Raw genomic sequence first — 72,089 nt, forward strand, 5'->3', positions numbered from 1 at the left:
TTTGTACAAACCGCATGATACATTCAGTGTATTTAGGATTTTACATTCTTTGCGTAAGGCTTTTTTTTTTTTTTTTCATGTTCAGACCATCTGGATAAACTCCTGCAGCCCATCTGTTTGCAAACATTTGATTTGGTTCATTTCAAAACATCAGTAAACTACTGAATATGTTCAAAAAACAGTTCTTTGGCCCGCCTTTAGCTTTGATTACATCACACATTCGCTGTGGCTTTGTTTCAATAAGCGCCTGGATTATCAAAAGAACCTTCTCCGGCACATCAAAGATTCTCAATGGGGATACGATCTGGACTCTGTGGCGGCCAACCCATGTGTGAAAATACTGCCTGTTGCTCCCTGAACCACTCTTTCACAATATGAGCCCAATGACTCCTGGCGTTGTCATCTTGGAATATGCCCAATGCCCGTGCCATCAGGGGAGAAATCCTTTGATGGAATAACCTGGTCATGGTCAGGGAGTTAGCTGATCTCAATCTTTGCCTGAACCTGATCATAACCGTTAGCTAAATCCAGGTAGCAACTTTTTAATTTTTGGTCTGGCAACAAGTTGGTACTTTAGTTAGAGGCCCACTGGTTTACACTGATGCTAACGATACCCAGTATAATGCCTCATTGTGAGAATTGTCTTATCTGAAGAAACGGCTGGTGTCTGAGCAGTAATCTGGAAGGATTTGATATTTCAACATACACCTTAAGCAACAAGTGCGTGATGCAATGTTTGTGTGTGATGGTTAGTTGTTTACTCCGGGAGGTTATTGGACTGACTTCACAAGATTGGCTTAGTTGTATTTTGTCATGTTTTCAACACTGTGGCTTTGTTCAAATCTAGTCACACAACTTTTAAAAGTGATCATGAAGATTCTACAAGCTCCTGAGCAAGTGCCAATATAGCACTCAAGATCCAGTTATAAGTAGAACAACACCCACAGCTGTCATACATATATCATCACATACTGTGTGCTTTGTGTGAGCTTGTGTTGATAAATCACATGCATTAAAATCTGTGACTGTGTAACTGTGCACATGCAACAACCACAGAACGAATAGGATTAGCTGCAATATGAAATACAGTAAAATAATGTTCAATAGTAACAGAAAATGAAAGTCACTAAAAGAGAAACGCTTTTAAGAACCTTTTGTGGCGATATCTGAAGGAGCCTGACTCATTAGACATTGATTTTATAACCTCATTTCAATCTCAATCTTAAATGTCAGCAATCACTGCTGTAGTTCTAATCTTTATAGTCTATCTATGTATATGAAATATTTGTTGGATGAGATACCTGAGAGAAAGATTCTCCCTCACTGACGTTCAGCGCTAAGTTATCCGCAGTCTAGTTCACAGGAGGTCTTTTATAGACTGCACAATGGCACTGACCATAAGGTTAGAGGATCTTTAGGAGGCTCCCAGACCAGACCATGATGCTTTCTCATTATTCAGGGCTCTAATGTACTCTGTGCTGGCTCAGCAAACGCCAAATGATAAAAGGGCAGCTGATGCACATTTGATTGGGAAATCTCTGTTATAACGGATAGAATAAAGTGATTCTAAATCAACCATAAAATTGCAGATGTTATTGCAGCGTGCGCTAGTAAATATGTTAAATGACTATGATCGTTGCAGCTTCAGCCGCCTGACCCCGGCATACATCATTACCTCAGCAATGGGACGGAACTTCCCTTTTCTTGGAGGAAAGTATTTGATTTTCACAACAAAGCCAGAAAAGCCTCTGTCTCAAATGTCGATGTGTACAATAACAGCATTTGTAGATGATCGAGCGTGAGATTAATAGGTGAGATTTGTTCACCTTTGATTTGTTCGGCAAACGTTTTTATCAGCCTAGTCACTTTTCCTGCCTAACCTGTTATCTGCCATCTTAGGGTTAGTACTAGGGTTAGAGTTATTTTCCCCAATTATGCTTATCCAAATCTCAAAGCGTATTGACAGGAGAGTGTACAGCTTCAATGCCAGTGTGAAACCTCATTTGAAAGCCAAGATATTCTAGTAAAAACATGTGTAAGGTATGAATGAAACAGAACTCAAGTCATATTTGCCATTCCCTAACCCTAAACCTGATTCTAACCTTTGGTAAAATGTAAAATTGTTTGAACTCAAAAATTTAATTCCTAGTTCTGCCAAGAAATGTTATGTTGAACGAATATGAAGTTTACAGTGTAGTCGATTTGAAATTTGAGATTCACTTCTTTCAGTTCAGTTCAGTTGTATTCTTAGGTTGACATAACTGTTTTCTAGTTGTCTGAAGTGAAAAACATCAGTTTCATCTGAAAACAGTTATGTCAACCAAAGAATAAAATTGAACTAAAGTGAATCTCAAATTTAAAATCGACTACATTGTGAACTTGTTATTGGTCAAATTTCTTGACAGTCCTCGGAATTCTTTTTTGAGTTGAAACAATTTGACATTTTACAGTGTGCCTGCTGATCAAGGGGGCGGCAAGTAACAGGTTGACAAAATTGATCACTTCAATGGTGGGTGAAGTTGTCCTGCCCAAGGACACACAATCTGAACTACCATTAGATTACTGGGAGAATACTTTGCCACAGAGCCACATTTCAGATCAGTTTGTTTGCACTCCTCACTAATCCATTTACCGAGGAGGCAAAAGAAAAGGACTGTACTAAATCATCAAGACTTCGTGGCCATGCCGCCTTTGCTATGCCCAATCCTGTCAGACCTTGGAAGCTAAGTAGGGAAGGGCCTGGCAGGACTTGGATGGGAGACCGTTTAGTAACACCAGGAAGCCAAGCGAATGTAGTGAGTGAGTGAGTGAGTGGTTGGTGGTGGTCTGAGGGGCCGATGGCGCAGACTGGTTGCCTCGCTTCCGTCAGTCTACCCCAGGGCATCTGTGGCTACAATACCACCAACGAGTATGGAGTGAACGAATAGTGCAATGTAAAGCGTCTTTGAGTGTCCAGAAAAGCATTATATATAACCAATGCATTATTATTATTATTATATAAGAGCTAAAATAAATTGACTTGTATTTCCCTTCTTTGATGTGACTAACATCAAGGTCAAGGTAACTTTATTTGTACCAAAAGGTCTATTTGTTTGGCAAAGAGTGAGACGGAGCCACACACACAGATACAGACCAACACACAGTAGAAAGAAACAGATAGAAATGACATTTGTGTGCAGCTAAAAGGGCTTGAAGCCAGTAGCCCATCCACAAGACATCATGAAAATGCAGTAGTTGAACAATCAATGCACTCAAACTATACATCATGGAAAATATTAATAAACTATAGATTTGCCATGCAGTAGTACTTGTATGTCTTGATAACGGCGCAATTGCACACAGCACTTTGTTTGTTGCTAAGATTAGAAGAACATACACAAACCCCCAGTCTCTTCCTTTGAGAAATGCACAAAAACGCCTTCACACGTATGTACTGTAACCTGCCAGTGCCGATGTTGCGTTTCATATCAATGGTGAACCGCAACATAACTTACTTTTTTTCTTTGAATCTAAGGTTTTTCATCTTAAAATGTGGCTCTTCTCTCTTATGGATTAACCTTTTACTCTAACATTCTCTAGACACAAAAATACCCACGAAAGTCTCCCATTGATTTATAGGCCCAGATCAAGTGAAGATATATGAGCTGCGCACAAACCAAACAGAAGCAGCAGGATTCCGGTCAGTTGGACAATGAAATCAGATCATCTGCCTCAACATCAGATAAGCGACACCTGTTTGCCTCATACGTCTCCTCCTCTGCAACAATCAATGTCATCCAGGTCATCATTGGTGAAAATAATCTCCGCTGCTGCCGCCGTGGGGCCCACATTGTGAAGATTCCTCAGACTCTCAACAACAGAAGAGCGATAAAGGAAAAATATGTCCTCATCCAATGTGTTTCATTTGTATTGTTGGGAAATGGTGATTTCGCGATGGTTTGGGGGACAAAGATATTAAATGCCATAATGGTGATGGATAATGTAATATATTTCAAAATGCAATCAAAGTCCCTGCAATTCTCCACTCGAAATATCCCTTCTGGTGTTAAAAATGCAATTGAATATTTAGCAGCTAATAACTACTGCCACTGCTTTGCCTATGCAGTCAAGGCTAGTCATGACTTTTAGAGACTTTCAATAGAGTTTACAATAAACAAACAACAATTATTATTAGTAGTAGTAATAGCATTGTAATTTTAGTTAGTGATTTATTTTTTTAGATGTTAGTATTTAATTTAATCAAGGTGGATTGACTGGCTCTTATGTATAAATGCTCTAGATGCATCTGGACAGAGAAATTGGATGTGCTTATGTGAGTCAAACCATGAAGCTCCTGCCACATCCTAATATTCAACATGGCACGGCATCTGTCATGCAAACCACAAATAGTGTGTTGTTTTCCTTCATCTTTATCTCGAGCTTCTTTCGATCACTTGGGTACGTTCTCCGTATAAATCCATACAGCCGGTGACTTAATCCAGTTTCTTTGTAGCTGAAGGTCAGAAACAACTGAGTCTAAATAGTTATTGCACTCCGGCTTATTCGCCAAAGTGTCACGTTAGTCCACAGCTCATCTGTGGTTAACTGCTGTGACAAATGTGAAGAGGATTTTACCACAGCCCCCAGATATTGGTGGACCACAACTAAAGGTATTGCCAGGATTCCTGAAAGATTGAATCAGAAATTAGGACAGTTAGGAAGCCAGTAGGATGCCCTGAGAAGAGCTTGCACACAAGTCAGAAGGTCTTAAGTCGTATTTTGACAGTCTCACCTTACACCAATGCTGGAAAAATAGTTGTTTTTTGATTGTTGGCAGGAGACTGTATGTGACTAAAATGTCTCATATGAAGATCCTAGTGTTCATATAGAAGTTCAGAAAGCCCGAATGATTTTAGTTTAGTTTAATTTATGTCCATATCTTGAATGAATACAGATTATTTCCCATAAACCAGGGACATTTGGCAATTTACACTGTTATGATGCCTCGTGAACACAACCTGACGCACACATTACATGATAATATAATGATTCAGTAGTGGAAATACTGTTGTTATAAAATGCTTGTGTGAAAACTGCACATTATTCTTTGGCAACACTACAAAGAGGCCTGATTTGAATGAGTGCTGCAAACACACACATCAATTGCCCATATTGTAATGGGCCTGTGCGCTTCCCGCTGTCCCAGATGGCCTGTAAATTGAACAACTGTTAAAGCTTGTGACAGCACATGCAGTTTATTAACATATGCATTACCACACACTTAGAGTGACCAGTTTATTTGTCCTTTGTGGAGGACAAATGTTTATTATTCTCTTGCCATGCATACTGTAAGCTTATTTTTGTTTCATGAGGAAAATAAAATCTAATATAATAGAGCATTATTATTATTTAACCCTCATAGCTTTATTTATTTGTTTATTTTCAAGACAGTATGCAGTAGCCAAAGCTAAAATCAACTATTCCAAAAACAGACACGGCAGATGCATCATCCTGTATGTTGTGTCCTCCTTTCTGATACGAAACAAAAACATAACATTTCTTTGTGCAAACGCATTCCTCTTGGTGCGTCATAGAGCACGTGCCTGGATCAGAGCACTAAAGTAAGGTCTCTCGGTCGCTCGGCGCCACCTGCATTTGCCGAGGCGGCTGGAGCTGAATTCCCGCCCTGACCGCAGTTGGCAGGGTATAGGGAAAAGCACTTGTTCTGTATGAGAGATGTCTAACACTGGACCATCTGTCTTGCTCCCCTGAGTCCTCCACTAGCTCTGCCCTGCCATGTGGTTCCCCCGTAGCCTACATACCCAAACTGGTGCAGCCAGCCCGGGCCCGCGCGCTGCAGCTGTCTGTGCTAGATACGTCACTCCACGCTCGCCCATTCCACAATACCCAGAACATCCCATACGAGTACAGCAATATTTTAGCTACACTGAAAGACAACGGGGCTTGGTGCATAATGAAGAACTGTTCCAATAGATGACAATCTGCTGCTGAAGTAGAGTCAAACACAAGTCAGAACGCAAGCTATATAAAAGTGAATAAAAGTTGATTTGAGTGAGAGGGAATTCTCATTGACTCTTAAGATCTTCAGTTTGTAAAAGATGGGAAACATACTTCTGAAGTTTTCTAAATATGTACCGGGTGTTAAACATGCTGAAAACAGAAATGCAGGTCTGAAAATCAAACCCTTTTACGTTGTGTTTCTGCCATTGCTTAGGGTTGACATGTAGACAGAGAGGGAGAAATAACGTTTACTTCACTACATTTTGGAGCCTGCACTGTATTTTACTCCAAAATAGATTAAAACTTACAATGTGTTTTGAACATTACTTTTTTCAGTAACACACACAAAATACAGGAAAAAATAAAATGCAGCATATATTCAAGTTGGACACTGATAGGATCTGCAGTGTAGTTAATGTCCTCAAAACAAAACACAAGAGAACGGAGAAATGCACTGCACTTTTGCTTGGTGGGTTTATTACGATTTTGAGTTTATATTTTGCTAAAAGTTACTCAAAAGTAACTCAAAGTAGTGTAACGTAGCTACATTTTTGACACTGTAATATGTAATACAAACACATTACATTTTTAGAGCTGTAATCACTAATATAGAATGTATTAGTTTTTGAGTGACTTGCCCAACACTGGTTTTGAATTATGAAAAAAAAAAAGTGGCGCTGTCTCTTCTAAGAGCACACGTCTTCATGAAAATGTAAATTTTAGTACTTCTTCCACCTCTGCTTTCACATACAAATAACCTGGGCAGATCCTTTGTATGCCACAGAAGCACATGTTTAAAAGGGGGTGGGAAAAGTTTTCCACATTTCCTTTCCTCTCTTTTTTTCTTTCTAAAGTTCGCTCTCAGGGAGAAAAGTGTTGACGAATGAAGCTCTCATACAAAGCGAATGGTTGTCAGCTCTGGAGACCGTGGGGACCCATTCATTTGCAGTGAGACTGTGATGTGTGGATATCAGTTCTTCCGGCGTCGCATGGGCACAACGCTGCAAACTGGAAACAAACCAGATCCAACTCTCCCACCTCATTTGGCTTTCAGGAAGAAGGTTAAGGTTGTACTGTATTGTCTCCGCATTGTCCCCGATGGACAAATAAAGAAGGTTAACAGTTGATTTAAGAAAGTAAAGCAATTTAATGACATCAAAAACACCAAGTAACATTATCAACATGCAATGAGGCAGAATCTTTAGAAAAACAGACTGGGCACTGTTAGACAGCATTAAAACAGATGGCAGTACAGTGGACAGAGTAAGGCTTGTTAGGACTGAGGTTACAGTGATACATGTGGTTCAACACTTGGTTCAGACGTTTTGAACCCTGGTTGTTGAAGGCAAACCCCTCAGCTCTGTGGGCATATTTTAACAGCAAGCAAATATTCTTTAAATGTGATATAAAAGTGGCAACATATGCACAGCTCTTGTCGCATTGCAACAATGTAAAATCACTCCCTTTTGGCTTTTCACACAAAGATCATGTGAACGTTGAACCACTTTTTTTTTCCTAAAAATGTGAAATTCCTTGCGAGACACAAAGAGCACAGAGTTGTGAGCTGCTGCTGAGATTCCTGATCCTCTTTTGAGCAATAAGCAATACTATCTTCATTGCTGACAAGATGCAAAAATGACATGTCACAAAGCTCACTGTAAAAAACTATTCATCAATGTTTGAAATATTCAACAAAGACGGATTGTGTACGTATATTTTACCAGTTCTGAGACCTTTGTGAGACCTTTTAATTCATCTTTTGAAGAAAAAATAGAAATAAAAACAAAACAAAAAAACAACTCTGTTGGATTGTATATAGCCCTGACACAATGGTTAAGCACTGACACAATGGAATGTGCCCTAGTTACAAATCTTTGCAAAATTTAATACAAGATAGGCATAGAAAGTCAATTGCAAGTAACTGTTTATATATATATATTTTTTGTAATTTATTCAAAATTTGAAAACCTTACGTACAAAAATTGTTAACGCTAAATGCGCTATTCATGGATGTCCATGTGACGACCTCTTTTGTTTGTTTTCTTATAGCTCCTTGTGTTCGAGCCATTGTGGACCTGCATTTGGTCGGGAGTATTCCATGACATGAGGACAACATCTGCAGCCATGTGATAGTTCCACATCTGGAAACATGGGAAAAGTTATTTTAGAAGAGTCAGCTATGACCTAAAGGGTGAAGTCAAGAGGTATTTTCTGTCTTACTGTATGCTGTATTTATTGTACTTAACTAAAATAAGTCTTAGAAGGTACTGGTGAATATGATGCTTAAGTATGTAGGTAAGTCATACGTGTACATAAAAAAAGTAAAATGTACAGTGTGCATGATATGAGGAAATGGACAATTTCTTGTTACTTGTCCAACATAAAAAATAAGTTAATATTAATTCTTTGTAAACATCATACATCATATTCAATGCATACATTTCAATATAAAAGGTCAGTACGTTTTGCTCCAATTGATAAAACTTGATTCCACTGCCTTGTCTGCATGTTAATAGGATGACATCAGAGAAAACCTGTGCCATTGGAATGATCATCAACTACCAAGTAACTAAGAGAAGCACTGAAGAATCGGTGATGAGAAGGAATGTCTCTAAATGCTTTTTTATAATTATAATCATTATAATAATGCAAAAAAAAAAAAACACTCATACATATACACATACATGTACACTATATATACACAGCATTAAAGGGATAGTCCAGAGTATTTAAAAAGGAGGTCGAGAATCTGTAACTTATTCTCAATAACTGGAAATGGTCGCTCATTCTCAATTCTTCCTTTAATTCACGGTAATGCTGTGGTTTCTGCAAAAACATGACTGAATGGACAAACCCGTAACAAAATCGGACACATCTGCTTCAAACACTAAATGTGCGTGGAAATATACAGAATAAGTTACACATTCCCCAAAGTTTCTGAACGACCTTCTTAAATCCAACCCTGGGCTAACTTGAGAAGCAATGTCCAACTTGTAACTTGACAAAAGTGGGTGGTATAAAATGAGGATAGCAGTTGGCGATGGTGCGTTACGTTTGACACCACACTTGTGCTCAGAATGGGTATAATGTCTGTCGTGGGTCCCGGCAGATTCGCTCACGCTGGGGTTTGAGCGGTGGACTTGACCTCAGCGGACACTCGCTTCTCCTTGCGCCCGGCATATTCCCCGATGAAGGAACCGTCCTCGTTGAACTGCACGTCCTCGTCCCCGTAGTCCACCAGGCTGTCCCCGCTGTCCCCCGCCTTCATGTCTCCACTCAGTGAGTGCTGGCTGCCCTTCAGTGGCTTCTCATCGTTGTCACTGTGCGGGGGGGAAAAAAAAAAGAGGGACAGTGGATTTAGAAGCACCTCATTTCACCCATGGCTTCACACTATGGCTTATTGGGGGTTGTAGGGGTGGATGGAGGGAGAGGTGACACCGGCTTGGTGATATTCTGGGATTGACATAAGCCTATATCTTGAGCTGCGATGGGAAGCAATGTCCAGCAGCCCACAGTAATTGTGCCTCTCTGCTGGACATCAGTGAGTTTGATAAAGTCATGCCCAGGGGATATGGAGGACATGTGGAATAGCACAGAAGTCACCCCCATGCCGAGCCAGAGATCATGACCAATTTCTAATACTGACTCTTTCAAATATTATCTGAAAATATGTGACAAATCGGTCTGGAAGATCTGGGGTGTTAAGAATGCGTTCTCCGATGTCCCACAGTTGTTCTCTGCTGTATGATGTCTTCAGACGTTTTGTTGATTAGATACGAGTCCCCATGTCCAGGTGATTAGTTGATTGGTCACTACAATTGTATTTGTATGCTTTGTCTATTCAACCTCTTTTTCCTTTGGGGGTGAGGGGTGGTATTAAACTGTTTCAATCAATGAGCTCAGCAGTCTGAAGTGACCAACACCAAACAGCTAAGTAAAAGCGACTAGTCTTAACAAATAAAACCTTCTGTTTAATAAGATGTAAGGTTACCTTGATCATACAAATCACAGGAGGCACAATTCTTGTCTCAATTACACCGACATGGTTCATCTCACGCAGAGCGTACTGATTAGAGGAGAGCACTGGGGCTCATAGACTGTGAGACTGTTATGAAGCACTACAGGATTAATGAAACATGGACAGATATCAGTGCCCTGGAGATGCTTTCAATTACACTGATTGGTTTTGGCCTCCTGCTGAGTGCTGGCCAGTCTGTGTATCAAGTCCAACAAGTGAAAAGTGCAAGGGGAGGGTGAAGGACACACATTAACAGCATACAGTCACATGGAGGGTGTGCTATCACTCTGTACATGTGTAAACAGCTGCCATTGCTGTTTAGCACATACAATTCTGGTACTCATCCAATCAAATGTGCTGAACCACAGTGGTGCTGTGAGGCTCCATTTCAACCTCGCGCTTGCCAGGTTGTCTTTGGCAAAAGGAGAAATGAAGAAAATGTTACAGAGGGAGAGAAAAAATGGTAGAAAAAGCTCCAGAGAAGTATAGACTTGGGAATGTAGAGTTGAAGTCTGTGTTGCTTACCTGTATTCACAGAAAGTGTCGTCATTCATGCCCTGAGACTCCACGTCTGGGTGAAGGTCTTCTTTTTCTTTCACTGCTCAAAATGAAGAGATGATATCAGTCATTTCCTCCAGAGACATCAGGCAATGACAACACTATGTGCTCAGACTGTTTGCTTTTTAAGTGTTCAAAAAGACCCATTCCCGCACTCCCACAACTCTTTTGAGTCACTCTTCTGAGTAAAATATGTTTCAAATATGGGCATAATGTTGTCAAAGAAATATGAATATATTAATATGAATATGCAACCATTGCATGGCCATTAACACAATTATTTTCAGTACTTCACTTTTAAAGATGTTATGCCCTTAGAGTGTAAGTATTGTGTAACTTCGAGCAAACAAAACAAAATCAAAACCAATTGCAGTTTCGGCTTAGATCTAAGAGAAGGCACGAGTCAAAGGATAATACAGCCAATAACATCCATACATATTTGTAATCTATCCATTCATGCATACATTTTCTTCCCCTTTATCTGGGGCTGGGGTCACGGAGGCAGCTGTCAATGAGCAAAGATGTAGTGTCTTGCTTGAACAAATTCAACTCAACAGAAGCACAATATGTCGTCATGCTCTAAAAACATCATTGTCTTTGGCCCTGTTGTGCGATGTCGATGGGGAACAACATGAGTCTGGGGAAATGAACGGATGTAAAGGTTCTCGGAGATACCTGGATGTGGTAATGAGGAGTTAATGAGAAAACAGAGGAGCGAGGGGGTCGCGTGGTTCTCTGGTGATGAGCGGAGTGATCGCTAGCTATGCTACCCTCTTGCTGCCTATTAAGAACGAATAATCAAACCCTGTAAGACTCTAAAGGAGGGATAACATTGGGATGGCACTGGGCTTATGTCATTATTCCCGCTGCGTCCTCTCCTGTGCCGCATTTGCATTTCATCTGGCTCGCGGGCTTGTTTGCATTGTCGCTTAGAAAAAGCCATCTAAATAATGCAATATCCAAATGCCGGACTTGCGAAAAGCTCATTTCCCTATCAACACAAATCCCATTTGTGTAAAAAAATTTGCATGAAAATAATTCGAACATATCGGTTTACACATTCCCGTAATGGATTCTTGGTTGTTTTGATAAATTCTGTCATACAGTGACAACTAAAATGAAATGATGCTCTAAGAAGCGATTAGCACTGGAGCAGGTGAAGTGTGTACAAGTGAGCACCCACCGGAGTATTTGCCTCCTCGATTTCTGTTTACGAAGCAGGCGACAAGCACAATGAGCGTGAGGAGGGCGATGGCGCACATGAGCCCGATGAACCAGCCCTGAGTAGAGATCCCTCCGTGGATGCTGGCCAGACCTGAGGAGAACAAACAGTGGGTGACTTTGACACTCATGCTTTTCGTCAGAATAGGTTTTACTTATTACTCAAATTACATCATGGATTTTTATGTAATCATTTACGACTTTTAAAGCAGTACAAGTAACTCATGCCCCTAGAGGCCATAAGCGCCACTTCAGGTGTCATAGCATGTTGTGGTTTTTTACACATTAATTGTCTGTAAGAGTAAATACTACACTGACAGAAAAGACAAAGGGAGAGAGGGGTATTGTTCATCCAACTACACAATGGAGATATTTTTTTTCACTCAAACTTGGCTGGAAATAGTGTTTAAGTGGCACTATCCCACAGTTAGCTTTGCCCGTTAGCCTGTTAGCTTCTTCTACGTGATTCCATTAGTGTGTATTTGGGCCTCCGGGTCAGAGCAGGGAAAGCTGCAAGTGTGGTTATCTGGTCAGAAACACCAGGGGGAGAATCATCCCATTAACACTTGTATTATCCCCAGAGGGACTGCGACAAGGATTTATTCAGGTAAACAAGTTACCTAGTACTGCTTTAACTTGAATTATGAAATGTCAAGCCCTCATAATTTGTGAGTGTCCTACTGCTTTCCAACACAATAGTATAAGATGGGTATTGTGAAGTAACAAATAACAACTATTATGAACAAATAGTATGCATAGATTGTAGGTAAATAAAGATAGATAGATAAATTAGATAGATCAAAAGATACAAAGATTGATAGATAGACAGACATTCAAGAAGAGTTGTTCCTTTGCAAAGGGCAGCCAGGGATAGGTAGATATTCCTCTGTGGATGCCAGCCAGTTCCGTGGTGAACAATAGTGGCTGACTTTGACACACCTTGGCCTTTTCATCAGGACACTTGATTGAATGTTTACATCGACACAGCCTATCTGATGCAGGGGCAGCGCGGCGATGGACGCGATCCGAAATTAATATTAAACAGCTAATCCGCTTGTCTAATTAATCAAGTGGGGGAACGCTGTACAAATTGTGATTCCTTGCTGGCTAAATTAAATCCGAGCCACAGCATCAAAGACCACACACAGAGGCTCAAGGACACGGCTCAACAAGTCAAACTCAGGACCAATAGCACTGAATCATGCGCACAAGCGTCACATACTAAGACCAGAGAGTGAGGGGGTTTATGCTGAGTGGCACAGAAACGGGTCAATATGGCAAGACTTGGTGTTATAAGGATTTGCACAAACTGTGAAATCTTAAACTTAACAGCAGTTTTTCATAAAAGGTTTTAAAAAATGTATTGTTCCTGGTGTGTAGCCTAAGAACGAACTATTTGTGAAGGGTTTATAAAAGCCCTTCCATGTGGTGTTATGCAACTGGCAATATGCACAGCAATCTGTCAACGTTATTCTTAACACACTGAATATAATACAAAATGTGCACTATCCCGTATTAGGGGTCAGAAGGTTATTCACTAACTTGATCAATGTCTATCTTGAGAATTGTACAAGAACATGGACATTTCACACTTTTCACTCTTCCAACACTACAGCCTCCCAGCTACTATAGAAATCAAATACATCAGCAGGACTGCTACACTAGTCCGTCAGCTCTGCTCATCACCCGTGTCTCCTGCAAGCATGTCGTTGCCTTTCTCACCTGTGGTTGTGATATTTTCCTCAAATAGACTAAAAGAATTCAGTGTGTTGTTAGGCATGAGGCGCACGGTATACTCCGTTCCAGGTTGCAGTCCGTCAATGATGTGGAAAAGCTCAGATGAGTTAACGGTGTCTGAGATCTTCCACTCCCCCTCACCTGTGCACATGGGTGGGTTAGTGGAACTGCTACTGGATTTTTGATTTAAGATTGCTTTTCAAAAGTTTTGTGTCTGCCGCTTGTGTGAATGTCAAACTACTGCAGTCTTTTGGTTCTAGTGCTATGCTAATGCTATCAGAAATTACTATAGTTATAAGAGGTATAGCAAATGTAATAACATTTTGTCTATGCAGAAAATATTGCAATTTTGTTTTTAAAGCAATGGTTTGCTGAACATTTTATTTAATTTTTACCATACCAAGTTTACTGAGTTAACTAGAGTTGGTAACTGTAACTTTATCACACCTTGGAGTGAATTACTACAAAGCCTATGTTTCAAAAGTTTTCCTAATAGTATAAAAATACCCAGCAGACATTGTTCTAATTAGAGGTGTTTGATGAATATGTGATTTCTATGCTACTGCATAACACTTCTACATCTAAGGTCTAATGCAATTCACAAACAAGCACAACATGAGGCTAACATGAGCTTACACTTCCGCCTGTATTCAACATGAAACTGCATGTCATCTCCATCTGCCACCCAGTTGATTTTTAGAAAAGTATCACTAGCATTTGTGCTGATATTCCACAAAGCTGGCGAGGTTGATGGGAGGGGTGAAAAAGAAAACATGGCCAGAGGTTAGTAAAAGACAAAGTGTGCTTTGAAGGAGTTGGAGGTGTGGTGTTCTTTATCAAAGAGGAAACTCTCCTCTGTTTTCTAACACTACTGTGAAGGCATCAATTATGGCTGACAGTGGGGGACAATGGATGCATGCCCCAGTAGCAATCGCGGCAAGAATGATGTGCTTATGGAAATGGAGTCACAGGTGGCTAAATGGAAATCTACATATGTTTCTGTGAACATGTACCTGGAAACCTGTTCAATGAGTGTTCAATGCAGCATGTAATTCTTCATTTGGCAAAGTGTCACTGCATTATCTGTGCATCTCTACTTCCTTGATTACCTGTCACACAGTTATTATCAATACATCCGTCTTTATTACATAGTCTATGGCAAATCCAGATGGATGAAGTGACAGCCCCTCTGAAGTAGGAAACTCAAACCAGAGTATGTGTACTTATTCATTTATTGTCCTTTATGGAATATATTGCTCACGACAGTGATGGACAATGAAGGTGCTTCACTTGGCCAACAGGGGACTCATTTTTGCATAAAAAAAAAGTCCTGATGGGACAATAGAAAAGATTACTGTTGTGTACAGCAAAACCTAAACTCTTAAAGGTAATGTTTTATTCCCCTTTAGCTTTATTTATTTTACTACAATGGAAAATATGGCACTATAATTAGTGTTTACAAGTGATCAGGGGTTCCTGAAACACTTGAAAGCTGAATAGCTATAAAAGCACTTCTGTCTTCTGTCCAATCTGTTTGTTGACACTTAACAGATTAGATACATGTGTAGTTAGTTGAGATCATGTCTCTATCTATTTATTAATAATATAATATAATATCTATATTAATAATTTAGTTGCAAAAAGGGTATTTGAAAAAAAAATGTTGCTTTTGACCGTCCAGACTTCATAAAAAAACAAAACAAGTATATATATGAAGTCTGGATGGCAATTTCTTTTTTCTAGGCCTAACCCCATGATGATGGAACGTATAATGCATTGTCTTGATTGAATGCTGATGATGTAGACTTTTGATAATCACCAGGAGCAAATACAAGAGAATTAATAATGGAGTGAATGATGAGGATCATTAGTATGAGGAAACTCTGCCTTGACAGCAGCTGTCTCAGGCTGGTCAACAAAGCACGTCTAGCTCATTTCCCCACGGCAAACATGCAAATCTCCCGGACGGCCTCCCGCTCAGGTGCGATATTATCTCAGGTAAAAATCACGCACACACACACACACACGCACACCTGCATCTTCGTCGCTCTTCCTAATCACTGCGGATGGCACTGGCTCTATAATGTTGATGGATTCACCTGCAGTCTGATTACCGAGACTCACTGTAATTTGGACTTGGACCATAAAGAATATTACGCAAAAAAGTATGACTTATAACAATGTTTTGTATGTCTGTAAAATATAGTGTGCCACACTTTTGTTTGTTTTATGCAGGTTCACCTCTGGGGCCAGAACTCCCCTGAAAAAGAGATTCTTAATCTCAGTGGGACTTTCCTGGTTAAATAAAGGTCAATAAATAAAGCCAAAAGTTTACATACATTTCATTAATATTGGGTAGCATTGCCTTTATACTGTACAACTTGGGTCAAAGGTTTTGGATTTCTTTCCACAAGCTTGTCACAACAGTTAGTAGGAGTTTTGGTCCATTCATCCAAACAGAACTGGTGTAACTCAGCCAAATTTGTCGGTCACCTTGCGTGCACATGCCTTTTCAGCTCATACATACCCATACATAATCAACTGGATTGAGATCAGGACTTTGTGATGATCACTTCAAAACATTGACTTTGCTATCCTTAAGCCACTTTGTAACCAGTATTGGCAGTTTGCTTTGGGTCATTGTCCATTTAGAAGCCCAAGCTTTAACTTCCTGGCTGATGTCTTGAGATGTTGCTCCAATATTTCCACATAGTGTGTCAGACCACAGGATATATCTCCAAAAATTTTAATTTTTATCCTTGTGTACTCCAAAACTGGCTTTTTCTTTCTTTTGGAGTAAGGGCTTCTTCCTGGCAGAGTTCCCTCTCAGCCCATGTCGGTGCAGTACTTGTTTTACTCTGGATAATGACACTAATAACTCTTCGCAGGTTCACTAGGTCTTTTGCATTTGTTCTTGGGTTGATATTCACATTTCAGACCACAGCACGTTCATCTCTGGGGCACAGAACCTGCCTTCCTTCTGATCTGTTTGATAACTGGATATTTCCATCATTGCTTTAACCAATGTACCGGGCACCTTCAAATGTCTTGAAATTGCACCAAAATCTCTCATTCTTCTGGCATTTATCAAATACAAATATTCTATTCTTCTAAAAATTCTAATTGACCTAAAAAAATATATTAAAAAAATAGGGATAACGCAAATGTGCACATAGGAAACAAAAAGCAATATTCTGGATGACTGAAAAACATAATTTGCTAAAATCTACAAAAAACATTTCGCAATATGGGCCCTTTAATAAATAAATACAAAAACTAAATACTGCTTGTTTAATTATTTAGGTCTAGATTTTATTTAATATTACGTTATAGTACTTTTCAGTTCTATTACATCAAGGCGTAAATTAGCATACTACGTTGGCCATTTCACCAAACTGTTACCTAACATTTCTCTCTGAGTCTCTGAATTTCCTAAGGCGAAGGGTTGGTGTGTTTTGTCACCAGCATTCCTCTGCGTGCTATTAAATGCTGTAGAAAGCAGATGCTAGCCCAGCGGGGAGCCATGTGCCCTGGAAGACGTCCCCTTCAAAGTCACTCTGCTTTTTTTGTATGAAAACGACTGGTAATATAAGCCCTATCACCAGCTCCCACTTATCCACTTATCTCTGTGTGCTGTAAATATCACCGTCCTTTGAGATCACACCACTCCAGCGCACCCCACCATTTTTTTTTCTTTTTCTTCCTGTCCACTCAGAGGCTGCAGTGTTGCTGAAGATTACATGGAAATGTCAGGTGACTGTTGGGTCAATACTCAGACACATACAAGGGGAAACTGGGCCCAACAAATCAATCACTGACAATTAAATGTGTTTGTGCTGTTAAAGTGACTGCAGCCAGTCTGGCAGGCCCCAATATAGATCTACAATACGAGATTTCCCAATGGCACTCTAGAGAAAATTAACCCACAGGTGTCAACGAAAAAAAAAAGCATTTCATAAAGCATTCTACCACACTTTAATTGCCTTGTTCCAGCAAAATTGTATGTTTATGTATTTACTTCAAATGATACCTGGAAATGGGAAAAACCTATGAAAACAATCCTGTTTATGTTTACTCCAGGCATCACTCAGTGAGTTTAACATTTTGAGTTTCTCTATGTCTGCGTTTCTCAGGTGAAGAGTGTGTGGAGATGTGCTGCGTTCTACCTATAATGGAACGTGTGGGTTTGGTGGCTGGGGACTTGGTAGTGCTTGGAGGTGAGGGGGAGGCTGACTTGCCTGGAAAGAAAAACAGACCTTCCGGTTATCAACTGAGATAGCTCCAAGGAGCCACGATCTAAGGTTAGTGCTATTCTCAGCTAAGTGATTGAATTAGAATTTACATGTCTACATAAACTGATTCAATTTAAAGTTTATGAGTAAAGAAAGGGTGAAGTGTTTATGCAATAAATGCCCATCCACATGGCACAAATGCTACAGCTAATTAAGCTACTGCTAGTATTGCATATTCAAGTCATTAAATTTTCATCTAAAATAAAACATTTGAACATGTTTCTGATATCTCTCCTTTTTATATATGCCAAGATTACGATTCGGATGCAGCTCCGTTCTAATGGGCATCCAGGAGCAGTACAGTCGTTGGCTTACTTATGTTTTTGCACAGGTTATTTTCTCAGCTTGTTGCTCTGACTCCACAGTTGCAGGGATAAAAGTCAATATTCGTTTAGAGTCACTAATGAGCCACGATTAATATGAATTTATAATTAGGTTACTCATTAGCATTGTGATTAGTGAGGATGCCACAAACTTTATCTTGGAGGAAGTTGACATTTTTCTAATGAAAGGAGGCATCATATTGCTCTTCGCTCATGGCAAGGGCAAACATCAGACAAGGTCAATTATTCACAGAGGAGCCCACTGCTTGCCGCTTTATAATCTGGCACGGTCATACCAGTAGATTATTCCCTTTTAGAGGAGGCTCGAACAACACATGCACGTTTCTAATTATACTTACTCAAAGGCTATACTAATGTGGTATATCAGGGTTATGTGCTATGAGAACTACGTTGTTAGTTGAAGCATGCCACTAGTCTAGTACATATTATTACTACTCTACATACTGGTGCCAAGCGTGGAAGCCAAAGTGGGAGCTGTAAAGAAAGTACAAAAATAAATCAAAGCCGTACATTTTAGTAGCACAGACAATGACAAGCGGTTTGACCATTGGATTTGACAAGCGACAGTACAGACAAATGTTCCGAGGCAAGAGGTAAGAGGCAGAGGCAGGTTCCTTCCACCAAACCCATGTAGTAGTATGAGGCAGCTAAGCCAATGTATTAGACGAGGAGAGTTCACAAAACAGTTTGATGGATTATGCCGTCTTTTTTCAGCTGCTTTTCAGCTTTCTGCTTAACAGCAAACTGACAGGCCTTTACTTCTCACTTTTTCTATTCAATATAGACTACATTTTTTTGTGTATTTCATAAATTTACTTGCATAATGGTGCAAAAGTCATGCTCACTGTAATGAATTACCCAGCATGTTCACCTTGTATATTGTATGAATCAGTAAATGTTTTTCTAGGTCCCTGTCTGTCTGACTCTTTATCAGATATATTTGTTTTGAAGTATCATCAAATCCTTTCAACAGACAGGATGGGAAGATTACATCCTGGAGGGTTTGAACGGCTTATATTTTATTATTTTGTGGTTATTTAATGTTTTATATAACTGGAGATGTGACTTTTTAATAGACGTGATCGTATAAGTTGAACAACCCCTTGATGACACATGAAGATGTAACCAAAGGTAGCAAAGGAACAGATCATAAAATGTTATTTTTCCTGCCATTTACCCAGCCATTCTAAAACCTCTGTCATATGGTTTGCTGTAAATATATGACACATGAAATGCAAGGTAATGGTGAAGAATATTACATGCTACAAGGCCCCTCATTAAAATGACCTATAGCCTCTAACTCATTCATGATTTCATTGTATTGTACAAAATGCCTCAGTTTCCTTCTGCTCAAAGCAATTTTCTCTCATAGCTGATTGTTTCATTGCACTTGTGCTCTGTCCAATCAATAAGCACTTGCTTGGCCATGACAGTGACAAATGAAAAGCCCTTACTTTATCCATATAAAATTGTTTATCCACAAAAAAAAAAAATTACTTACACAGATATATGAAAAGCTCGGCTGCCCAGGCGTATATCATATCCCAACACTTTGATGCCATTTTCAAATAGTGTAATGGCTTTTATGCCCAGTTCGCTTTCAATTTCACAACCTCTAAAACTTCAGTCTGTGATCTCATTGTCTGGCGCAGAAAAGCATCCAAACCCTATCTAAGTTGGACCGCCGCGACTCGATTACTCTGTGCAGTCACTCACTTGCTTCCAGAGTGGTGGTGGACTCCTCGCTGACAACGGGGCCACAGCCTCTGACGGTGCAGGAGCGCAGGTAGAACTTGTATTTGCTCACAGCCTCCAGGTCCCGCAAGAGCCATTTGGTGGTGTCTGGGTTGCTGATGTTAACTGTCTGCAGCGGGCCAACTTCTTCTGTGTCATTTACTGCAACAAATACAAAGTCATTCAGTTTCTCGTTTGATCAAGAAAACTTGTGGAGTGCAGTATCAAAACTAGCTTTAGCTTGTCGTCATCATTCCCGAGGAGGCAGGTGGGTAAAGTCACTGTAAAACACAAACACTGACGCCTCCATCGGTGGCACTGTGGTTGTGTTCTCGAGCAACACAGGTGACCCACATGTTGAAATCACTGTGAGTTTACTTCAGTTGAGGCGACTGTACTAGCTGACCACCAGCGTTCTACAGTAGATAGTCATTGAACAACGTGATGTAAAGCAAAAAACAATAGGGTAGAATGTATGCTATTAATTTATTAGCGTACATTTTATTATGGAATACAAATCACCAAGTTTAGCTAGCTGTAAATTAATTCATACTATTCTAATCATTATTTGTTGTCATGTAAATGTATTGTTTCATTCATGTCTTGTATTTATTAAAGGGATGTTTCAGGATTTTTGACATAGGGCCTCATTTCGTAGTTATCCAGAGTGTTGTTGATTTCTGGATTATTTTTTTTGATCCATGCATATTTGAAGAGTTTAGAGGTGCTAGGCTAGTGCATGTCTATGGTACCTAGTAGCCTGCATTAAAAACCTCTACAAAATCATCGGGTAGTCCTCCAAACATTGCCATATCTGATTTGTACAAAGCAATTTCACGTGTAGAAATGCTGACCGCAGGTAAACAAACTATAGATCCAGTAACCTAGCAGATCACTCCACCGCTGCGTAGCTTACAACCAGGAAGCTGATGCTGCTCAAATATAAGTTCTTTTAAATGAGAAACGGTTATATTTCAAAAACACAGACTTTTATATCAGTAGTCTGGTGTTATAAGTCATTTGCCTCAGGTGCACTGCGCTTGGGTCAGACTGTTTTTAATGCAGGCTACTAGTTACCATAGACATGCGCTAGCCTAGCACTAGCCTAGCACTAGCCTAGCACCACTAAACTCTTCAAATATCAGGACTGCATGAATTAAAAAGAAATATATGTATCTCCAGAAATCTGCAACACTCTGGATTACTAGGAAATGAGGCCCTATGTCAAAAATCTTGAAATATCCCTTTAATCCTTTTCAGGTTTTTGACCCAGAGGCTTTATCAGAGGGTGAAAGTGTGAAAAGTGGACACATTCACAGCCTTAATATCCCAGCTATCGGGGTGCACCATATCGGTTAATTTAACGTAATTGAAGAAAAACACATTATAAACATTGTTTCTTTTGTTAATGACGGTGTAAAAATGATTACATGTATGTAGCACCTTCAGGACTCACACGCATTAACCTGACAACACATGCTACACTTGAGATAAATGATATCGCATGCACTCTGCCTCTGTAGTGAAAGGATGTCATTTTTATTACTTAAAGCGTCACAGTTTGTGGATTGGTGGCATTTATGTTCTTTTCAGCACAAACAAACACAGCAGGTGTTCAGGTGACCTTTGCTATGAAAGAGGTGCCGCATCTTGCTGTTTGGAAGCAGCCACAACAATGATAAATATGTTTTGCTTGGCATTCTCCCCCCCCCCCCCCCCCCCCCCTTTTTTTTTTGCATAGAAACTACCCACTGTTATCAGACAACAATGCTTTGTAGAGCTTTTTTTTCTTCCTCCAAGGACACAGAGGGACAATTTCTGGTGAATTATTCAACTCCGCGAGTCTGAAGTTGTATAATATTTGGATCACATGCATAGCTATTTCCTTTATCAAAAAAAAAAAAAAAAAGAATAGAAAGAAAGAAAAAAAAAAAGCCACAGCCCGGCAGTTGGTATCTCAAAGGGTAAACTGGTAAAAGCTGTACACTTTGGCTCCTCAAGCTATTTGCAGACCATAATATTTTCAAACGCTTTAAGGCTGCTGGGGTGAAAGCGGCTGGCCTTGTGCAGCACTAACAGTCCAACAAAAATCTGCCAATGACCTGACAGCTAGTGCAGGCTTGTGCACAAATGGGTAGAAAAACAGAATAAAGTAAAAAAAATAAAAGAAAAAAAGTACTCCCAACACCCACTCACAAAAATGTCTGCAATCAGTGTCAACCAATAGTAGCTATGGTGGATGATTTTTTTTTTTATCTCATTGATCAAGATATAACTGTAGAACACTGCTATCTATTCCTATCACTGGTCAATTACCAGAGTTCCATCGCATTCAGCTCATGTAAATATACATTTGTCCTCTGTTTAACTGCACTCATGACTCAGCCTGCAAATGCCATATAGACCATGGGCTGTAAATTCCCCCAAACCCCTGAACGTCCCCCACACCTGATCAGTGCGATGTTACAAAGAATTCAAAAGTTCAAAACTACGCGTAATGTTCTAAGAGTTTTTATCATTGGATAGTTGTTTCCATTGCTAAGTTTAAAAATACATTGCTACAAAATAAGTTATTAACCTCTGCTCATGGCTCAGGGTAACCACTGGCATGGGACAAGGGCCCAGTGTGCAACTACCATTACACCGCTCATCTGTGCGTCCTTGTTAACCATTTGTTCATTTATTTACATTGACAAATATACACAGATACCAAAATTGCCAGTGTGTCCACCACCCAGCGCCCAAAGTAGCTGGGACAAGGATTTGTAACCTCCTAACAACAAGAAGCAGGTTTTCTTGGAAGGCATCTGACATTTAATCATTATTTGATCATAGAAAAAAAAAAAAAAAGGCAGTAATAAACTCCGTGGTAGTGGTGGGCGTTCCCCCGAAGCATCTGTGCAACATCTTGAGATTCTAAATGCACCACTTAGACCATGCGCTGACAGCTGGTTGCATTATCCCCTACATTTCGCACACCACTTCCTTCAAGGGGACTTCAAAAAAGTCACACTTCAAAGGGTCCATCAGCTTTATTGCAGTGGCACAATCAAAACGTCCTCTGCTAAAACACCTTTAAGGCACTTACGCAGTCGCCAAATCAGGCTCAATTAGCCGAGAAATGTGCCAGAGCGATGCTGCCAGGAAGTTGGAAGTCATTAGCTTAGCTCGGACTTGTGTTTAAAGGACGGCAAAGTTCAAGGTGTCCCACTGGGGCTGAGGTGAAGACTGGATTAGGTCAGAAGACACCCTCGGAACAGCTCAATGGACATCACCTTTGCGGGGCTTTGTGTATGTGCGCGGCGCCGTGATCCGACTGTGACCCCGGTATGACCCTTCTGCAATCCCGCCATGACCTCACCCTAACGTGGAACACACTGATTTCCCCAGCTGCACTTGAGGGCAAAGGGGTTAGAGCAAGCCCAATGAGCCAAATATCCACCCACCTATGAAAGACTCCATAATGTTAATGTTGATTTACAGGAAGAGGTTGGCACATTAATGCTACGCAAGAATGCAGCTTATTTTTTTAATCGTCTCATCAAGGTCATTTGGATTACGGTCAATAAACGTGTAACAGACTTGTATCTTATAACTTCACAAAGAAGAAACCTAGGTGTGATCGCCAACTTCCAGCACATCAGGAGCTCTTTATCATTGGAAGCAGCAAAATCGTATTTCAGTGCAATGATCATATCGCATATCTTGTGCTGTACGTCATCATGGTCTCAAACCAAACAGACCGTTTTCACCTCTTAAACCCCACCTGAACCAAGCACATTTGCTCCAGTTTGGATTTACCCAAACCTAAAAGCTTCTTGAACACAGCGTCAAAATATGGTCAAATTGTACCGAAAAAATTCTTAAAAGAGCAACAAAAAAGTGGCAAAAATTAGATGGAAAAAAAGTTTTTAAAAAAGTGACGACAACATGGCAACCATGCAAAGAAAAAGATCAGTTTAGATGAGGTTCAAATGTGGCGTTACACTAACCTATAGGCTGTAAACATTTAAAAACCGAAAAGCCGAACTGGAGAAAATGCACTGGTTAAATGCACTTAGATCATTACATAACCAGGGCTTGAAAATCCTCGTAAAAAGCCTCAGCAGGGCCACCACTGCAATATACTTGAAAAATACAGTATACTAACATTCGGCAACTTGATCAGGTACTCCGATATCCGCTTGGTTCATAAAATCCTTAATGATGATGCCCCACCGCCCTTACAAACATATGTACAGCTGCGTTCTCAACTAACAAACAGAGAGTTAAGGTCTGTTTCCAGGGGTGACAGCAATTTTCCTAAAAGAAAGTCTGCCTTCTCTCAATCAGCTTTTTCCTACAAAGCCATCAAAGAATGGAATAGGCTCCCAGACAATCTAAAGAACAATGCAGATTTTCAAAGCTTCTCACGGGGAGTCAAAGACTGGTTTCTAGACCACCAGTCCTGCCCACACTAAAAGTACTTGACGGGTATTTGGCCATCAGATGACATCCTCGCGGGTACCGTCTGATGGCTACCAGATTACTACAGTAATAATGTTATCTTCTTTATGTGTTGTATGAACTGCACACTGTCCTTTCAATGAACTAAACTAAACAAAATATTTATCATCTCTTTGTATTTTGTACTAATAGTGCTGAAAATGTAACTGAAATGTATTATTATTGTTGAATGGATATGACAATTACACATATACTGTACATGTTCTTTGGTTGTTTCTTTATAACATCTGAGTTAACATCCACATGAAGAGATTGACTGAAAAAAGGTGGGGGTACATACTCAGCTGATACTCCAGGAGGTATTTGGTAAGAATCCCATTTGGCTCTAGCGGCGGGGCCCAGGCCAAAGACACGCTGTGCTTCTGTACGTCCGTGACCCTGAAGACAGGATTCTTCTCTGGGACTGTGGGTGGGGGGGAAGGTACAATAAGCACACAGTTAGCTGCCCAGCCCAGACTCCTCCTTGCCTATTATTAGACTCCCCCCTCCTCAGAAGTTGTGAATCGATACACTCCATGCTGTTTTTCTGCCAGCTTTCCTACCTCCCTCCGGGGTTCTGAAGTTGACGGGGTGGCTGCCGGGACCGTTGCCTCTGCCGTTGAAGGTCATGACGATGAGGCTGTACTCGGAGTAAGGTGTGAGGCTGGGCAACGTGGCGTGAGTTCGATCCCCGGGGACGTTCAGCGCGTGTTTGTCTCCGTGTTGTTTCTTTGAGTCCACCAAACTGCGCAGACGCCACCAGTTTATCTGCGACAGAGAGAGGAGACAAACAATGTTATTCTCAGACAGACTGCAAAGGTTTAAATATTTATATTCAGCTGTTGTACAGACGGCATCGTGAGCTCTTTACCATAGTGTATAATGAACTGAAGGACTATGTTTCCATGTTCATGCATGCAATAGCAAAACTCTTTTGCCCTGTTTTTTTTTAGGAAACATACACCTAGACACGCCACGATAACAAATTGAAAGTTCGATATATTGAGGCAGGAAAGTGTCGTAAGTATTATTGACTACAACGATACTAGATACTAGTAGTCAACTCTCAGGCATAAAAATTACAGTTCTAAAAGTGCATCATAATATTCTTAAATACCACACAAGCTGCAATAAACATGAAATACAATGTAACTCAATTTGCGTCCATTAGAAATCAAAGTTTTAAGAAAAAATGGAGGGGGAAATGCTGTACAGACGATAAATATCGAGCACAAAAAATATATCGTTTATCTGTTATTTATTTAACGATATTTAATGATAAGTCGATATAGTAATTATCATGACAGCCTTACATACACCTAATAAAATGATAAATAATAATTATATTTTTTTGCAATATTATTTTAAAAAAAAATTTTTGTTGGCTGGTAGGTTTTGTTCGACTGCACAGCACAGGGTGAAAGGGGGTGAAGTACAGAGAGAGAAAACCAGCAAATTGTCTAAGTCAGGACTTGAACTTAAGGCGCTGGGGACAGAATAGAGCTCAGTCTTTAACCACTAGACTATTAATAATAATAATTAGGGTTGCAACAAACGATTATTTTTGTAATCGATTAATCTATTGATTATTTTTACGATTAATTGATTAATCGCTTCGCTGTGAATGGTGTATGAAAATAACATTTTTTCAAAAATTTGTATCACATGAAGCTATAAGTGGCGCCGCATGAGGACGTTGATGGATTAAACTGAAAGTAAATGTTTGTTGGAGGCTCTTAGTGCTAATTTTGCTTTCTGATTGGATGAAACACAGACAAATATTCAAAAACAAGTAGGTTTTCATCAAAAATACTACATTTTCATGTCATTTTGCCCCAATTTGAGTCTGTGTGAACCAGAAAACGATTAATCGATAACTAAAGTAGTTGTCAACTATTTCAATGATCGATTAGTTGTTGCAGCCCTAATAATAATAATGCATCGGTTTTATAGAGAGCTTTTCTGGACACTCAAAGACGCTTTATATTGCATTACTCATTCACTCAATACTTTGACTGTACATAAATTATCGTTAATATAAACGGCACCATTTATTTTCGAGATCTTGAGTCAACTGGGCTCTGCCACACTGCTCCTCTTCATAGCTACCATTTAGAACAAAATAAATTCTCCAACTATACATAAAAGGCTGTCCAGGGTAAGGATACAAAACGTCCAAATCTGTTTTTAATCTTTCCCAGTCTGCCCATTAACTCGTGTCAACTACTAAATGATCTGTACAGAAAGAAATTAAGTGAAGGAGACACGGCGGGGGTTAGAGACGTAAGCGCTCAGTGCACGGTCAGGACCTTCCTTTTAAACCGTGTCTAAAGGCAAAGGTGGATTTCGGAGGCATTACCCTGTAGCCGCCCAGATGTCCATGAAGCTTCTCCTTGTGCACAGGCGCCCAGGTAACCTTGGCCACTGAGCTGTTCATCAACACCACGGCAACATCGTCCGGCGCAGCGGAGGGAACTGGAAAAGAGGGAAATAAACATCTAGTGCGGGAACTGGGGCAAGGATTATTCGCGGACTGGAGGAAGGAACACAACACCAAGGTCTAAATTCTATGTTTTTATACAAGAAAACACTTTATTGTGGAGCTACTGGGCACACAAGCTATGTTGCCATAAACAGCACTAAGTGAATTAGGTTGTTGAGGTGTATAGGCATTGATTTTCTAAGACCACCGGACAAGGTTGAGTTATGACCTGAGTTGACCTCCTGAGGGCATGTCCAGAAGAAGGCTGAAGAGAAGTGAGTTTGGTAAATCAGATTTCAGAGTATTTTAGTTTTTCTATAGACATACATTTATAAGAATTGTTGAGAAATATTACATCATGATGAGTGGAGAGATCTGTTTCATATATAAAGTTCAACACTGTCAAAAGGTACAGATGGTGTCTTATTGGCATTAGAAAGGGGTGTGGTCTTAGTCAAACTGTGAGACTGGTACAACACCATGAACAGAAGATGCATTTTGGCCGAAGAAGACCAACACTGTGTAACATTTGAACAATAAACCAACAAAGTAGAAGAGGTACATACAGTCCTCCCCCGAGTATCCGGTCACGATCTTGGGCTCCGGTCCCCAGCCCTGGTGATTCTTGGCTTGGATCTTGATTTCGTACGGGACAAACGTGGGCGTGCTCTTCACCACAAAGGAGTGCCTCTTGACCATGTGCTCGTGCCAGTCCTCCTCCATGTCCTGCCGCCTATAGCTCACCTTGTACTCCAAACCGGGACCATTGTGTTCGATGGGCAATAATGGCTGCAGACACAACGCGGGGCGATACATAGTGAAAGGGGGAACAATGGGGGAAGGTTTCATAAAGACTTCCACAATTGCATAAGACGCCTGGTGTGTTTCACTGGCTGCCTCGGTGGGATTAAAGCGACAAGCCGGGCCAGTCAACTGCTTGGAACAGTAGCTGTGTTTTATCTTGCTATCTAGTAAAACAATGGAAACGATTGACCTCGCCGCACAGCCCAGCTCCAGCTTTCATATAGGCTTTTCAAAGGCACTGCAGTTGAAAATATCTATCTATCCACCGCATAGCACCCGGTCCGCGGTGAGAAATGGGATGAGAAACCATTACATACAAAAGCAAATCATTAGTAGACGGGGAGCACATAGATCTAGACTTCTGCGGGCGATGACAGAGCAGCTGGATAATAAGGCCAGGGGAGAAAGAAGTCTAATATAATATGCGTTAAAGGCGAGGCTTCTGTCTGTAGCATTTCTCATTGTACCGTATTCAAAAGTCATGAATAAGAGCCAATGTAATGATTTCCACTGCAGAAAGAAATGTCAAAAGTGGGCAGTTTCTCATTCCCAAAAAATCCCATTGATAACTGTCTGCAAAGTATTGATAAAACCTCGACACCTTGAGTCCCAGCGGCTCTGTGAATAATTTAGTATGTAAAGGTAGCCCATATAACACAATGCACACCTGACTGATAAGCAAAAGCCTATCTCCACTCCTCACCTCCCAGTTGATATCCATTTCATGTGGCAAATGACCTTCGATTTTGATAGTTTCAGGGTTCCTGTCGGGTGCTGCAAAGGAAAAAAAAAAGAACAGATATAGATTTTGCCAGCATTGTTAGTGAAAGAAATCTCTGGTTGTAAAGGCGTACAAGCGAGCAGATTTTCAACCAGAGGGGAATCAATTATGTAGCGGGGCCAAGTGTTTTAAAGTTCACAGTACAGCCTTGAGGGCCAGACAAGTGGCCCAGAAAGTCCCTGAAAGTCTGGCTTTACTAAGCAGACTATTCTTGCGCTTTTTCTTTGTCAAATCATTCTTGGAAAAAAAAAAAAATACAGAATAAGAAAGATATACCACTTGTAACAATCTGAGGATCTAGATACAACTTTATTCTTATTATCTCAGACGACTGTATCATAATGCAGATGCAAAATAAAACAAAATAAACTTCCTTATCTTCAGAAAATATAACACAAAATTAGTCAATTCTAGTTTTTGGATGCTCCCGTGGCAGTAGGTTCAGGGAACTGTATATGCCCAGTTAATAAATCAAAATGGGGTGACCACTTCCTTAACCTCTTAACCTCCACTTGAACTGAGTTTGGCTTAACCCAAATCTAAAGGCTTTAAAAATGTGACAAAAATGCAGCAACAACAAGACAAAAAGGTCACAATCGCTTCTGTAGATCTTAGCTTTTAAATGAGCTGTTACACCGTTGCTCTCCAGTTGAGAAACTTTTAGATTTGGGTAAAGCTGAACTGGGGAAAATGCGGAGTAAGTACTAAGTAACTCATGCCCCTAGAGGCCATAAGCGCCACTGCAGGTGTTATAGGTGTCATAGCATGTTGTGTGTTTTTTTTACTCATTCACAATGGAGATCATTTTTTTCATTCAAACTTGGCTGTAAATACTGTTTAAGTGGCGCTAGCCCTGTTACCTTCTTCTTCGTGACTCTGATGATGACACCAGGGGGAGATGAAAGACCCCCCAATCATCCCATTAACACTTGTACTACCCCCAGACGTATTACAGAAAGGATATATTAAGGTAAACAAGTTACTTAGTACTGCTTTAATGAGGACATATTTTTTTTGCAGGTCTTGTGTTCAGGGCGCTAGACTGGACTGTCTCCAGGGCTTGCTTGTATATGAGCTAAAAGCACGTGTAACAACAAAGACTGCATCCAAGCCCAAGTTACACTGCAGGCCCAAAGCAACATCATACCGCAACATCTTAAGCTAAATTATGCATTACTGCTTGGTGAGAAATAGCAACAAAAAAAAAAGAATATTGTCAATGGATGTGTCAGACCTGCAGGTTCGGTTTTGTATCTCTCCGTGGGCTCACTATAGGGGCCCCTCCCGACTGCATTCACGCCCGCCACTCTGAAGCGGTAGTCGACGTGACCGTGGAGCTTGAGTAGCGTGGAGTGAAGATTCCCCGGTACTCGGAGCAGCTCCTTCCAGTTCCCCGGCTCCCACTGGCTCTCCTCAAACTGGATGATAAACTCTGTCGACAGCAGAAGACAATCAGGACGGCCCCTCCCCACCTCTGTGACTGTTTATGCCAAAGGTTTGCTTATCTAACCACCAGCTGTGCAGGAAAACTACCCCCAAACCACGCTCTGGGCCTGTGTACTCCAGCGGGAGACTAATCATAATTCATGCATGGATGAATCAATGATAGACTCATATTGTACAAGATGGTATCAAACAATTGTATTTACATGCAGAATGGTGATTATGCGTCCAAAACAGCACCTGGCATACTAATTGTACTGGCTGAAATGGGTCATATTGTATGCGCTGTCACATTCGCTGTGGCGCAGAGGCAGTTTTACCTGTTGTGGAGCTGTTGTGCTCGTCCCCAGGGATCCATTTGAGCTTCACACTCCTACTCTTGTGTTCAGACAGGACCAAGCTCTCAGGTGCATCAGGGACGTCTGCAAACAACACAACAGCTTTGGAAAATATCTGACGCATCAACATTTGTCAGAGAAAGAAGGAACAATGGAACACATGTTGAAAAAAAAAAAAACACAGAGAGAACTGTGGTAATGGGGGGTGGGGTGGATTGGTTTAGATGTCACCAATTTAGAGGAGTACTGTGTGTTCCAACTTTTATTGTCTCTCTTGCGTAGCATTTTTATACAGTGGTATGTCTGCCACCATCACTTGGGCTTCTTCAGGGTCATCTGCAATTTTAGACTTCGCTGCATTTGTGCTTTAGTAATGCATTTGAGATGGGTGTTTTTTTTTCTAAGGTTAATCATTGTTGACAACACTTTTCATCATAATTTAGTCCAATTTATTTGTATTTAGACTCTGTTTGGTACTCATTTGATCTGGAACTAGGCCTGGTGGTACTTGGAGGTTCAACTGTTTTATGAGGTGGCACTGGGTGTAAAACGTTTGAGAACCACTGATACTCCTTGGTGGTGAAGTCGCCAAACATCAAGTGTGCTGGCAATTCCAGACAGTAGATAGAAGCCAACTACAATGTCTGACAATAACCCCATGTGAACCCAAAACTTAATTCTGAATAAATTATTATATTTTTGGCTATGCATATGTGTGAAATGAAACTAAAAGCCATACCGCCTTTGCTCTGCCAGATCCCGTCAGATCTTGGAAGCTAAGCAGGGAAGGGCCTGCCTGGTACTTGGATGGGAGACCATTTGGGAACACCAGGAAGCCTGGGTGAATGTAGTGTGTGAGTGAGTGGTTGGTGGTGGTAGGAGGGGCCTATGGCACAGACTGGTGGTCTCGCTTCCATCAGTCTACCCCAGGGCAGCTGTGGCTACAATAGGACCTTACCACCACCAAGTATGGAGTCAATGAATAATCCCCAGAGAAACACTCATAAAGGGCAGTTTTTGTGCTATCATAACTGCACTTTTGTGAGTTGGTTCCCTATTGAAACATTTTTGCGAGACTGTGTGCATGTGAGTGCCTTCAAGCAACTGTATTTTAATGTTCCTCAAGACACCTCAAGTTCCCTCCGCTGAAGAGGCTGACTCAGTTATGGAGGAGTTTCAGACCTTCAGAGTCTCATGGCGCTTGTCAATAAAAGTAGAGTAGATCTACACTGCTTTTATTGAGCATGTTCTGGGCAATATATCGTTGGTAAGGGAATATCACCTTTTCATCTTGGGCCGAGCCTCCCTGCTCTGGCTTGGCAACTGCCTGCTCTCACTAAATGGAGTTAGAAGAGAGCACAATGTAGGTTGCAATTGTGTGAAATTTAGTTGAGTGATTGATGTACAAACGATGTGCAAGCTCCAAGGCTATAATTTAAGAAGTAGGGGAAAACTGGAGCACCCGAAGGAAACCTACAGTTCCTCTATCGTTGCATTGTGTTTAAAAATGATGTACTGTATGGATATGGAAATGCTTGATTCATTCTTGCAAAGTGACTTAAAATAGCAATGATCAATCAAAAGCAGAAGCATCAGTGACATGTGCTCATCACTCACCTAAGACAGTGAGCCAGGCTGATGCCGTATCCCGGTCGAGCGGCGTCCTGGCCACACATCTGTACAAGCCCTGGTCCCTGTGGCTCACATTGATAATATGAAGAACTCCCTCCTCCACTAAGTATCTGCTGACATGAAGACGGAGGCAGACACAGTATTGATTGACAAACGCATAACCACAATCCAGCCGGGACTAAAGGAGCGGCGCGAAAACTCCGCTCTCCTACCTTGGATTCTCAGTGTAGTTTAGGCCTATCTCCATATCATCTTTTTCCCACAGGATCTCAAAGTCATCACTGAAGGACTTGTCGTACTCTGCCAGGCAAGAGAGCTGCGATGTGGTACCTATTAAGATCTGCTGCTCCTCTGGGCCCACAATGATTTTGGTGGGACCTTCCGTACGCACAGAGGCATTAGTTACATTTCAAGGACTGGGAATTGAAACACAGGCTTTAACATATGCATAAAAAACAGCATACCTTTTACATATAGCATGGCATCTATCGCGGATGATCCCTCAGTGTTCTTAGCGTAGCATGTGTACTGTCCTGTGTCGTCTTTGTCAGTCTCGTAGATCTCCAAAGAGCCGTTGTCATGAACAGTGAAACGTGGGCCTTGCACAGATTCGGTCGAGTCATCTCTGCTCCTGCGGGCAATAAAGAAAGAGTGGTAGACTTCAAATGTTTTCAAAAACATCTGGGAATAACTCACATAGGTACCAGTCATGGCAGGAATTGGTGAAATGGGTGTTAAATAAATCGAGCAAGGTCAGGAAAAAAAACAAGGTTAGAAGCACTGGCTGCTGGGAATTGGGATGTTTTTGTGAACATTTCCTGACACTAATCCGACTGTGCAGTATCGTTTGAAAACCTCAATGATCATGGCATAAAAAGATTTTTTTTAAAAACATTTTCTTCAACAATATTTGTAGAATGGATTTCGTTCAAAGGAGTGACATATATTTGTTTGTTTGAGGAAACGTAAAACTAGCCAAAGTCAAGTTTTTTTTGTTTTTTTTCCCCAAAAAGCCTTTAGTTCTGCTGGTCTCTTGGTGTAGATTAAGGTGCTAAAAATATTAACACCATGCCAAGGCTGAGCCGCAACAAGAGGATTTTTTTTTATGCTAAGCAAGTTTGCAGATTGTTGAGATCTACTGCCCTCTTCTGGTGCAAACTGAGCACTTACCAAGTGATTGAGGACGGAGGGGAGCTGAAGACGTTGCAGTGCATGATGACCCCCTTCGCCTCCACAGCAGAGTAACTCTCTCCCTCGTTTGTCAGAATCATGGGAGGAAGATCTGTGCAGAAAAGTAATCAATCACTGTTTTTAAAGAAGTTAAAGCGTAAAATTTGAGATTCGTGAGTGTCATTTCTTTGACATGAAGAAACGCGCGTTGCCTCACAGTCTGAAGACAGGTTTTGTCTCCGTCCCTCAATCATGTGGGCCCCTTCTACGTCGGGTTAAAATATATGTGAGTTTTCTCAAATTTGGTGCCTTTACTTGTCTTTTTGTTCGAGTCTACGGTGGCACTGGTGATTCCTATTTTCAAATGCTTTGTTCATATATTCATTAATACTGATTATCTGTATAGAATATGTTTTATATGTTTACAATACATTGAAAAGCTAAAAGTATAATTTGTCATACTAATTTATGCTTTATGCGACTTTCGCATTTGACAATGAGGGGCACCATAGTTTCTTCTGTTTGTGGGAAACACTGCTAGAGTTTCACAGCAACAGTAACTCTCCAAAGACTCCTTTGTTGTCATGAATATTTCCTGTTGCCAAAATATTCATGTTAGACAGCTGTCAAAACTGTGTCAAGAACACAACAGAACAAAACAACATTAGTGAGACGGGCATATGCACCTTATCAGCCTGAGCCACATCCTCTCATTAAAATGCATTGTCTCTCATAATTGTTTGCAAAGGAAGCCGCTGGGACTTGGCATTCAGTGCGAGTCCGGCTTTATTAAGCCCTGTGTCAGACCCCTCGCGTCAGTGCATCACACAAGCCATATTCCATCCATATCTTTTAATAGACATTTGTAAAGTATAGTCTTATTGCAATGAAATCAGCCTGGATTTGTCGAAAACTTGTTAGCATATAAATGGCAGTGAACGGTCTTGTTGCTCCGCAGGGAAAGTGAAAATGAAGTATGCATATTACGTTTCGACAGCCAACCTTCCCCTGGCCCCAAGCTACTTTGTGGGCATATGCCAACATTGACGGTAGCTTTCTTATTTGATGCATGACTCAGCCGCGGTGTCCCAGATGACGAAGCGCAAAGCCTGACACTTCTTTCAAGACTTGCGAACAAAATGTGCTGCATAAGCGTTGCAGGCGATGTGCTAAGTGGCCCGGAGTATATGGATGACGCACATACTTACTCATGATCATGATGTTTGCGTTGACCAGCATGCTGCCGTGTTTGTTTGACGCCTCGCACTGGTAGACCGCACTGTCAGACTCCTTGGCGTTGTGGAGAACTATAGTGTCGCCGAGTACTCTTCTGTTGGGCATTGGTGATTCTGTAAGAAAAGGTCCAAGCCCATATTTTCTGATAAATGCTGAAAATTGCTACAATTGATCATCAACATCAATAGGAATCCAAGCGCTGTTAATGTCACTCAACTATTATTAGGGTAGTTTTTAACATTTAGCATTTGACCTTTTTAGTTAGTTTACAGGCTCATCTGAGAGATATGAGATGGGAATAGACCACTAGAGAAACTGAGCAAATCAAAATCATTGTTATGATTGGACAGGTAATTATTTATTCTATTAGTATTATTATTAGTTAACATCTTCCCCCCACCTGCAAGCGCATTTCCTCCAAGTCTAAAAGAGTTTGGCCAATGTCATGCCTAATTTGAAAGCTAAGGCCTGCAAAACTGCTTGTAACTTTTATGTTGCGTTGTCGGTGTGTTTTTTAATCATGTTTTCATCTATTTTTGTGGTATGTTTATCACGTTTTTTTGTCGCTCTTTTGCGGCTTTTACGTTGCTTTTTCATCACTCTTTGGTTGTGTTTTTGTCCTTGTTTTCGTGGCTATTCTGGAGAAAAATGTGCTCGGTTTAGCTGGGGGTTGAGAGGTTAAATGTTTTTATGTAAAAGTTCGTAATTGACCTTTTAGTGACACAGCGGCTGTATGAGTGGTTAGCCTGGCGTCTTTACTTTTGATCCCGATCCTTTACTTCGATCCCTCTGCAACGTTCCAGGATCAATTGCTTTGTAGGTTTTCACTGCTGATGGACCGTCTCGCCAGAAAACCTACGCAACAAATGATCCTGGAGCGTCACAAAGACCACCATGATCGAAAGTAAAGGCGCCATGCTGACCACCCATACAGCCACAGTGTCACTCAAAGGTCAATTACTTCATCAACACACGAATCAACATATAATAGATAGTTACTTAAATGGTCAAAAAACAGTCAGTACTTAATCTCAAAGACATAAACATGCTCATGTGATTATCTGGAAACTGACTATTGAGAGGGAATCCGTTCACTCTCCATGTTACAGTGGGCTGAGGTGTGCCACTGGCAGAGCACTTCAAGATGACATCTGATCCAACCATACTGAGCTGGCTTTCCGGCTCAAACAACCATTCTGGGGGTTCTGGAAATACACAAAAAGCCAAGAGCTCACTCTGTTACATTATAGAAGGAAAAATGTCACTTTTGTGCATTATAATGTGTTAGACGTACAAGTAAGTATGTAAGTTCATACTAACATGAGAACTATTTTGCTTTCTTTTAATAGTATTTTTTAACAGTATGCAGTCAAAGAGAGTCCCAGAGAATAAGAAGAAACACATAAACGATGAGATTTCAAATTAGTTTTCTTTTCCATTTTGCATAAGTTGTTTATGGTCAACTTTACAAAGATGCTGAAAGGGTCTGTCAGTGTTACCTTCCACGATGACTGTGAAGTAATGCACGGCTTCTCCGAGTCCGTTCTTGGCTTTGCACATGTACCTCCCGCTGTCCTCCTGCTCAGCTCTGGACACCACCAGTAACTTCCCATGGTTCTCCACTGCCGCTTTCTCGGGAAGTTCATCGCCTATTTTTAACCACTCAACCTGTGGAGTCGGACTGAGGACAGGCGTGAGGGGGCATTGTGTCAATATTCAAAAGCTCATTTAAGCATATTAATTATCTAGTATTATCAACATTGTGCCACTTACAATCCCTCAGCAATGCACTCCAAATACAGGTCCTCTCCTTTGACCAGCACAATCTCAGATTTGACACCAGGGGGTGTCAGAAGTGTGGGCCTTCTCTCTCGGATTGCATTAGCTATAATGCAAGAATGAAGCAATTATTCAGTACATACAATAAAATAAGGGAATATTCTAAACATTCGCGCGCACACACACACACACACACACACACACACACACACACACACACACACACACACACACACACACATAGAACTATTCCACTACACTTCTTACCTGCACCTGGACTCATGCCATTTTTGGCTTTATCTGAAATGAAGGTAAATGAGGAAAAAAAAAAAGTGAACATGACAGGGACGAACAAATTAATGAATAACAACAACAACATCACCAACAAAAAAATTATGAAAAAATAAAAACAAATAAATAAGAGAAAAAATGCACAATGTGAATACACAAGACAGCTTAACACTTGAGGGGATTTGGAAGTGGTACTACTTGATGAGAATGCAGGATAGTAATTCAAAATCAAGTGTTGAATTTGCATGAAGATGAGATAACAAACATGCATTGACTGATCTTTTTTTTTTGATGCAGCTCTGCTTTGAGGAAACAGAGCTGCTAACTGCATGGACTAACTATCTTTTAATCATGTCTATACTTTTTTTTTTTAATCTTTGTGAGCTGAAAAAGAATCTGAATTAAAGATAAGGACGTACTTGTCTGGATGATGACAGACATGGCGGTCTTCTGAACTATGGTGCGGATACGGGGGAAGGCGGCGAAGCAGCAGTAGTCTCTCCTGCTGTCCTTCTCCTCCGCGTGGGCAAAGTACAGGTCTCCGTTCAAACCCATGGAAACTCGTTCATCCTGTTCTATGTGCTGGAGGTCTAGTAAATAATAATTAAATAAATACTGAGTTCAATTTTCAGGATAACCCACAAGCAAAATATTGGAGAACTTAGACGCAACAACACATGGCAATTAATGACTGGGCATAACTGTGTGAGAGTCTACATGCTCTATATTATATGAACAAGTATTAAATGGTCCACTTAGGTTCATTAAGGTCTTTTAGTAATGATGCTAATAGGTTTTTATAGCCAGACCAGTGTATGTTTTATACCAACGTGACCAGACAAGTCACAGCAACAACATGTGATAGTCTACCTATGAGGAAAGCCACGGCTGTAGCTGAAAATGTCAGGTATGAAATATTCACAGGTCTGGCAAAAAGAACATGTTTGTAAGTATTAAGAACAATTCTTACAAAAGATACAAAAAAACAATGCACTCCTCCTTTAACAACATGTTCTGTTTACATTATGTATTAGAAAGTCTGTGTGGGCTAAATCAACTTCCAGCATACGTGAATTACTTACTGATGGTCATCCAGTAGATCTGCAGAGGAGGTATTCCTTTGGGTGGGTTGCATTTCAGTACAAAAGACTGACCTTCATCCACCTTCAGGGGTTCAATTGTTTCTTTAGGAAACTTTGGGACATCTGTTGAAGAAGGTTTCGAATTAAGACATGTCTCATGCAACAGGGAATGTGTCCAGCAGATGGCAGTATTATCACTCAATATATTTGCTCCAGTGCAGTGGCGCTTTCTAAAACCCCAGAGAAATCGGGTGATTATTTTTTTCTACAGCTTTTGGACAGCTGAAATAAAACAGACATCACGGTTGTTGCAATGTGTGACTTGTCACTGCAGCAGAAGGACAGCCAAATTTAGTCAAAGTCCTCTCTGGAGGGTGCTTTTTTGACAATATATATTGTGAGTTTGGGCACAAAATGAAAAATGGAGGAAAGAAAGTGACTGAGAGGCCAGAGCGCGGGGACTGCTTTGGTCCAATTCAGAGATTTATGGTGCAGCAGGAAGTCTTACTGACTTTCTGCCACATGCGCTACAATAGAAAGCTCACAGTCGAGTCATTATAGCAGACTGTGGACGCTCAAAGCAGCGGAACAGGTTGCACATATCCACAGTACTCACGAGGCACGATGAACTCAATCTCCGTTGATATGGCGGTCCCTAGCTTGTTGGTGGCAAAGCAGCGATACGTTCCCTGGTACTCGGTAAGGTTTCCATTATTGGGTATAACAAAAGTCCCAGAATTCTCCTCTTTCATGAGCCGGGGGTCTTGCAAGGGGTCAAATTCTTGCCCATTCTTTGTCCATGCGAATCTACAAAACAAAGAAAGTATTGACATGTTAAAAGCCGTCTGAAGCATGCTATATTTTAAGAGCAAATGTGTGTGGGGCTGGACATGAACACTAGACAAACATTGGAGTAGATATTTTCAAATATCGTCGACTAGGCTGGGTCGGTGGAGGTCAGCGAAGTTTTCCTCTTTCATCAGAAGCTTCTTCTCCCTCTTGTGTCAGTCTTACTCTAACTAGCCACCTAAGCCAAATCAGTGTGATCCTTGATTTGAGTATTTGAGATAACAAAAACTTACATGTATTTCTCCCATTGTGTAAACCCTTTTATCCCACTACAATACAATAAAGTTATCCAGGCACAGGAAAACAGTCAATAATTCCATCAAAAAAGGATAATACATACAAGCAAAAAATCTCCACTACTAATTCAATTATGGTTATAGTGAAAACACAGGCACATACTTCAATAAACAGCCACAGTGGACAAGAAGTACAAACGCTACCATGTTTGTCTCCTACTGTACAAGGGTGTAAGGTTGTATAGGCGACTCACTCTGGTGCGGGGTTCCCTTTGGCTTCACACGTCACAGAAAAGCTCTCGTCGAAAGGGAAGGCGATGAGGGAGCTGGGAGACTGTGCTGTGATGGTGGGCAGCTGCTCAACTGGGCCACAGACAGAAACAAGTGATAAATGGTGTGAATCAAAACACAGCCTTCACAAATTCAAATGGAGCTAGCACACTACTTCATGACCCTAAATGGCTTCTGCCGACTACTTTTAACTAGGCTATGTTTGCAGATAATTAATCAAAATCAAGGAGAATGGCAGTCTGTGTGCACATGCTAAATAAGAAGAGAATGCTGAGTGACTTTGTGAATGGCTGTCTATTAGTGTATTAGTCTGGGGGATCAAATGGCAAGGCTGTAAGCTAATACAAATTCAAATCACACATGTAAAACCTAGCAAAAATATCTCTGGTTATAAAATATAATGCAATGAATCTTGAGTAGATGAGCTGTGAATGTAAACGTGAAACTACTTTAGGGAATGTACTAAACATCCAAAATCTGATAAGAAAATCTGATCCAATATTAAACTTCGCTGAGGCAACCTAACCCTAGGTTTGGTAAGGACTACGTAGCTGGACGACTAGCCTATTGTGAATTCTTCTTTGGGTGATGGGGGAAACCAGACTAAAAGACAAAATACAAACTCCACACAGAAAGGGTCCAAGAATCAAACCTTCGGGAGAGCAAAACAATCAGTCTACTATTTGATTCATTCTAGGACAAATGCAACAATGTTTGGTACATTCCACTACTCATAAAAAAAGTGGATATAAAACAGATGGCAACTTAGGCATTGCCATGTTTGAAGCAGCCAGAGCGGGAAGAACAGAACTCCACCATTTCTCCACCATTACTTTACAAATGCTGAATTATATATATTTCAACTAAATAAAGAAAACAGAAACATGGAGAGGAGCGAAGTGATTCAACAGCCCATAAATACTTCAAAAACGGACAATGCTAACCAGAATGCTTCATATGCTAATGTTAGCAATTTCGATTCTACTTCACAATTTGCTGTGAAAAAAACATCCAGATGGACTCAATTTTGGCTTGTCTCTATTGGTGTGTGATAAATATGTTTATAGTCCATCAGAAAACGGCAAAAAAAGTGAAGCACATTGCATCTACAATACAAGTTTTCAAACATGAGCATCTAGTATGTAAAATGGAACACTTATATGAATATGAATGATCATGAATATTAAGCAATTTGTCTAAAACATGAAGCGTTGACTGATGACACATGAGGTTCAGATCCAACACATGTCCAGCAGAGGTACTAGTCAGTGAGAGAGTGATGGAGAGGCAACCACGAATACACTTATACAACAGTCCACTTACTGTTTACATGAGCTAAAACTACACAATCCGCCACCGCAGGAGGGGAAAAAAAGAAAAAGAAGAAGAAAAAAAACAACACACACAATCAGCAGGCACTTTCTTTTGAAATCACAAATCCCAGAAAAGTGAAACACAAATGGCCATATTAGATTACAACTGAAACTTCAGAAAAACCTGAAACGCTTAAGTGTCTGCTGAGGAGCTGTTTGATGTGTTTTTACAAAGCCCTTCGGAGATATTTGTGAATAATTTAGGGGTGGAGGTTTGATTTGCGTTACTAAGGAAACTGGGATAGTAGCAGATCTACCACAAAAGAAACAGCGGAAACATGAGATTCAAACATGATAATAGCTGTAAATATATTCCATTCACACAGCGTTCTATGGCAGTAATGCAGTAGTTCACCGGCAAGATTTATTCATCAATAAATTATTCAGTACTTATTCTTATAAAGGCTCTGTTCTTATAAAGGTCCTGCACAGTGAGCATGTTTTCTGAAGATGATCACTTGGACATTTTAACCTTTATTGTTAATGCATTGTTTAGTGGCCATTATGTCAATATTCACTCATTTCAAAGTGAATTTACCGCATCCATTACCCCCACTGTTGCAATTATGAAAATATGCTTTAAACAAGGCTGCTGTCTAATGTCTTCCTGTGAGAATAAGCCTCTATTAAACGGGATAGCATTACGTTTCAGTAGCTCAACCAGCATTCAAAATAAACTTACAATGCACCATTAGTTTGCCAGCTTTCCCTCCACAGTTATAATAATGGTTCAAGGAACGTAATAGCTTTTTCACTACAATAAGCTATGACTGGCAAGTTTGTGTTTAAATTATTATGTTTTCATATTAATTTGATTAAAGCACCATGTAAAAAGAGGATTTTTCTTCACACCTCTCTGTAGTTTGAAGTAGGCCATTGATAAATACAAAATATTAAAATATCATGGCAACTTTACATAAAACGATATTATCAAAATGCCCCTATAATGTTGGTATATATGCTTTGAGATGCTGTTGACTGTTGACATCAGCCTGCCCAGGGACTGCAGGTACATCTCTCCTTTTTGAGGTTAAAAGGTCCGATATAGTGCAAAATCAACTTTTTGGAGCTTTTAACCGTGTTGTTTGCTATTTCCTTATCAAAAACACCAACAGAGTGATTTTTTGGCTTCATTCATGCATGTCCTCCTGAATCCTGCTCTCTGAGCAGCTGCTCCGCCCTCTCCTGATAAACGACTGACTTGGGACAATGCTACGCATTTTACGTATGATTGTAAAACTAGGAAGTGCCCGACGTCTCTAATCCAATGCCTTACAGCCTGATTTTAATTTATTAAACTCTTTTTCATTATTTCTGTTCTAAGAAAAAAAAAAGAAAAAAGAAAGTCCCCGATGTGTCCGCGCTGTCCCTGCAAAGTAAACAAACACACCCCCTGAGCGTCTGAACAAAGTCATTTTTGCTCCAAAGTTGTGAAGAAGGAGCTCTTTCTAACCAACTCTGGACACAGCCTTTTCTTTTGTTCTTACCTAACGATAATGTATCGGCGAAAATACACGTTTGGCTGCGAGAGGAGCAGGACTAACCCTACGATAATTACATTTCTACTACTGGTACTCTGTAGTTGTACAGGTACAATATATCATATAACTGCATGTAGTCTACTTCTGAATGGCTAAATTTCCATGATATAGTCACTTTAATGCATACTGTACATTGTCCCTGTTCAAATAAATAAATAAACAATATTTTGTGTTAAGGATGTGTCGGCAAATTGTTCAAATTGGAAGTACTGAAGCACCAAGGTTTATCCGGTTGTTGGGTGTTAATACTGTATATTTATAAGCATCGCTGTATCTTTGTGCTCAGAAAGCTCCAAGCCTATTATCATTCAAATATGCACCTGTTTCCATTGTCATCCCCTATTCAAAATGCTGTGCGATTGCTCACCTTCCAGTGGGATCTCGAAGGCTGACGTCATATGCAAGGCACAAACGCAGATGACCAGGCCTGACCACATCCCTGGATTTCTTATTCTTTGTAGATCCATGCTTTTCAGATGTCAGATGTCCTCGGAAAATGCTCCCCAAGTGTGACTTCAGTTCATCTCTGTGGCACAGTGCTGAATATTTGGTACCTGTAAGAAGAAGAAGACAACATATATTAAAGAAAAAAAGAAAAAAAAAACAGACGGTGGAGGCCCCATGAATCCACCCACGGGCTGGCAGACAGTATGGCAAAAACCCCAAACACAACAAATCCCTCGTGACTGGGAGCCCGACTGCTCTCTGCTCAGTCAGCCGCAGCAGACACACTGCACACTCCTCATCAACAGGCTTCACATTAAAGGACTCCTATCATGAGTTCCCGTGGGACGTCGGCTGTTTCGTAGTTTGATGTCTGCAGATGTGTGTCACAAGCGACAATAGAAATAAATAAATAGACTAACGAAAGGGGCCTGTGGTGGTAAGATGCATGCCAGATGTTCACTATTTCAGAGCAGGGGGAAACGGGGAAGGAATTATTACAAAAACTCCGAGCCAAGATTGTGAACAAAACAGCATCAGAGCTGAAATGCAATCATTTAATTGTACAACGGTGCCTTCTTGTTCCAGATAACAATAACAACAAGTCTAAACAATGCAGGGTACATGTTGTATTCCAGTTGCTATTATCAATGTCTGAATTGTGCATGGTATGAATATATAACTTCTGGATAAGTCTACGTTCAAATGTTGTCATTGCATCAGCAGAATATGGCTGTGGATCATTTTGCAGCTAACAGACCAGAGCAGAGTTGTAATAGACATTTGATGGGTCGAAGGAAACTTCACTTCATTAGGTAACCATAGTAACTTGACATCATTAAGTGTCAATAGCAAAAATGATGAGGTTCTTAGTTCGAGACCTGGAGCAGATATAGACAGATAGAGCCTTGTTTAAGGTTTGGAGATACGCGCGGAATTGAAGAACATTCGCCGACTCTGAACAAAAGACTAATTGATTCACTTTACGATCAGCATTTCCAGGGGTTAACGTGTTAAAAGACCTTAATAATCACCACCATGAAATAAAACATTTAACAACCATTTATAATTCTTCTAGGAGGGGCCTCTACTTCCAAAGAGGTTCCATGGAAACGTCGTTTTCACACTGGCCCCCACTGTGATGTGGAAGCAGTGAGATCTGCAGGAGCATTGTCTGTGCTGGCTCGTCTTTTCACCAGACCCCTGGGGTATCAGGTCATTTGTTCTTCTTGTTGGCTATGACCCATCTCACGAGGTCACTAAAGAGCAATTAGCTCAAAAGTAGCACGAAGGGAACTAATAGTAAGAGTGTTAGAGATGTGCTCCATTGTAAGGCTGTAGGGGGAGTCATAAAACGGAAATGGTTCAGCGTCCCAACAACACCACATCTCTAAAGTGCAATTACAAAGTCTACTTTGGTGGGGCAATTAATTGGTATAAAATGGTTATGGTTTTGGATAAGAGCTTTTATTCTGAACAATGGCAGATCATTGCTATGACTAATTGCTACAGTAAAAGAAAAGTTTTAGACTCTGTTCGAGACACTGTTTTGAATTGTAATGTACTTCAAGATTTAAAGAAGAACTAAGTAACTTGTTTACCTTAATACATCCTTTTCGTTGTCCCTCTGGGGGTAATACAAGTGTTAATGGGATCATTGGGGGGTCTTTCATCTCCCCCCACAATTGCAACTTTCCTGCCTACGGGTCAAAGCCACCAATACACACTAATAGAACCACGAAGAAGAAGCTAACAGGCTAACGGGCAAAGCTAACTGCGGGCTAGCACCACTTAAATTTACAGCCACGTTTGAGTGAAAACAATTATCTCCATTGTGTAATTGGGTGTACAATATCCCTGTCTCCCTTTGTCTTTTCTGTCAACATAGTATTTACTCTCACGGACAGTTAATGAGTAAAAAACACGCAACATGCTACGACACCGGCAGTGGTGCTTATGGCCTTTAGGGACATGAGTTACTTAGTTCTGCTTTAAGTTGACTATTTAGTAACTTCTCATCTCACCTCTTTTATGCAAACTATAGGTTAATATAGCCAGGTATGAATAACGTATTTGTTTTTACCATGGAATAATCGAATCAAAGAGAATACCAGGGTCACTCCAGTTGCAGACCTGTAATTGGGTAAGTGATTTAATTCAGTCTGTGCAGGCTTATTGTCAGATCAAAGTGTGCTCATAATAATGCATTATGACTCATAGCTGTGACCTTTAACCTTTCACCCATGACCTCTCACCTGCAGAAGACCCTCAAAGAAACTTCACCGTACACAATCATGAGCACTCAATCACAATTCAGAACCATTGACTTTGCTTTCAAACGGCGGATTACAAGCCTGGTGTTATAAGTCATCTGCGAGGGATGCCTGCAGGGAAGTTTTTGTTTTCCGTTTCCCAGACACGCTGATTTATGTTGCTAAACAGATTCAATCAAAAGGTAAGTGCTTTGGGCTAATTGGATTGCGCTTTGTTCGTGAGATTGGCTTCTTTTAAGATGCAATCCCCATAATGAAGTCTTCTATTAATCCTCTTGATATGCCACATGTTTAAATGGATTTCCGGAGTATTAACAGGCTGCTTTAAGTAAAACAAAGAATATCAATTATTGCTCTGACCAAACCGCCACAAAATCTCAAGTTTGATCTTTGTTTTCTGGTCACAACTCAGTTCATTATTCACTCAGAAGCGCCTATACAGCCCCCTTTCTCAACAGTAATCATGAATTCAGACCACATTTATCCGAACCAGAATCAAAACTGGCAAAGGAAAATTCTTCAGTTGCTGTACTCGAATAAAAGCCATAATACATTAAAACATAATATGGTTAACTAAAGTACTACTGGGACGATCCACATGTATAACCATAACCATACCGCCTTTGCTATGCCTGATCCCATCAGATCTTGGAAGCTAAGCAGGGAAGGGCCTGGTCGGTACTTGGATAATAAGAGACCGTTTGGGAACACCAGGAAGCCTGGGTGAATGCAGTGAGAGAGTGGTTGGTGGTGGTCGGAGGGGCTGAGGGACTGGTTGCCTCACTTCTGTCAGTCTACCCCAGGGCAGCTGTGGCTACAATAGTAGCTTGCCACCACCAAGTATGGAGTGAATGAATAATGTAATGACAATATAAAGTGTCTTTGAGTGTCCAGAAAAGCACTATATAAAACCAATGCATTGTTATTATTATTCGTATGTAAAATTAGAGAGTTTCTGGTGGTGTTTTGCTCAAGGACACATCAACAGCATGCAGCTTTAGTAGCACGATAAATGTGCCATCTTTTGGGTTCGTAGGGAATGTCTCAAACTACTAACTGAGCTATTGCTGCCTCATTTTTCCCCCTGCCATGTATGAAATTTTGTGCATATTGTATTTTCTGGACTGTAAGTCGCTCCGGAGTATAATCACACCAACCACCCTGATGCAACATTGACAAGCCTCTCCCGGTAGCATGTTGTTCAAGCACCCATTTGCAAACTCATTCCTCTAGCTGTGGCCAAATAGATATTTTTGCTTTCTCCATTGCAGAAAGAGTAACCTCCGCTTTTCGGCAGTCCCTCACAAGTATCTCGCTCTCTCCAAAGTTTCTTTCTGCTGCTCGATTACTTTTTTTTTTTTTTCATTTTCATGAGTAGCAGATACTTTTACACAAGCCAAGAGTGCCCTTTCGCGGCTGTTAGTGTGAAAAAAACAAACATGTGAAATTATATATTTTGATATATAAGTCACACCTGAGTATAAGTCGCACCCCCAGCCAAACTATGAAAAAAAGTGTGATTTATAGTCCGGGAACATCAGCACATCAGTTTACCTGTTTATGCTGTCACCTTCCCTAAATAGTGAAATTTATCATATTAGTTTTGTTCTTCTGTGCTATATCTTCAAAGGCCTTGTTACTGTTTCAAATCATGCTTATTTTGCCATGTTAACCCCTGTGTAAACTGATTACACTGTGCTCCAACTGTGCTTGATCATTTGGCTTCTGATTCCATTTGTTCGCCCTTGGTTAAACACACATTGAAGAAGAGACAGTCCATCTGCTGCGCCCAGGGCTTAGCGGGTGCAACGGTTGATGTCCGTAGAGAAGTCAGGGGGTATATTCGCCCATTGGATCTATATCACACAAGTCTATAGGCCCCCGTCAGGCCGGACTGACTTAAAGAGCCCAGGCTGTTCCTAATCCCGCCCAGTTCGGCGGCGATCACAGGGGTGCGAGATTGATGAAGCTGGCAGGAGGTTAAAAGCTGCTCGCGGTGGGAAGGCCAATACGAACCGTAACCTCATTGAAAGCCACAGCTCAGGGGGGACAGGACTTCGCTTGCCCAGTGGGGGGTCTGAGAGAGGAAGTAAGTGATGTAGACCAATTATGTGTCCCTTTAATCAAGTGTGAGTGACACATGTAGAGCACTTTTGAATTGCCAAAAAGAGAATGTTTACTCCCAAGGCAAAAGAAATAGTGTCGCCTCATTTTTGTCACGTCAACAGTGACAATTTAATATTTATTGATTCTCGTATATCCAGTGCTACGCATGTTTTATAGGGCTGTTCCACAGAGGTCACTCATCACAAATGTTCCGCAAACTTAAACTTGCCACAAAACTGATGCAATATTAAAGAGATACAAAAAACACAAACATTTTCAATGCCTGATACAAAAGACTAAATGAGCTCAATTTCTCATTTTCTGAATACAGGTCAGAGTCAAAACTATGTAAATTTAAGGCTGGATTCCCGCCCAATATTCACCCGGTATAACTCATGCTTTAATGGTATTTAGACAATTATCATGAACAATAAAACATGCAGGTAGAATGATATCACAATGAAGAAGTGACAATTGACATGACTTGCGTTCCAAGGGGAAGTATAGACAAATATTTGAACCATTTCATTAACTTCACAAATCCTTTTTGCACGCAACCTCATGGCAACCTCTGCATGTTAAGGGCTCTCAACTTTCAGCAGACATCTGGTTGGCCATTACACCTGCACTTGACCTTTAACTAAATTCACTCCCACAAACTCTCTAGTCTGGAATAAAAAATCCTGCACAGTAAAGTTGTGGAGTGCTCTCCTGTGATGCCTTATGTGTTGTCGGCGGGTGTGGTCTGAGATCCATTCACTACAGTGGTCTCTTGAGCTGTTGCCATCTGCTCCATGCTCACACAAAGAGTCTCTATACTGTATATGTAAACTGCGCAAGCCCCTAAAAGGATTAAGCAGATCCACGTCTTGTCAGGCTGGATTAAAATATTCCCTTCGCAGGCCCGGCACTCCCCTTCTCACAGTCTTGATAATGCCTTCACACCGAATCGCATTTAATCATTCAGGCACAATTAAAACAGCTGATTAACGCTAAGCGCCAATTGACTCGAGCGGCGTCTGATGCGTGGTAATGAGTACACTGTGTTTGAATTCTTTTCGGGCAGCCTTTCGGATCGTTTAGCTCACACGAGGCGCTAAGTAACAAAACAAAGCTCGGATTTGCTCTTTGTAAAGTAGTTTCCTCCCTGGTGCATTTCAAAGGCTCGTTTCAATGTATTTACCCCATGCAGGGTGTAGCGCTGCACTCGAGGATCCTCAAGCCCCACGAGCTTACTGTTCAAGAAATGGGGGGGGGGGGTTGGGGGGGAACAAAATTAAAAGTCGACAGCATTTCAACAGGTGCCGAAACAAACAAGCAACATGCAGCGACAAAAAGCGCAACAGTTCATACGTCACACCTCTTGATTTATTTAGAAGTTGATCTCAGTTCAAAAACCTGCTTTGCCAAACTCCATATGGGCAGCGTTATAATGGCTTTTCAAAAACGGCTTTTGTAATGCAATGTGATTATTTATGTGGTGACCAGAAGCCCAAACATGACACACAAAAAATTGCGACCGTGTAGCCAATTTGAGACATATTGTGCAATACTGAAGAACTATTAGTCACTTGAGCTGCTATTGAATGGGATCTTTGTGTCTGATGAACTTTAGATGCCAAGACGCTTCAATGCAACAGTTCATTTTTCAGCCGTCTGGGAGAAGGGCCGAGGAGGAGGAGGAGAGACGTGACAGAGGAGAATCAAGCGTATGCAGCGAGAGATGAATGAGTGCAGCCTCTTAGATATATCGGGCCGTGGCTGCAGACAGATACAGGGCGGCTGCTGTGATGAACTGCGAGGTCAGCGCCCCCCGTGTTCTATATCTCCTAATGAACACTCACCCGACGACCCCAGATGAACCCCCACACCCCCCCACCCCCCCCTGCTCCTTTTTACAACCAGACACACTGTACCAGCGCATGCACGGCGGCTGCTATTCCTGGACGCTACACTCCTCTGACAAGTGCGCTTCATTTGCACACCTCGAGAGCTCCTCAATCACTCGACTTGTCAAGAGGGCGCATTTTTCCAAAAAGCCGCTCGTTTGTTTTCATCGACAAAAGAGCAAGAGAGGTTTTCCCCAGCCGCTCATTAGCTTTGTGTGTGAAATCTGGCTGTCACGTTGAAATATGGTTTATTAAATGGATTCTAATTATGAATTTTAATGAATTAATGTTAACATGTCTTTGAAAGATGTTGGAATTAAAGACCCGTCAAAAAAAAAAGTCTTGTTTTGATCTTATAAGCAGGGAATAAGGGAACACAAAGGAAATTGAGAAAGAGGATCATTACTAAGCTAGTGGTGTTATATGTATTTAATATAAGATTGTTGCCATCATTACTTTAACTGTAAAACGTGATTTGTTCTATGCGTATCTGCTGATGCCAGAACATGCCACATGACAAGACACTAAATCATGCCATGCCACGTGAGGGCTTTGTCTCGCCTCGGGTACACAACATTTGTCGTCGAAAGGTCGCACTTTGAACCTGTCCACAACGACAGCGAGGTGGCTGAAGGTACAGTGCACCTGCAGCAGCACGGCTTACAGCTCCGCTTTCATATTCCCTCTGATGTCCTCTCTTTGAAGTCCCGCAGGAGTGGCCCTTGCCCGGGACAATAATCACATTAGCGTGTGATCCTGGCTGTGGATCCTGGCAGAGAGATGAATTCACAGGTTGGACTGCAGGGACGGGGAGATTATTTTGTGTGAACTAACACAGCGTGGCCCTCTCCGCGTTCATTCACTCGCTCTGACTGATGCTGGCAATTTCCCCAGACGCAACCGTGCCTCTGCGTGACATGATCGATGGCTCTTATATTCCAAATCCTTACCTCCATCAAACCCTAAGGCAATTTATTTCTGCCAACAACCTCACATTTCTGATGTCCCAACAGCACTCAGGAGCAAACCAATCACACTTCAGAGGTTCATATATGTTGCCGTTCCGTCAGGTGTCAAATGTAAATTCAGTAGGATCCTAATTTCAGCTTGTGAAGTGGAGTGGCCGAGTACATTCAAATTTCCGGTTAGCGTGGCAGTGAGCGTCTGGACAGCGTTACCGCGGGAGTTGTTTGACACGGCTGTCGGAGATGTGGCCCGGTGCTGGTAGCTCTCTGTCACTTACAGGGTCACACTGCGGTTATGCTACGATACATCCAATGGAACGAAGTGAACGTCAGACACTCAAGACATAATGTTTCAGCTCATGAGAAGCAGGACATTTGGTTTTACACTGTGTGCTCCACTCAATTGTATAGTTCTTGATCAGCTACATTTCTGTATCCTCTGTGTGATTTCTTTCCACGTCCACACATAAAGTAATAAAATGTGGTTAGCCAGTTTATGTTGAGTCCCATCATACTTTATGATCAAGTTTACTTTTAACATATAGCTATAAAATTGTATTTAGTGCACCCACCTTCAGTCTTTTAAAACAAGCAACTTTAATACTGAAGAAGTCATGCCAATACTAAGAGCCAAATGAGTCTATTTACCAGCAGACTCTCAACATGCCAGAAAAGACTTGAAATGCCCTTTAACTGTCAACACAACCAGTGAGGCTTCTGCCAAAACAGGTGCATCGACATGATGCCAACAATCTCCCTGACCTTGAAGAGATGATGAAAGGGGTCATTAAAATGTATTTAAAGTGATGTGAAAGAAAACACAATTTCAGTTTCAAAATCTAATATGTCAATTTTAAGTTATGGTACCTGCCATAAAAAAAAAAACAGTTGCAACTTTCACCATACTTTCTGAAACAGTCATTTTCATTCATCCATAGGAATTTTACTATATACTAAATTTCCATTGCTGTTGCGACAGTATCACTTATGTGGAATAGAATGTAAGCCATAAACTGCAACGTTTGAAATAGCAGACAAAAAACATGCTTTGACATTTCAGTAAAAGCACCAGAGATTAGACACATAATCTAAGATCCCCCTTTCGTTTTATGAGAACATTTTGCCCAGAGGTTTTCCTACTCATGGGAAGACCAAAACATCCTTAACATAAATGTGCCGCCACAATTTTACAGTGATCCCGAGGTATTACAGCATACTTACAGGCTTTTACTCCATCCTCAGCACTGGTCCCCATGAGGACAGTAACTACTCCACTGCAGGTAATAACATCCAGAAGCAATGAGAAGCACGTGTTAGTAGAAATCCCGTTCACACAATGCGAAGCAAGTGCAAAGCCCCTTGGTGATGCTTCATACAGGCGGGGGCCACTGTAGTCACATATGTTGCCAAGCCTCAAGCCTTGGCAAAGAGGCTCATTAAGCCACCAACAATCACACACAAAGCTGCATCTAAAGCCCATTCATTGGACGTTTACAAATGGAAAGTGTAGGAATTCAAGTTGTATCTCGCCCCCCCTCTGGGTCCACCATGAAAGATGTTTGGTGCACCTGAAAAGCATTTATTTGTAACATTAAACAGACAAGCAGGAGTGGACAGCAGGGACCATAGATCACCCGCTGTGTGCAAATCTGTCTGGGGGAGTGTTGCTTTGGTTGCAATCTTCCTCTGTCAGCCAGTGCAATCTCCTTAATGCTACTCATTGTCATCAAGCATTAGTTCACTGCGGGCTGGATCTTTGAAGTGCGCGCTTGTCGTTTAAGGGGAAAATCGAGTTGGGAAATCGGGGCTTGATTACCGTTCAGGTTGGATAAAAGTGCTGTTACACCTCGGTGAACAGAGCGCAGACTTCTTGACTGCAGAAATGGGTCGAGCTTTGACTGGATGACCATTCACTAGAGAGTGCCCGGACTGCTGATAAGAGTTCGGCAGCAGAAACAGCTTCTCTCCCACGGCACATGGGGGGAGGGAAGTAAAGGCGGCCCGCTCTGGATGATGTATGGTGTGGACCCTAGACTGGGACTGGGGTTTAACAGGGAGAAAGGCAGAAAATGAGAAGGGGGAGGAGGGTCATGCTTGAATTATGCTGATGTGGGATGTAACCGCGGTGAAAAAAACCAACCAAAGGCACTGCTGCTTCAACAAGACTTACAGCCACACATAACAAGGTTATTATCTCTCAGGCCCCACTAACGCTGACAGTTCTGGAGGTGAGACTGCACCTTTATAGAAATATGTGCCTAGCATGTGTTTGAAGGTGCAATATAATACTCACTGACATGATCACACTTGAAAATATACATGTACATTTTGTATATAAGGTTATTGCCTCTAAAACAAACAATGTGCAAACAAGTGCATGTTAGATTAAAATTGATGGAGACTCATACTTGCTTGTGGGTAAATGACAACAAAGCACTATGCAGGGTGTACCTTACCTATATGGAAGCTTGTTTAAGTATGCATTTCTTCACAAAAAACAAATTCAAAGTGACTAGAGAAAAAGTCAATTGCAAGTGGTGACTTGGAGCCGCGGGGACACTGGCCTTTTCACAACCACAGCGAGAGTCAGTTAGTGAGAACACTCACACGGGCCCTCACGGTTCAGAAGCACTCTCTGAGCTACAGCAGGATGGAGCAGTCATTATGGCCACACAAATAGAGGGAAGCCTTATGAACTTTACACAAATGCTTAGTGCTCCGGGCTGGACAGCTCTGGAAGCCGGGGGGAGATGGGTAGGTACCGGGGCGAGCTGCCAGTTCCGAATGTTTTAGTGTTGGTGCACTCAGGCCAGACAAACCTGACATTGTCTTGGGCACTGCCCCGGGAAAAACCTCTTCCCCTTTGTCCGCTGTTCGACTCATTCACACTTTCCGTCCAGTTGATTCACCGATTTGGACATGACTTAAGCAGGCAAAAAGGCAAACATTTATTCACCCATGGAATCAATTGGAAAAGTAAAGGAGACTATTGAAGCTTGGAACAACTTAATCAATTTAGACTTTTCAGAAATACATAGGTGAACAATACAGATGCCATCTCTGGAATCGCCCATATATGGTCATGTTGTAAAACACTTAAGGGGGAAAACAATTTGAAGAAAAACCTAAACTATCTCTAATTATTCAAAAACAACTTTAAGAAATGCTGAATTATAAATATAGTTTTCTACTGAATAAAGATACAAAGACATGGAGAGGAGCAAAGGGGTTCAACAGTCCATAAATACATAAATAACGGAGAATGCTAACACAATGTTCCATCCATATGGACCCGATTTAGACTTGACTTAATTTGTATGTGATAAATAAGTTTATATTTCACCAGAAATGGCTAAAAAGAGTGAAAAGTTGTGTTTCCCAAAAGATTCTGCATTCCCCTCGGCGAGGCCACTTCTATAAAGTGATGTATCTATCCTTGCAACCAGTTTTAACTATAGCTTTTTCTGCCAGTCCTTAACCAGAAAAATCTGCCTGTACAATATTGAATCTGAGCAAAGTGCAAGACGCTGGCCAGGGTAACAAAGTTAGCTACGCAACCATAATCTGTCACATTCACCATGCTTGAGGGAACACTTTTAGGAGAAGAAGACATAACGTGTGCCCAAACAGCAATGTTTACACCTCGTTTATGACACATTCTTTTATCAGCCTCAAGCAGCAATCGCCTAATGTTATCTGACCGCTACAAGATGGAGGCCTGCAAGCGTGTCGTGTCAGTGGAATTAAAATAATGCTCTCCTGACCTGCATCCACTCCCCCCCGCAGGCGACCTGAGTGGATGAGATTGGGTGGGGAAAAACAAAAAAAACATTCAAACCTTGCTGCCCCCAATGATTCTTCAACACCAACAGAAGAAAAAAGGAAATGCTGGGGGCTGCCCTTGCAGTTCACGACCCCACTCAAATCCTACAGTCCAACCGCTTTGCTTCCACGGCTTGCGCTCAAGATACCTTACAATCCCCTTCTACCAGTCAGCTTAAGATAAATGCTACTGCTCTAATGGGAATTTCTTTAAAAAAAATGAAGGAGCCCTGTGCTATTCATTTTTCTGAAGGACAGGCAGATTGCTGATAGCGCACAATGACCGATTTACACTCATATTTTTTTTTTGCACCATTTGGCAAATATGCTGCCGGCACACAGTGTGAGGCTTTTAATTGAACTTCAGGCACGTAGCCCAATTCACCCGAAACTCATCTGTTCCCCCGGTCTGTCAGAAAACGGTCAAAACCTCCATCCAACCTGGCGCGTTAGATACAAGCCGCCTGCCTTGAGCCGATAGCACTTCCTTGACACTCCGGATCAATACACACAAAGCGCAGCGCCTCTGTATGGCTTTCTTGCAAGTTGCCATAGTAACAACAGGTGTTTCGTTATGCTGAAAGTTATTTTGCTGCGTCGTAGCACTTCTCGCAGCTGCTTCGTGACGGTGCAGATCCGTTTATTTGTTGCGGCAGCCCAATTTGAACCGAACGAAAGGCTTGTGGGATGTTCGGCTTGGGACCCCTTGACGGCACATGAAGAACAGGCTAAATTCCAGCACTGAAATTGGCCGCATACATCTGCCCCTAACCGTGGCACTTTAACTGTTTCCTCAATTATTTCCAGATCCGAGATGACGTTTGATTTACTTGAGACAGTGCACTACAAAGCGTGCGATCAAACAGAGCCCTTTAACGGCAGATAAATCTAAACTAGGGGAGACCAGTTTTGAAATATCTACAGAGTTGTATTTAAACAGCCCAGCAAATGGCAAAAGACAGTGTTGAGTAAAGATGGGATTTATGGCTTTTAAGTGGGAGCCAAAGCTTTAAAATCCATTCACACCAAATTAGATAACACTTAAGATTACAGCCCGCGAGTTCCATGAGTAGGTACAGGGAATAAGAAAGTAATTACACATGAAATAACAGTGCAAGGTTTAATGAAGGAGTACAAAGTGTAACAAAGGTGTACAAATTGTTGTAGGTGTTTTGGCCATGATATAGAGATGTGCCAGCTTTAAAAAGGGCACACAAGTTTCATGAATTGGGGAAAATGAGCGCATAACTAATGCGGGGCTGTAATCTAAAGTGAGACACTATGTATACCTTCATACAAAGGTACACCTACATGTTGTGTACCTTTATTACACTTTGTACACCTTTATTAACACGCTGTTTTGGGGATTTAGCTGTTGAGTGCCAAGTAACAATCCAGACCATTTTTCATGATATTTGTAGCACCACAGCATATTCTATGTTATAGCTATGGACACATGCTATAGCTCGTTTGAAAGGGGAGACTCTAAGCTCTCCATAGGTGAAAACAGTTTAATTCTATGTGCCTCGGTTCCTGCGACATCTAAACTAAACAGAGGCTAGTTTGGATCAAATCACAGATTTGTTCTTGAAACGGAGAAAACGGGGGTTTAATGCAACACTCTCCTTTCTGAACAACTCCTCTCTCCAACTCTCTCATCCTCTATCCTCTCTGGACGGACACTAACGTCTAAATATCTCTGTTTCAAGACAACATTGTTGGCACGTTTTGAAACACCGCGTGTGTTGATCTCTTTTTCTCGGGCTGAAGACTTAACCAGATGTTTTTGATCATCATCTATTTCAGTTCTGTACATCACAGAGCTACCAAAATCACAGAGTGTCTAGTTTCGTAATAAAAAAAACGCACAAACGTTTTTTCCGTTTTTGGCACTCAATGTATTAAACCTTGCACTTCAATGAGTAAATACCGGTACTTACATTTACTTTCTTGTTACCTGTACCTACACTCAATCTAAAGTGTTAAATAACTCTTGTTTCTATGAAATCTGTTTTTGGACTCCTTGAGTATATTGTAAAAGCAGACAGTTATGACAAAGACTGTGCTTTGAACTGTAAAGCATTTTATTCATCATGAACTAAGAGAAGTTGTCATTAGCATTACCGTGGCTGTAAAGCTCACTTTGCGGCAGTACAGATGTGAAGTGTGCTTCTTAATTCATCCCTGTGAAGAATTGGAAAGTTAGGAAGAAAAAAAAACAATCAAAGTATGCAGAAAACTTAGAGAAAAATATCCAGCTCTGTTTGGAAGCATCATTGTCGCAGTGTGTTGAGCATTTCCATTCTGCTCCCCGGTGTCGTATGAGCCAATGCAGGGGCAGCAGGGTGAAAACCGAGAGTAATCCAGGTCTGTCAGTCAGAGCAGCAGGCCTCAGACAGTCACAGATGGCCCGCTCGGTGATCATGGCACTAAACACCCATCTCCAGCCCTGATTAACACACCAGCTCTGCTCGGATTGTACAGCAGCGTCTGTTTCCTGGATGTGGCCGGTCGCTTGCAATATAATGAAATTAATACAGAGTCAAATGATGTACTATGAGATGTAAGGGTGAGGCTACAATGTTCAGTGTACTGCATAGAATTTGTGTAAAATATTGTTATTGTTATTTTTCTCATATCGTGCACGGCAGTGGAGCAGGGTGACTAACCACTCTGCCACTGCTGTTCGCCCCACTTCAAATGTTTTAGGCGGCAACATTCATCACAATTACTTAGATAACCTTTGCATTTTCAGCCCTGTAATTTCTCACAAAGATGCAATTGTTGACCTTTGCTTCCCCGCTTTCGTCAGCGTACATGTTGCTATGACAACACCGAAAGAAAGAGGCAGCTGTATTGATTGTGTACAGTCAGTTCTTTGGTAGTTACAGATAAAGAAAAGTGTGATGGTTTCTGTTTTCCACCTCCAAGATTTGACCTGATTGCAATTAATGACCCCACACACAAATACTTGTACTCAAATGGAAGCAGCCATGTTTTCATTGCGGGGCAGAGTTCAAATGAATGCGGGGGTACAGGGATCTTTCAGGTTCTTCTTATCAGGCCTGCGCAGACAAGTTCAGATGAAGTGGCCACTTAGACGTCGACTTAATCATGGAGCCCCTGAGAATCAATAAGCTATCCCCTTCAGGTCACTTTATGCAATCGAGAAAAGGGCTCTCGTCTCCAGCTATTTAGTCTGTGTGCACAGCTGACAGAACATAGAACAGCAAACGTGAACTGGAAAATGAATTCATTAGAATAAACGCAATGTCTCTTGGTAAAATGTGTAGGCATGGCAACCAGGGCTAGGAAGGTTTTATTTGATCTTTTAAAAGGGTTTGCACGGAGCAACGACGAAGACCTACAGATGACGGGGGGAAAAGTACTGGAAGTTGAAGGCTGCTTGTTAACTGAACAATTTGTTAAATGTTAAAATGTTAAAAAAAAGGTTTATATTATCTTTATCACACATACATTTACTCGTCACTTGACTGTTGTTGATCTTATGACCAGCAATGATTGCGTTTGTTGTTTTCTGTTAAGTCATTATAATTGGATACATATTTTGTTGTATGAGCATCACTAAACTAATCAAGAACCAGTTTTTTCAGAGTTTTTCCATCGTTCTTCCAGTTTGGAACGCAGCACAATTATAATACGTTCACGCCTCAACACCAACTTATCTCATTACCCAAGTGTGCTAATGGAATATTGTGTCAATGACTCTTACCCCTGTTCTAAATCCCATTTGAAAACGTAATTAGTTTTTGATCTTACTTAATATCGAAACACTAATGCTTCAAGTCAAGTGTTTCTTCCATATGCAACCAGACCTGTTTACTTTTCGAGTTAAAATGTTAAGAAGTGACTAGACTCTTATCTGTCTAAAAGGGGCTATATGGAGTTTAAACATGTTTTCCTTCCCCTACATGTTCCAGCAATGTCCTAATGTGTAGAATGAGCCTGCACTGTCACTCAAAACGGTGTTAATTCGGGTTCAAAGTGCCGTCATGCACGAGCTTAATATAGAACCTGCAGTTACGCGTAAGACCTGAGGTGGCAGTACGGAGTATAAAAATGACCAACTTGCATCTAGTCCCTTTAAAGCCACACCACATAGAATTTTACCCAATAAATAAACTTAAAATACAAGCATTTATTTTATGACAGATATGTTCATCATTGAAAAATACCTCATAAATGCACAAACAAACCTTTATGAAGCTCACCCCTCCTAAGATATGACTGTAAACTTTACCGGGAGTGGGTACGTCTCTCTCCAGCTTGTCTCCATGGAGTTGTGACGAAAGGCAGTAGGATTTGAGAGTTAGAAAAAAAGTTCTCATCCAAATCCATTGTTTAATTACACACTGCAGTAACAGCATTTTCTGTGTTGAGCTGGTCACTAGGAGCATGTTTTGTTTTGCCGGCAACAGTATAGTACACAGTGTACCTTTAAGTAAACACAGAATGTGGTTTAATTTTCCACTGTGTGCAAAACGGTGATACACGCTTCTTGTTGATAGTTGAAAAGAAGACAGCGTTTATTCAATTCAAACTTAATTTCAATCTTATATCTTGCAACCAGAATTGTTTATTTTATCATTTTTCATAGTGTACTCTTTGGAAATATCAAGAGTTTCCACAATTTTATTTAATGTTGGCTGTCTCATTCTCAACACAATTCCCAATACAAATGAGACTTTTACACTCAAAACTTCGTATTTGAGTCACTTCTTTCTACTTCTACTGGAGTAACACAATTACTCTTACTTGAGTAATACAATATTTTAGCCACACTCCACACCTCTGAAAAATGTGAGACATATTGAAATTAGCACATTTTCTGACGTCAAGCCTTGCTTCACTACATTCTGTATCCATAACGCAGGAACATTTTGCTGAAATCCACAATCCTTTGTGCAGAGCGACTCAATATAAATTCAATCAAAGTGTCCTGGAGGCGACGAGCTAATTGAAAAGAAGATCCACTCCATCAGCGGAAGCCACCTGTCACAGAGAAAACGCCCATTCTGCACACACTCGAGGCGTTACCACCGAGCATGCCGTGAAATTATAATACCAACAAAACTGGATTAATTCCTTCCAGAAAACACGCTTTATGCCCATCTACAAGGGAAAGCCAGTCAGTTTCACGCCCACTGATAATAAGCCGTACGGATCTAGCAGCCTTTTAAGGCCAGCTCGTCTGGGGGAAGGGGGGGTCAGACCTCTAGGACCACTGGGGCAAGGCAGCGCACACTTAATCCTGCAGTGGAAAATGTCGGTGGGATCCGTCTCACTTGGCTGCCCAGCGAGAGATGTGGAGGGAGAGCAATATTTGAGAGGAATTAGAGTTGTCTGTCTGCGAGGATGGGGGGTGGGGAGAGGGGCGGAGGGCTGAGGCACTGTGTGTTTTTACACAGGAGCACCCTTCAATGGGCTGGCTGCTCAACTTTTCAGGCTTCATCCTCACAGCTATTCAGCGAGCATATAAAAAGAACACTGGGGCTCCACTTGAGGCATGTGTGTGGGCTGAGAACTGTCTTACTTCTTTGTTACTTTGACAAAATCCAGACAAAGAAAGAGGTTCCTCGATATTAGTGGATGCCTAAGATTCAGCAGTTTGGTCCTACTCTGTTTTTATTTACATTGATATAGTGTTAATGAGATATAAGGTTTTATAGGCAACTTTGATATGACTACCATACTATAAGAAGTGGTTTTCAAACTCCTTCTGGGAGCTGCTTCTAGTGGTACAGGCTCTTTCAGTGTTACTTTTACAGAGAAACCCTTTCATCATGGTTTAGTCCTCATTTCTTTAAGTCCTTGTTTAGAACTATTGACATGCCTTATTTATATCTTTACCTCTTGCTTAGGTCTGGTATAGTCCTGTTATGGATCTTGTGTATTTTGAGGAACTTGGTGTGAACAGTTTGAGTACCACTGAGCGATGAGATAAAGCCTATAAAACAAGAAGGTGCATCGTTCAGTTGCTTACCAAATGCAATGGACACTTTATTTTTAAACTACATTACACTGCATTTTACAATATTGGCTATCGGGCGATCTAGCGCCAGAAAAAGACGATATTTCCGGGACCGAAAATGATAGAGACTTCTCGTTTTTTTTGTCCTCCCACAACTCCCTAGACCTCAGGGGAGGTGAGAAACATCGCAATGAAATTTGGTTAGCTTCAAGTAAACTAAACCTCCGTCAATATGGACATGCTGCATGTCATTTTAAAGTACAGAATCTTAGTTTGGCCAAGTATTTGTTTTTACAGGATTATAGACCAGACATTTGGAAAAATCTGCCTAAAATATTGGTCAAAAATATCAGCCGAGCATATCGACATCGGCCAGTTAACATCACAAAATATCAGTTTCAGCCTTAGAAAAACCCATATCGGTCGGACACAATCGATCGTTTGTCTTTTCCTCTGTTGTAATTAATCTTTGAAGACCCAATCATCTGTGACATGGATTCAACAGATACGTAATAGCTTAAAACACTATGTCCATAACAGAAACCAAACATTGGTATCTCATGTATAACACATACATTGCCAAAGGCAGTTTTAAGCTCAGTAGGCCCTCTTGGTATTTACATGTATACCCAACCCAACCCCTTTTGCCATACATGGCCACAATGCAGTGGGAAAGCCCAACCCTTACTTTTCTCAGATTTCTCTAGATATCTAATTAGCCAGTGTTAAGAGCAGCAGCCTACAGGCACAAACTGAGTAGACCAGGAACTGTCTTCTGGCTTCACGTGACAGATTAAAATCATAAGCGTCTTTTAAGAAATTTAAGCTCGGCATGTCCCGGGATTATGCACAGCACAAAATACTTGGGACTTTGAGTAGTGTTGGCTTATAAAAGTTTCGAAGCAGTATAAAATATTTAAGTGACTGGGGGGACCTGTCGAGAAGTGTAGCAAACAGATATATACTATGAACCAGGGCAATCGTACTCCCTCTGTTATAAATAACCAGGGATTTATAGGTGAGGCCGAGCAGATACAGTTTCATTATTCTGTGAAATGTTGAATAGCCCATAATAAAAATCACTAGTTTCCATAATTCATGTAGAGTTTATGTGCACCAGTGGTCGGGCCGCATGTGGAAGAGATTATAAAGAGTGAAGAACAGGGGCAAACAGGTGTACCGGAGTTTCAACCATGCATCAAGAACATGCGCAGTGTCTGATCAAACCAAGGTCAAATATTGTGTTAAAAATAGAGATTGGTCCTGAGCCAAATGAAGAGGCATAAACTTCATAGCTGCCAGAAAGACTTATTCATTATTTACTAACGTTGGTAGCCAATCCCAGGTCCGGTGGAGGACTGGTGGTGGTACCAAAGTTTCACCACCAATGTGTTACTCAAATGTGAATTAAAAATACTTTAATGAATGAATTAAAGATGTACAAAATCACTCACAAGAATGTCAAAATAGATAAAAACAAAACAAAAATTAGTAGAGCGAGGCACACTTTTAAAATGTCTATGCATGGGTTTAAAAGCGAGCCGAATGCAGTAAATGGGGCTTTTGGAGATTTTGTCAGGCCAACTTCAAAAGCAGCGAATGGAGACAGAATAGTGCAGTGTGTTAGTGTGGGCGGAGGTCGACTGTTTGTTAGAGTAAGAGTCTTAAACAGGAGAGCAGTGTGAGGAGTGGCCCAAAGCAAATACTGGGCTGTTACAGATACTGCCAGAATGGAGGGTCTCAGGGCATGACTATTACATGATGATTACCAATGCGTACAAGGTCATGGAGAGTGCGGAAGCATTAGTGAGGGTTATTATTGCACGGTTAAATAGGGCAATCAATGCAATCTGTGTCCTGATGATGACTTACTATGGTTGCCTTGCTCATAGGGTTCCTGCAGAGCTATAAATCACATTCTACACCACGAGGGTACCAAGCAAGTGTGCATGTCTTTACATTGCTGTTTTTTTCCCCACCTTTTTCATTTCAGCTTTAAGTTATTTCGGCTCCACACCACAGATTGCCCCCAGGACCACTGACATTAGTAACCAGGTGGGGACGGCAGCAGCAGAGACTTTACTTCCTCCAGAAACTCTGTAGTTCCTGCAGAACCTTCTCACAAATGTCTAAAGGTCAGCTACAGAGAGCATCGTGATCTACTGCTGCACTGTGGGGTTATCCAGCTGCACAGGGGAGAGCAGGAGGGACCTCCAGCAGGTGGTCAGAGCAGCATAGCGGATCATAGGAGCATCACTGCCTCTCCTCCAGGATATCTATATGGTCCGACAAGAGAAAAAGGCCAGCCATATATCCACAATCACCCTGCTCTGCCTTCAGGCAAACATTATAGACTCTTAAAGACAGGAACCAATAGCGTAAGAACAGCTTCTATCCACCTTCAGTGCCTCAGTAATTTATTCTCATCACACTTTTCTATTAATAATGTATACGGATATTGAGGGTGATTTATTGTTGCTGCTGAACCAGTAATTTGCTTGACTGGAATTATTTTTTTTAAAAGGACAATGACTAATACATTTCTTTTTTATTGTGTTAATTTTGGTTATTAAAACATGCAAAAAGATATGGATCCGGTGCAACTTATTTGTGAAAGTGAACACTAAGTTAAGCTTATTTTGATGAAATTTAAGTAATGTGTCTGCTATTGGTACTGAAGTATTGGCTAATATCATTTCCCCTTTTAGGTAAAATTCAATTCTTTCAATGTTTGGTGTTCTCTTCGGTATCACTGAAAATGTATTTTAACAGTTTCAAGTTCTTCCCACAGATGGTTCAATCATGTTATTTTGCTCCATCTCATTGGTGAAAGTGTAGTTTACAGGGACATGATAAAAGAGGATTTTTTTCCTTCGTATCCACAAGAAATACTGTAATGTACCAGTCAACTACAACTTAACATTCATCATTTTTATTTCAATTATCAGAGGTGTCCATTGTTTGACACGATCACTTGTTAAAGCTTGAGTGCGAGGACAAGTGGTGATGTGGCAGCACTATCTTTCTGTAGTGGTTTAGCATGGCATTTGTGCTAAGTGGGGATAAAATCTAATTTGTTTAATCATAAAATCGAACATACAGCCATTCCCAGTGAGAGCTGAAAAGGGAGATACGAATCGTTATCAGTGGCAGGCAATCTGTATCAATGGAAGAAACGCCCAAAGGTACGGCCCTTTAGCTAACACAAGTACATTATGGATTTGTTCTGTGGTTTAGAAGCAATCATACTTCTCATCACAGCACTGACCTCTCAGTCGCACCATGAAGTTACCGCAAAATCAGATTAACTGATTGAACAAAGTACTAAATGAGCAGCAAAGGAAGATCTAAAGACAAACATCAACAAAGCCAAAAACTGAACACTAAAAGCCACCGGAAACCTCAATCCAATCATGTCTTTGAATCAAGTCTCTGTAGGATTGACCAAATGCTCCAAATGAAGTTATGCTGGGCTTGAAAAGAACCATGGAACAAAAGCTGCAGTGGCAGTTCATCAGAAAGGATGTGTCATATACAAGTCAGGAGACAATGACTATTTCATGACAAAATCAGCAAACATCTGAAAAGCCACAGTTACTGACATTCATATGGACTGATGACACTATATACATCTAAATGCCAGTTCATCAATTTAACAATGTTCCTCTTTGTGACATTTCGATGACACTTTTGACCATTGAATTTTATCCACTCGATCTGGAATGAATAAGTGCATACGGTTTATAAAATACTGCTATGGTAGTATATTAAACTGCTGGTTGCTCTTTCTCTTTTACAACATAATGAGACTTGACCTGAACAAGCTGTGTTAGCAGCAATAGCATAATCAAAGTAATTGAATTACCGTTTATATGTTAAGACACTAATGGATAATGGAACTGGTCATAAAGGCCTGTTAAAGGAGATGCTAGTACATTACAGACAATACACTGTTCCATTAATAAGACACCGGATGTTACAGTATATAACTAGGACCGGGGAAATTATCACGTTAACGCATTGCGTTCAAATCATTGTGTTCAAATACTTTAACTCAAACAAGGAATTTCCCTGCTTCACAACATTCATTTCCTGAAAACGGTGGAGCAAGTGATTTCTGCTGTGGACTACTGTCGTGACACAGCAAAATGAAACGAAAGTAAAAACTGGTCTTGTGTGCACATCTGTGTCTTCCGCCCATGCACAATACGATTGTCAGTGTCTTTCCATGTAGTTCACGCTACGACGTGCTGCGTTGTCAGTACCACTGAGTGCTGATAGAGGAAGAAAGCGCCATATGCACCGGCAAAATCCACCTCAATTACAGCGATATGAAGGAAAGGTGTCACTCCACGGCAGCACTCTGCTGACCAGATGGAAGTCTCTGTAAACTCCACAGCAGCAGGACCTGGTCAGAGTCAACTTAAAGGGGACTAAGATTCAGGTGAGGTTAAGGTTAAAACATCCTTTAACTTTGAGGGCCATGGTAAGAGAAGGGAAGGCTGCATAGACGAGCAACAGTGCTTGTACGATATGAGAGTTTTTTTTGCCTCTTTCATTGCCAAAGTAAATATTTTAAGGCAACTTAAGTTCATACAGTATTAAGCATTTCATAATGTAAAATAGGCCATTTATTATGTCAATTTAAACAAATCAACTTAAACCGAAAACTTTGTAGCTTATCTTTCAAAGATTTGCAGGGGTGTAACATCAGGAAGGTATTGCTATATGTTCACCATAATACGTTACTTTTACTCGGTTAAAACTTTACAACACTGCTTGTTTGACGAGTTAACTGCAATTAAATATTGCCCAAAAAATGTATTTCAATTTAATGATAGATTTGCCCTAGCAATAACCAATTCATAATCAGAAATAATATGCTAATAAAAGATATGAAAGAAAACGGCAGCACAGCAGTGTATTCTATATGTGAGGTGCTTTGTGTTTATTTAACAAAGAAATTCCCTGAAATTGTAAAGTATAGGGACAAGGGTGAATGAGCAACATGTCAGTAAATCCTTATCTTCTTGCTTTTTGTCTTTTGGGAAACCTTTAAACCGGACTCTCTATCCATCAATACAGACATCTCTCCGACAACAACGTTCAATAATGCCAATACGTTGTGACTCCTGCTGTCAGTATGTCACTCAAAAACAACTGAAATCTTTTGCATCAGAAAATAACATCGTAAAATCGAATTTACAAGTCTAACGCAGGAGTTTGACTCTAATCGTTCAAACTGGTCAATGCACTATTGAGCGTGTTCCGCAGGTTGAGCAGAAAAGCGTCTTGAGAGAAAGGGGTGTAGGGGTAGTCCCACATTATCAGAGCCGTTTGGTGGCTTTTGCTGTAGCCCCTGAGACTCTCTCCCTATTCTCATACAGATAAGAAGCAATGACTTTCCGAGTAACCGCTAACCCCTGTGTGTCCTCTATTTATTTACCAAGTTCCAGGACCCAATATTGCCATCATTTACATATAAAAGTATATAGTTAGAGGACTTCAATAAGAAAAGAAGCACAGTGCTATTATTTGAAAGTACAAAAAGTCAGAGACAACATAAGCCTGTAACTTTTTTATAGATATTTAAAATGTCAGGCTTGTTCTATTCATGGAGTAGTGAGACATTTTCTACAGCAAAATGTCAACAATAAGTGTGACATAACATGTTTTGGAGTAGCTCCCAAGAGCAAACCAGAACATTCATGAGGCATTGCCCCGGAAACCACTGGCCCTTGTTGTCATATTTGTCATGTTTTCTAATGTGTCTGGCTTCCTGGTGCGATCCCAAGCCACGGCCACCATTGGGGCGGACCATGCCGTGTCGTGACATGGGAACTCTTATAAACGTGTTAAGAGCCGGAGGCATTAGCATTTTGGACGCGCTTGAATAGGGGCATTTGTTCCTCTTCCTGTGCCTCCCTGAAAGACTCTATTAAAGGGACGTTTTAGAATTGCTCTGTTTTGGACTGGTGCAGCAGAGACGGAACATCTGACAGCACTTTCGCCTCAGCACTATTTTTGTTTGCATTTAGGAATCAACACTATTTACAAGGCCTGTCACGATAATTACTATATCGACATTGTTCAATAAATGACAAATGAACAGTAGATAATTATTGTCTCTACATTCTTACCCCATTTGTCTAAAGTAATTATTTGTTGCTGGATATTTTTATATTTAAGTACAATTCTAACAAAGCTTTTCAGTCATTTATAAGCTTTAGAGCTTCTTTGGCATTAAAAGGTCTTCAATAGCAATTGTTTATCGCAAATGCCACAATATACTGAACTTTAAAGCAGTACTAAGTAACTTGTTTACTTAATAGTCCCTCTGGGTGTAATTCAAGTGTTAATAGGATGATTGGGAGGTCTTTCATCTCTCCCTGGTGTCTCTGGCCAGAAAACCACCTTTGCAACTTTCCCTGCACCTGGTCGGAGGCCCCAATACACACTAATGGAATCACGAAGAAGAAGCTAACAGGCAAACGGGCAAAGCTAACTGCGGGCACATTTTCTCCAGTTTGGCTTTACCCAAATCTACAAGCTTCAAAAGAAAAAGCATCAAAATATAGTGACGAAAAAGAGGATGAAAACGGAACAAAAAAGCAATGAAAAAGCAACACAAACTGACAAAGACATGACAAAAAAGCTACAATCACTTTTGTAGGTCTTAACTTTCAAATGAGGCGCTACACTGTTGCTCTCCAGTTGAGGAGCTTTAAGATTCAGGTAAAGCCGAACTGGGGAAGTGGAGCTCGGTTCATGCGGGGGGTAAGCGGTTAACACAATCTGTGACCTCTCTAAACACCGCCAGACAGCCTACAAACATAATTTTCATAATGGCGGTGAAGTGTCATGCTACACTTTGTCACTTTTGTCACCTTCCCCTTAATGATGCAAGAGAAGAGAGCACAGCGGGGTGACAGCGCTCAGATAAAATAAAAGAAATTGATCCCGATAAATTTTGCAACTATGTCATTGTCAAACACACATAAAAGATGAACCCATCATGTATAAGTCAGTTATTCCTGTTAGCTGTGACACCTACAGAAGGAGGCTCTTTAAAGGACACCGTTTCATGTGCCGCAAGACGTAGGACTTGACATTAGCGCGTAGCACCTTTTGGAGTTTGGTAATGGAGGCAGCAGAACTCCTGTCCGTGTTAGTTCCATTAACGGCAGCTCTGATTGATCCATGAGTCTGTCTCCCACCGAGTTCACAGCTGGAGCTCTGGTCAGTGCGGGAGAAACTCATCTCCGTTTGACACCCCCAGCTTTCATCTCCAAGCCTCCTGTCTAAACGCGCTACATCTCCCGCGACAACATCATGTTTAATGCATGGGGAACTGATGAACAAAGGAAGGTACAGTGCAGCAGTGATGTGTCTCTCCATTGTCAGCTGTGATTCTGTATCACCAGCTGTCAGCACCGCGTCCACGAGCTCTCTGCAGCTAATCCACAGCGAGCACATTGGCAAACACAATTGATCGGGAAGCGGTGAACTAGAAACAGTACAGCGGTCAAGCCAATAGACTGCAACAGTACACCAGTCAAAGGATTTCAGTTTTTGTTGTCAGCCAAACCAACATTGATCGTTTTTTTGTGTTCATTTATCACGTTTTACTCATGGTTCCAGTTGTATTTTCTGAAGTTGCTTGAAGTTACTCATCTTTGACCCCACACATCGCAGTTATTGTAATACAGTGCTTTAACGCAGTACTAAGTAACTTGTTTACCTTAACAAATCCTTGTCGTAGTCTGTCTGGGGGTAATACAAGTGTTAATGGGATGATTGGGGGGTATTTCATCTCTCCCAGTGTCTGGCCAGAAAACCGCCAAGCTAACAGGCCAACGGGCAAAGCTGACAAAGGGCTAGTGCCACTTAAACAGTATTTACAGCCAAGTTTGAGTGAAAAAAAAAATATCTCCAATGCGTAATTGGATGTGCAATATCCCTCTCTCCCTTTGTCTTTTCTGTCAGGATAGTAATTACTCTCATGGACAACTACTGAGTAAAAAAATGTGACATGCTACGACACCTGCAGTGGCGCTTATGGCCTCTAGGAGCATGAGTTACTTAGTCCTGCTTTAAAAAACGGCTTGTACACTTAGGGGGTCATTTAACCGTTTGCTCATGTGCAAATCAAGTAGCAAGTGCAAAAGGTGGATGAGCAACAGACTCATTAATCTTTTTTTTTTACTCATTGTCTTGTTTTACACATCAGATGTGTGGGCCTGATGCTTTAATAAAGGCAAATGGTAAGTGCAACATGGACACAAAAAGGTTCATTTTTCAGCTTGAAGCCCGCTATTTGGCGCCTGTCTTGATAAATAACACTGACATAACAATATCAGACTTTGCTTGGATAATTTTGACAGAGAAGGTTGTTTCACGATCAGAAAACCACACATTATTTTTGCTGTTGTTGTTGACCTATTTCTTGTATCTTTGAGAATGTGTCCTAATAAACTTTCTCCATGAATGACAACATATCTCCATTTCCAAGCTGCTGCATGACATCACACTAAGACTTTAATTACATTAGTCTTGCTGGTTCATCAAGAGTAATATAATTAAACCCCAATCTGGCAATCTGTAGAATGAGGGAACGGACAGCAGTGGCATATATTGGCGCAATGAAGATACATTGGTTGACCCGATAGTGAAGTATAGGTTTCAGTTTGTCACTCATAAACAGCCTTTGTTCAAATATTTTACAGGATCTTGTTGCTCAATACACTGCAATAACTAATGCTCTTTTTCACCGCAAACACTATACCATCAACGACCGCATTGATTGCTGGCCTCCGATGACCAATTTTGGGTAAACACCAAACTGAAAGCAGGACCTAGTGGCAAATTGATCGCACAGAATGAGTATTGATCCGCATTCAAGCAGAATAGTCTCTAACACAAGTGTTGAAGACCATCCTTACAAACAACACAAACAATATCATTAACCACTTACACAGTACTTAAATAATAAAGGAAAAATTGCTATTCCGTTGTACGCACATAGAAAACAAAATGCTATGGCGAAATGCTTTAGTTCTTTCTCAATTGTGTCTTAATTTGCACTTCCGAATGCAATCTGTTTTTGTTTTTGTTTTTTACAGAACTGGGGCAGGTGCAAAGAATACAATGGCCACTTGCTGCAGCATTTTGTATTTCTAATGCAAAACAGGAGTGCCATTTCCCTTCCATCTGTATACATATATTTTGCACAATAAAAACCCCCATTTGCCAGAAACATTTTTAATGCAAAACCTCAAAGCCACTTTAATCTTATTCAAATCTCTACCACTCTCTGAAAACTTTGTTAACACTAACTGTGCCAATTTTAATTTAACAACCCCTAAAACCCAAGGACCCCGGTGCAAGCACAAATGATTTTAGCGACTCTCTGATCCATAGTGAATGTAGCACAAGTTCTCTGGGGCACTCACGGTTAAATTAGCGCGAGCCATTTATCGATTTGTAAAAAAGTGTGCATTTGGAAGCGGGGACTGATTTGGCCTGAAACCAGGGAGGCACAGCGACCGCAGTGCTATTGGTGCAGGGTTCACTGGGACGGCTGAAAATCTATACTGCCACTGCCCAGACAACACGGGGGGGGTTAGATTATATCCGCCTTAGCATGTAATGGGGAAGAGATGGCCATGTAAAGAAGCACCGTCGCCGCTAACGAAATAAACAAACTTGATGAATGTGCCTTGTCGTGACCCTGCATTGATTTCCAAATACTGCGCTTAACACCATGTTAAAATAGAGGTAATAAATCATCCAACCCCGATATTCACAAGGACTCCTATTTTTTTGTTTAAGTATTTTCAATGTACATTTTGCTTTTGTCAAAATCTTTAAGCACAAAAGCGGCACCAGGACACCATCAAATCCCATCCCCCACATTGCAACACTGCCACCACTGTTCTTTCCTTTCTCCACCCCCAATATTGAAGCGAATAAACAACATGATTCTTTTTTTCCCCCTGGCTTCAAGTGAACAAGAGAAACTCCTCAATTAGCCATCTTTGATATGAGTGTCTCCAAAGTGGAAGTCACTGCTAATGCATCTGCTGTGGCTTTTTTTTTTTTTTTTTTTTTTTTTCGTACTACAGCAGTACATGTGTCTGGAGGTGTGAGAGCACTGAATTTATCTCTGTTGAATAAATTTATTGGTTGGGGCCTCCGATGAGCCTTGTGAATGTGCCGAGGCAGCAGAACGGGGAGCGCCATTAGTGTCCGCAGCGGTGTGGCTGTAATGATGATGGCCGTGGACTTTGCTGTGCAGAGCATTACGAACACCAGAGGCTCCCACACGCATGTTGCAGATACTATACACCATGCTGTGGTCCGGAGCGAAATGGCACAACGCGTATGTTGTTTAAGGGACATGCATGGTGTCTCCCAAAGCAAAATTGATTTGAAAGATGATTGCTCACTAGGGCTGAGATACTGTTTTGTTGATCAATATGTTGGTGGATGTAGGACAGTTTTTGAAAGAATCTAACAACATTTGGTTAAATGTACCAATTATTGATACCAGAACCATATAAAGCTACCAGATTATTTCATAGCACATCGTTTTGGTTCCTCCAGAGTAGAAATACATAATTTATGTTCCTTTAAATTGCCACATGTACTAGAGTTATACTATGGCCACATCAGGAGGGAGACTATCAAGGAATGAGCTGCAACATCGTATGTCCTGTTAAAGTTTAATAGAAACAGCAGCTACAGATTGAACATATCAGAGCTGCATGGTTCGGGCTGCCCACAACCTTCATCGTCGTGATTGCTATTTCCTCTCTGACAGTGACATAGAAGCAGTGGTACACCATCCGTTCTAATGACCCAACCTCCACTGCAGCAGCAGCAGCAGCAGCAGGGAAACAGGAAGCACAAAGGGAAATAAATCACACAAACGTGCTGGGGGGAAACAATTTGATACAATTTTACCGCTTATTGGGCAAAACACATCCCCCTGCGGTCCCCTGTAGGGTTTAGAATCCAAGCCACTATGCTTTTGGGTGCAGCTATTTCAAATAACACAAAAGAGACATCACTCTGGAGGCATTCTGTAGAGCAGGACTGCAGCTATTATTTGTACTTTCAATCCCAAAGCACTGTAGCATTGTGGGAGCCAGGGAGGACAGCACATATCTACTGTAGCCATGTTTATTGAAGTAGTGGGCATAGTTTAAGGGTTTGCAAGTGACTTTCATAACCAATAGCACTTTGCCCATTGTCTTTAAGTTGCAAGAGAGATAGTTCCAGTTTTATGTAATCGGGTAAATGTAACTGAGTATTACCCGCTTAGTATGCAGCACTCCACATGGAAAAGACTATAAAAAACCATCAATTGCAGGGCAGGGCACAATAGCCAATGGGAAATGTCACGCTGTCCTCGCTGCTAAAACCTCTTTCTGAAGTAAAAATCGGTTTATTTTGTAAGTTGAAGAGAGTACTCCTCCCACGCACGCTGAAGAGATTTGCTCTTTGCTGAATAATTCCACTCGGGTCATGCTGGCAAGGGAAGACTTTTGTTTATGACAGAAAAAAATGCCTGAAATGTAATGGCATCCTCGATCTGAAAAATAAGTTAGGTAAGTTGAGCACCCAGAGACAAACTTTTTTTTTCTTCCACAATTCAGGCCCAGTCATTCAAAAAGGTTCACAGGGAGAAATGTAGTGTACCCCATTATGACCTGCTAAAGTCTGCCAAAGCACTGCCCTTCATAGAACAGCACAATGCGGAGGGTTAATAGCGGCCTTTCTGGCACACTTTGGACCCGGGCTGAAATCCCATCACACCGCGGGTGGTGGAGGAAAAGAGAGGCTCCGGTTTTAAAGGGGCCCCAGTGTCTGAGCAATGACATTGAACACAAAACTATAAGAAAGAACCTGTAACCTCTACCCCCAACCATGAACGCAAAGAGCGAAGCCATCTGCAGGTTTTCTTACAACAGATGAGAAAGCTGACATGATTCTTGACCCCATTATGACCTTTATTAATTCATTATTTGGACATGTTTCACTCAATGGAATTGGGAATCCTAGGGAAGGGAAGGTACATTTCATTACTATGTATATGGCACAAAGTATTATGGAGAAGGACGAGCTCTTTTCTCACTTACCACTCAAGCTCCCTAGTATCCCCACAACCTATCTCCCATTGTGCTAACCAGGGCAAATTGTGTTCAGCTTCAGAGATCAGAGGAGAAGGGGCACTCAAAGGGTGGTCTATCTTAAAGAGACTAGATGCAAGTTGGTCGTTTTATGCTCACTACTGCCACCTCAGGTCTTATGCGTAACTGCAGCTTCTATATTAAGCTTGTCCATGACGACACTTTGGACCCGAAGTATCAACTTTCTGAGTGACAGTGCAGGATTTTAGAGGCAGTTGTGGTGAATAGGTCTGGGCTCATTCTACACATTAGGACATGGATGGAACATATAGGGGGAGGAAAATACTTTAGACTCTGTATAGTCCCTTTAAATAATGTTGACCAAGTCCACGTGTTTATTCTAATGGTGAAACACAAAAAAATTGCTGTTTGTTTGTTTGTTTGTTTTTTGCCAATTGTTTATCAGAGTATGTAAACCATAAAAGTAAGATTTTTGGGAGCTGATTAAGTTCAATTTCTTCTTCTTCATTCTTCCATTATGTTTACCTGTCTGTCACACGTATTTTGTATTTGTTTATTTGGTTGGGACAGCGCATGTTAATCAACATACATGGGACTCATGCATGTAAACACGCCACGCCGGATTGTAGCCACTCGCACTCAAACATGGCAGGGGATGGTAGAGGTGGTAGGGGAAACCGGAGTACCCAGAGGAAACCTGCGCAGACACAGGGAGAACATGCAAAC

General features: G+C 41.1%; 1 protein-coding gene across 8 annotated transcripts; it reads right to left on the reverse strand.

Annotated features, from left to right (window-relative positions):
• Window positions 1-7,135: 7,135 nt before the first annotated feature.
• On the reverse strand, window positions 7,136-42,349 carry chl1b (cell adhesion molecule L1-like b). Of its 8 annotated transcripts, XM_079578535.1 has the most exons (28): window positions 42,085-42,349; window positions 38,767-38,875; window positions 38,044-38,234; window positions 37,428-37,550; window positions 36,765-36,935; window positions 36,322-36,354; window positions 36,049-36,160; window positions 35,775-35,956; window positions 35,349-35,480; window positions 34,248-34,388; window positions 33,040-33,151; window positions 32,334-32,500; window positions 32,082-32,247; window positions 31,855-31,982; window positions 30,220-30,321; window positions 29,691-29,888; window positions 28,379-28,449; window positions 27,438-27,660; window positions 26,749-26,864; window positions 24,953-25,157; window positions 24,691-24,813; window positions 19,887-20,066; window positions 18,615-18,644; window positions 17,701-17,772; window positions 11,760-11,891; window positions 10,544-10,616; window positions 10,348-10,430; window positions 9,179-9,320 (listed from the first exon to the last, which is right to left on the reverse strand). In XM_079578535.1, exons 1-27 carry the CDS (start codon window positions 42,182-42,184, stop codon window positions 10,367-10,369), a joined length of 3,456 nt encoding a protein of 1,151 aa, XP_079434661.1. In that variant the 5' UTR covers window positions 42,185-42,349; the 3' UTR covers window positions 9,179-9,320; window positions 10,348-10,366. The 8 variants fall into 8 exon arrangements, with proteins under 8 accessions (XP_079434654.1, XP_079434655.1, XP_079434656.1 ...); XM_079578528.1 differs by lacking the exon at window positions 10,348-10,430 and having other exon boundaries at window positions 7,136-9,320; window positions 42,085-42,346; XM_079578529.1 differs by lacking the exon at window positions 10,348-10,430 and having other exon boundaries at window positions 7,137-9,320; window positions 31,855-31,979; window positions 42,085-42,344.
• Window positions 42,350-72,089: the final 29,740 nt, after the last annotated feature.

This window comes from Gobius niger (genome assembly GCF_951799975.1).
Source record: "Gobius niger genome assembly, chromosome: 20".
NCBI lineage: Eukaryota > Metazoa > Chordata > Actinopteri > Gobiiformes > Gobiidae > Gobius > Gobius niger.

Excerpts from the sequence above, each read along its gene's own strand:
- chl1b (XM_079578528.1), bottom strand. The coding sequence starts at position 42,184 with ATGGATCTACAAAGAATAAGAAATCCAGGGATGTGGTCAGGCCTGGTC. Across the intron at positions 26,865-27,437 it reads CGGATACTCGGGGGAGGACT|TTCCCTCCGCTGCGCCGGAC; the intron begins GTATGTACCTCT and ends CCTCTTTTCCAG. Across the intron at positions 17,773-18,614 it reads GGCTTCCACGCTTGGCACCA|GCAAGTCAGCCTCCCCCTCA; the intron begins GTATGTAGAGTA and ends TTTTCTTTCCAG.